The following is a 71,281-nucleotide window of genomic DNA, read 5'->3' on the forward strand; positions in this document are numbered from 1 at the left end:
GTTAATATAAACAAAACATTCTTATGAAAAATAAGTATATTTTCACAAAATAGAAGAATGGTCATGTTTTACAAATTTACAAATCTCTTTAATGTCTGACTTCATAGACAATTGGATTCTCATATCTGATTCTACATTAATATGTTGTGATATCACATGTCATGCAGCTTATGGAAAATTCCACTGCACACATGTGGAAACTGAGAGTAAAAGAGGCAAATAATGTCAGTATTCCTATTAAAATAATACGGACTCCCTAAAAGCGTCTCTTGAAAGGAAAGAGAAGATTGTTGCCAGGCAAGTGGAGGAACAGAACATCTGAAGGCATTGCATTAGGTAAGATAGTCAATTGCGATCATGCAAACCTCAGGTAACACTGAGCTAAATAAAATGGAAGTTTATCTTTTTCTGTTATCACAGTCTAGGCTAAGTGGTCTTCTGGCTTCTGTGGTCACCCCACAGTGTCAAGGTCCCAGACCCATCCCTCCTGATGCTCCACCACACCTGAGGCCCAGCCCTCACCTGTTTTCGTGGTTCAGAACCATCACGTCTGCCTTCCAGCCAGTAGAAGTAGGCAAGCAGAAGGTTGGGCATGCTCCTTCCTTCAGATGGTACAATTTGGAAGTTGCACGCTTCACAAACCATTTGCCAGAACATAGTCTCAAGGGAGGCTGGGAAATGCAATGCAATTTTAAAATGTGAGCTTTGGGACTTCCCTGGTGGTCCAGTGGTTAAGACTCCACGCTTCTACTGCAGGGGACATGGGTTTGATCCCTGGTCGGGAAACTAAGATCCCACATGCCGCGTGGGGCGGCCAAAAAGAAAAAAAAAAAAAAAAAAAAAAAAAAAAAAGAATAAAACGCGAGCTTCTATTGCTCTCTAAGAAATTGGGGGACAACTAGAGGTTTCTGTTCCAAGCACAGAGGTGAGAAAGTGGAGGGAGGTTTGAGAAACCAGTAGCTAGGTGTGCTGAGAAGTTGTGGGACAGAGAAGGAAATATAGTAGGAAAGGTGGGTTGGAGCCCCATGGTGGAAAGGGGCCACTTTGTTCCGTAATGCAGTGGTTTCAAACTTGAGTGTACAACAGCATCACCCGAGGGCTTGTTGAAGCTTAGCCCCGCCTGCAGAGTGTCTGATTTAATAGGTCTGCAGAGGAGCCTGAAAATGTACATTCCTAACCAGCTTGAGGGGATGCTGGCACTGCTAGTCCAAGAGCTTTGATAAATGTGGAGCCACAGAAAGTTCTAGAGAGGAGAGCAAGATGACAAGACCTGTATTTCAAAAAGCTGATTCTGTTACAACGACAGGGAACAAGCTGCACTAGAGCTTCCCAGAGCACTAGAGCTTCTCACCCTCTTGTTCCTTAATGTTCCTGGGAAATTTCACTCAAGAAAAACAGGGATGATAAAGAGCCTGCAAAGCAGAGTTCACGGAAATCCAGTGCCCAAGGGCCACTCCCACACCTGAGTTTTTCCATCAATAATAATAATGAGGACCATTTACCTATCCAGGGTGCCAGATGGCACAGATTGAAAAGTCGGACCATGTCCCAAGGCTGTGGGGATTCATGGACTCGCCTACACCATGGGTTAGAGAGAAAATTGGTACAACTTCTGAAAGGCAATGTGACAATCAAACCAGAACTCTAAATGCCTATACCCTTGGACCCAATGGTTCCATTTCCAGGAATTGAGTCTACAGATACACTCGTGTTTGTGTGCAAAAGACAGGTTATTCAATTCCCATTGTGCTGGCAAGGGATGGGGAAAAACCTGAATGTCACCCACAGAGGGCTGGTTAAATAAACCATGGTGCATCCAAAAATGGAGTAATGGGAAGCCCTTAAAAATAACAAGTTAGATCTATGTAAGCCAGTTTATAATAATCACAGATAGATAGAGATAGAGATAGAGAAGTATATGTCTTGTTGTGTGTGTGTGTGTGTGTGTGTGCACATATCAAGGGGCAGAACACTGTTGTAAAATGCTGCCGTTTAAAAAAATATACAGGACTTCCCTGGTGGCACAGTGGTTAAGAATCCGCCTGCCAATGCAAGGGACACGGGTTCGAGCCCTGGTCCGGGAAGATCCCATATGCCTCAGAGCAACTAAGCCCGTGTGCCACAACTACTGAACCTGCGCTCTAGAGCCCACGAGCCACAACTATTGAGCCTGTGTGCCGCAACTACTGAAGCCCATGCGCCTAGAGCCTGTGCTCTGCAACAAGAGAAGCCACCTCAATAAGCCCACGCACCTCAACGAAGAGTCGCCCCGCTTGCCGCAACTAGAGAAAGCCCGCACGCAGCTACGAAGACCCAATGCAGCCAAAATAAAAATGCATGTGTGTGTATATATATAAATACATATATATTTATATATATACACATTTGTGGGACTTCCCTGGTGGTCCAGTGGGTAAGACTACTCCACACTCCCAATGCAGGGGGCCCGGGTTCGATCCCTGGTCAGGGAGTTAGAGCCCACATGCGTTCCCCAACTAAAGGTCCCGCATGCCACAACTAAGAGCCAGCACAGCCAAAATTAATTAATTAAAAACAAATATACCTATTAAATATATATATACACATTTGTATACATGTATATATGGTTATATATGCAGAGCACATCTTTGAAAGGATTCTGAGAAACAGTCTGCCTTTCAGGATAGGAATTGGAATGGAAGTCCAGGTTGAGAAGGAAACTTACTTTTCACTGTAAACTTTTTTGTTTGATTTTTTTCAACCCGGCATATGCATTACTTATCTAAATAAGTAAACATAGAAGCAGTGCCATGTGCTTTACATGCTTTATCTCACTAAATCTTCAGAAAACCTAGAAGGGAAGTACTTTTGCTATTCACAAGGTACAGGGAGGTTAAATTATTTGGGGGAGGGGCCGAGGGGGGATGGAAGGAACCTTGATTTGTAAGGTTTGCCAGTTTCCATGGTGTAAATACTCCCTACCGGGCTGATTTCCAGCTGCTGCTATGATGTCACTGAGCAGAGCTGGGGAGAGATGTGCACGAACAGCTCTCAGGAGCCTGGGGGAAGCAGTTCCAGCACAGCCTTGTGGGGGAACTTGCACCCCCAAACAAGGTACCATTGACTCTTCCCACCTCATACCTGAAGGGGTTGTTTTTCAAGAACAAAACAAATATAAGCAAATATGCCACTTCAGGACCTAAGAGCAGCTTCCAGGGATCTTTATAGACACTGGGGCATTTATTTACGGTATAAACAACCTGCCTTGTTTTACAATAAATTTGAAACAGAAACCCAGAAATTAAAATTAAGCATCTGGGTTTTATATTTGCAAATTGCTTTGCCATTCTCTTTATGAAATACTGCACACAGCTATACAAGCATAAGGCAATAGAAGAACAATAAATTAATCAGTGTTAGTATTCTGTCAACACAGCCCCACATTCTTATCAGGGCCAGCAATCTAAATTAGGAAAGTGGTTTAGAAACTTGCCCGGTGCTTTAATGGGAGAGAGTGGGTACGAGGATCAGACAGACTCGGGTTCAAGCTGTGTTCCAGTTCTGCCACTTGTGAGGTGCCTCGGGCAAGTCACCTCACCTCTGAGTTTCAAGTTACTCACGTGTTAAGTGAAGATAGTGCCCACTATACAGATTTGTACAGGCAAGTTTGCCAAGTTTAACAGATAAGGTTAATGTGTCGTCTACACATGGCTATAAGGCAGGATGGTTTTCCCCAAAAATTATCCCTCAGAAGAAAGTGGGAGTTGCCTTATATTTAAGTTCTTAAGAAACCTCACAGTCTTTCATATTCCCTAGACTCTCTCAATAACTTTAAACAACAAAGTATTGTTTGCAAAAGACCAATTTATAGAAGTCACCTGAAGGAAGGGGTTTTAAAAAAAAACAACAGTTTTTGACACAGATGTAGTCATTATACTAGGGGCTGATCTCATACCCCTTGTAAAGATGCAAGCCTTATAAAGAGGACTTTAAAAGCAATCCATTAAACGTTAGGATGTTGTGATCACAAATATAAACCAATAGGACAAACAGAAAAAGAATACCGTCCCAAGATTGAGTGAACTGGGACTTTAAGGATAAAATATTTCGATGACAGCATTATATAAAGGCTCAGAAAGAGCTGGATCACAAACAAATTAGGAGTGAAATGTATGTGATCTAGAAAGTGAGTTGGGTGATTCAGAAACTATCCCTAGTGATAATAAAGATATGAGATCAAAGATGCACAGGACAAGATGAAATAAAGCTGTTTTGTAAAGTGTCAGATTAGGAAAAAACCCAATATTTCTAAATTAATATATTCGTTATTAATGTATAATATATTTAAATAACATTATTTAATAATATATTAATAATCTTGAAAGCATGTGCATACCTAAAATAATAAATTAAACATTATAGACATTTGATTATTTCATCTACAGCCTTAAGAATTTATATATTCAAGGTGGCCCCCCAAATATTTTCTTTTTTGCAACCTTCTCATTGTGAAATATGGGAGGATCGCTTTATATTGGGGATCACCTAACACTGACACATGTCTGTACAAACACTTAAAACCCACAAAGCTCTAACACTGAGACATTTATGTACAAACACTTAAAACCCACAAAGCTCTAACACTGAGACATGTATGTACAAACACTTAAAACCCACAAAGCTCTAACACTGAGACATGTATGTACAAACACTTAAAACCCACAAAGCTCTAACATTGAGACATGTATGTACAAACACTTAAAACCCACAAAGCTCTGTGTGGTTTGTGACAGGTACTGTTACAGTTGTTAATACTATTTTTATCATGATTGCTCTCCCACAAGCTGGGCTGTTTGGTTGTGCTGTTCTAAGCATTTACCTGGATTGGAATTTCCTGATCATCCACATCCTACCTGTGTGAACTTGGGCAAGTTGCCTAAACTCTCTGTGCCTCAGTTTCCTCATCTATAATACAGGGATAATAATATCAGTAGTATCTCAGAGGCTTAAGAATTCAGTAAGTTAGTATACGTAAGAAGTGTATGAATCAGTGCCTAGTAAGTACTTCTTAAATGTTTGTTGGAATCATTATTTTCACCAATGGAAAACTATAACTATTTAGAAACATAGCAGTTTTCCTCACAACACCAGATTTTACCAGCAGAGAACTTGTCTTATTCATCTCTGGATCCCCAACTCACACACAGGGCCTAATGCCCACTAAATGTTGGTTGAACCAATAATAGTAAGTTCTATAGAGGAAGAAAGACAGTGTATAACGTTCAGGCCCTGCATAGCACCTGGTTCCATTAGTTGAAAGAGGAAATTTTGAGTGTTGATACCTATGGCGCAGCCTCATTTCTCTCTGGCCAACCAAAATCTAAAGGAAAGTCACAGTGCAATAGAGCCAGAAAAGACTGAGCACTGGCTGCTTCTTTCTGGTTCTCACAAGACTCTATGTTCCTCCATCACAGGAACTGGGTTTCATTCATCTCAGTCCCTAATCCAGCAAACAGTAGGGACTTAATCAGTAGTCACTGAGCAAATGAGCAATGAGATGCAGCCTGCATTATTGCACATTCTTTTAAAACTGAATTTTATTGTTTTTTCATATCTACAAAAAATACTTAAAAACTAGTACCAAAAATATGCGTGTAAAAAGTTCAAATAATACAGAAGTGTTGAAAGAATCACCTAAAGAGAAATCTTCTTGGCATCTAGAGTATTATTTATCCAAATGTTTCCTTTATGTATGTAGAAACTAACATGTAAGTACATGTAACATGTAAGTACCATGAGCTTTGGAATCAGGTATGCCTTGGTTTGAAACCAAGCTCCATCACTTCTTAGTGCTATGGCCTTGAAAAAGTCACACAACCTCTCTGTGCCTCAGTTTCTATGGAAAATGGAGATAATAATGAAACTTACCCTACAGTGTATTGGAATAAATAAATTAATATGTACAGAGCACTTAAGACAGCTCCCAATCCAGAGAAACAACTCATTGAAGGCTAGCAACTATTTATACATATTTAAACAAAATTTGAGGTTATGCTATAGTTCCTAGTTTACATTTGCTTTTTATATAACAATATGTTGTGAATACTTGTTCACAACATATACAATATGTTGTGAATACCTGTTCTGTAGCATATACAGAGCTAACTTCTTTTTGATGGCTACATTATATTCAAATATGTGGCTGTATGTAACTAATCCCATCTCTGGCACTTGAGTATTTCTAATATTTTATTATTACAAATGACCACAATAAAAATTCTTACACATATATTGTTCCACTAATGGGTAAGTATTTCTATAGGCTAAATCCTAGAAATGAGATTGCTGGTTCAAAGTGTATGGACTTTTAAATATATTAATAGACAATAAATTTTCAAATTGCCTTCCTAAAAGACTCTATGCTTCATACTTTGATCAATGAGTGTACCTTGGTGCTTTATAGTTGTGTACCTTTCAACCAGATTCCCCAATAGTTTATTCTGAATGTCCCAGTAGTTATAGAATCAAGGATATTGCCCTGCTAGCTCATTGTATTTCTTTACCTTTCTAAAAACCATAAACAACTCCTAAGAACTTAGCAACCAATTTTCTGCAGCAAATACTCAGATGATAGCCTGACAAAGAATTTCTATGACATTCCCAGAAGGGAGAGGAGGAAAGGTTGGAATTTCGGAGCCCTGAAGTGGCTGATGGGAAGGACATGTGAAATGAGAACAATCCATTACGTTTAGGAAACAGGGTGGCTGTATCTGCTTCCATCTTTGTTTTCTGTGACTCAGACCCTTGTTAAAAAAACAAGAGGCCCTCTCTGTTGAGTCACAGTGGGTGCAATGTCTCTAGTGTGGTGTCCCCAGGGTGTGATTTGGGTACTTACTACTTGTAGCCCTCCAGATGCTTCTAGGCGATTCGAGGACAAGAGGAGCACCTCATGGCCAGAAGCTGAACAGCGCCACCAAGCTGACAGGCTGTTTCAGTGGTGGCCAAAGCCCACACCCACTCTTATTTTTAATTTCAATTTCAATCCAAGTAATAAATATACATAATGTTTAAGAGTTAATTACTACTACGAGTTAGATAGTATTACAAGCCTTATAACAAAAATCCCCTTTCTCACCACTAAGTCCCATCCCATGAAGCAATAACTCATTCTATGGTTACTTCTTTATACCTGACTATGGTGTCACTTCAAGATTTTAAAATTTTAGACCTTTTCTATTAACTTACAGCTATGGAGAATAAAAATTTAGTTTCTGTCTCTCTCTCTCTCTCACACACACACACACACATACCATCCCGCTCCAATTTTCCCAAAATAATTATATCATAATTTCTGGTTAAATCAATGTACTGTTTTTACATTATAATGACAATGTAATATTATTTCCAGCTGAGTGTTGCAGTTTATGATGATTACAATGTTCTTCTTATAAACTGTCTTTGTTTTCTTGGCTTTAATAATCACCTTGGCTTATTTGCTTAGTTTCTGTGAGTAGCTCCAATCCATCCTCAAATTCTTTGCCAGAACTCCAATCCTCTACAAATGCCTCAGCTTTGTGCTTAGTCTAGGGGCAGTATAGTGTAATGCAGTGGTTCTCAAAGTGTGCTTCCCGGACCAACAACATTAGCATCAGGATCACCTGGGACCTAGTGAGACATGAAAATAATCAAGGACTAACAAGGACTTACTGGTTAGCCGCTCTGGGGGTGGGGTCCAGCAATCTAGGTGATGCTGAGGTGCACTTGAGCTGGAGAACCCCGGTTTGTGTAAAAGTTAAGAGTTTGGGCACCAAAATCCAAGGCTGCTGGGGATCAGATTTCCGCTATTCCACTTGCTTGTAATGTGGCAGCTTCCAAGGTTCAATCTTCCCATTCATAAAATGGGGTCAACCGTATGTCCCTGTAACTGTTGTGAGCTTCGGGCTGTTAGGAAGCATGACAGGCTCCAGTTTTTCTTGGAGACAGCCCTCCTGGAGCCTCTGAAATCCAGTTCCATCATGCGAGGAGAGTTCAAGCCAATGGCATAGCCTCCCCCCAGCCCTCCCCAGCGTCCCCCACTCAGAATACACCCTCCACTGAGGCACCCACCTCAAGCTTCTGTCCTTCAGAACATCCACAGCCCCTCTGAGGTCCACCTCCCATACCCCATATCAGCTTCTCTCCCCTTAACCCCTTCCCATCCTCAGCTCCCCTGCTACAACCGCCATTTCAGACGATTCTCTGCCATGGCCCGGTGCCATCTCCAGCCCCCAACCCTCAACTCCCAAGCCCCCTCCTCATTCCCACTACCCTCTGACCCAGCCCACTGGAGCAGTCTCAGCCTTCTCCCAGCTTCCATCCCTTCCACACTCCTCCACTCACCCAACCTTTCCTTCCCAGCCCAGAGCCTACTGCTTTCCCAGAGAACCCCTCCCCCAGACCCCAGGGCCAGCTGCCCCTTGGGTGTTCTCACCCCCTGAAGTAGCGGGGATGGGAAGGGAGCATCACCATTCTGCTTCCCACTACTCTTCCCTATTCCCTGCGCTCCAGTCACACTGGCCTCTTTGGGTGCTATGTCTCAGGGCCTTTGCACCTGCTCTTCCCCCCGACATGGAATGTTCTTCTAGTTGGTATGCATTACTGCCCCTTAGCAGTAATTCCCACCCAAAGATGACCACTGATACGATTTCTGCCACCATAGATCAGTGTAGCTTGACTTTACATTAATGGAATCATATAGTATGTACTCTTTTTCCTCACTATTTTTTACAACTTTATTGAGGTAAAGCTATAAAACTGATGTACAAAAACTGCACTTATTTAAAGTGTACAGTGTACAGTTTGAAGTGTTTTGAACATATTCCCCCCTTGAAAGTATCACAAGGTAATTTCAAGATAACGAACATATCCATCCCCTCAAAAAGTTTCTCAAGTCCCTTTGTATTCCATCCCCTCTCCCCCACCCCAACTACTAATCTGCTTTCTGTCACCATAAATTCGTTTGCATTTTCAAGAATTGTATATAGAATCATCCAGTATATACCCTTTTGTTCCTGACTTCTTTCACTTAGCATAATTATTTTGATTCATCCATGTTGTATTAATACTTCATTCCTTTTTTTTTTCCCCCCCACTGAACAGCATTTCTTGGTACAAAAATACCACAATTTGGTTATCCCTTCATTTAGTGATGAACATTGGAGTGTTTTCCAGTTTGGGACTTATAGAAAAAGCCACTACAAACATTCTTATGCAAGTGTATTAGTGAACACAAGTTTTCATTTTTCTTGGGTAAATACCTAGGCATGCAATTACTGGGCTGTAGGGTAGATATATATTTAACTTTATAAGAAACTGACAAACCTTTTTTTTCCAAAGTGGTTATACCATTTCACATTCTCACCCATTGGCTTAAATTTGACATCAATCATGTTCCTCACAGCTTCTGCATTTACTCCCTCTGCCTGAAATGCCTTTCCACTAGTTTTAGCATGGCTGGCTTGAGGTCTCAGCTCGTGTCACTGTTATAGATTTAATTGTTATAGAGTGGTATAGACTTAATTCCCCCCTCCTCACCCTTGCCAAAATCATATGTGGAATTCACAACCCCCAGGACCTTAGAATGTATCAATAATACATTTGGGGATAAAGTCTTTAAAGGGGTGATTAAGTTAAATGAGCCAGTTAGGGTAGGCCCTAATCCAATACGACTGTGTCCTTATAAGAAGAGGAAAAGATATCCCCACAGAGAAAATGTCTTATGAGGACACAGCCAGAAGGCAGCCATCTGCAAACTAAGGACAGAGGTCTCAGGAGGAACCAAACCTGCCAACACTCTGATCTTGGACTTCTAGCCTCCACAACTGTGAGAAAATAAATTCCTGTTAAGCCACCCAGTCAGTGGTATTTTGTTATGGCAGCCCTAGCAAACTAATAGAGAGGCCTTTCAATCAGCATTTTGTAAACATGGGAGTAATTGACTCAGGCAAGAACCATAAATGAATGCTAAAAACAGTGGGTGAGAGTCTGATGAAGAACAGGATAGTCTCAAAATATCTTCCCACAAGACACTTAATAATTACAAACGGAAAAATAGTAACTTTTCAGTGTAGTACCTTGGCAGACACCACCTTAACCAAATGATCAAAGTGAACATCATCAGTATTGGAATAAAAAAATGCCATGTGCCTCCTGATGTGGTACACTGAGGACACAATGCCTTTCAGTGCCATTCCTACCAAAAATGCATAACTGAATTCTAATCATGAGAAAATACCAGACAAATCTAAACTTAGGGACATCTACAAAATAACTCACCAGTACTCTTCAAAAATGTTAAGGTCATAAAAGACAAAGAAAAGCTGAATAATTAACTGCCTTTCTAGAGTAAAGGAGACTCTGGAGGCATGACAACTAAATGCAAAGTGATGCTGATTGGATGGTAGGGAATAGCTATATTATCGGGACAATTTGCAAAATTTAAATATGGAAGACATATTAAAGAATTGTATTATTGTCAAAATTCTTGATTTTGATAATTGTACTGAGATTTTGCAAGAGAATATCCATGTTCTTAGGAAGAACACACAGAAATATTTAGGGATTAAAGGGGAATGATGTCTGAAATTTACTCTAAAGTGGTTTTGGGGGAAAAGAAAGTACAAATACATATTATATATAATACATACACAAACAAATACACAAGAGTGAATATGATAATGCAAATGTAGTAAAATATAACAAATTATTATAATATTAAATATTAAAAATGAGATTCTTTACTATTCTTGTAATTTATATGTCAATTTGAAATTTTATCCAAAAAAAGTTAAGTTTTTAGTGACCACACTAACAAAAGTGGCCTGTCCCCAACCCCCAGGCACTCTTTAGCTCATTCTTTTCCTCTGTTACACTTACATTGTCAAAAATGATCCTATGTATTTATTTAATAATATCTAACATTTAATGTGTGCAAGGCCCTGTCCTATTCTAAGTGCTTTAACTGTCTAACCTCAGTGAATCCTTCAACTACTGTTCTTCCCATATTACAGATGAGGACAAGAGACACTTAAGAAAGTGTTATTTGCACAGTCACCCATATGATTTGACGAGGCACAGAATCTCAACTAAGGTAGAGACTGTCTTGTTCACCGCTCTTTCCCCAACAATTTAGAACAAAAACGGTGCCTAGCACATTACAGGCACTCAATATCTGTAGATTCAGTTTACAAATATGGAGCACCTACTCGGCACTGAAGTACAAAGCAGTGAACAAAATATTTAAAAATTCATGTCTAAATGGAGCTTACATTCAGCACTCTCAGCCCTGCACCCAATTAGCCACTTTAGATTTATATCAAAATCTAAATATTTATATATTATTATTTATTTATATATTAATATCTTATATAACATATATCTTTTTTATTTTGGGCTACCAACCCTGGGAGGCAAGGCCAAGTCTACCCGTTTTTCAGAAGGGGAAACTGAGGCTCCAAGTGGGGCAATGTTTCGCCCAGGATCAAGGGGCTTAATAGGAGACGGGGCGTGGATTCCATCCCAGTGCGGGCGGTTCCCAGGCAAGACCTATGAATCAATTAAACAGGCCAATCCAATCAACCAATCAGTATTTATTAGGGCCTACGGAGTGCAGCTCCTCTTCACGCAGCGCAGGCGAGGAAGAGAGGAAGTTGCGGTGCGCAGGCGGCTGCGGAGACCGGAGGCCACAGCCCGCTCGCGGGAATTTGGCGCCTGTTTTTTGTTGGTTGGGTGTTCTCGCCTGTGATTGGGCCCCGGCCCCGCGTGGGTGAGCCCGGCAGTTGCTGGTCTGCCGACCTTGGCAGGACCCCGGAGGCGCCGTACTCGGCTGGCCTCCCGGGGGATGGGCCACCAGGAGCCCCCGCTGGCCCAGGTGCGGGCGGGACGTGCGGCTTATATAAAAAGGTTACGTAAAGGGCTCAGCTGGCGCGAACACGTGGAGAGCCTCGGAAGCCCTGACGCCCAGTTGTCCCCCGAGAGCACCGCTGCCGTCCCCCGTGCAGCAGCAGGCTCAGTCGCACGCCCGACCCGGACCACGGTCTCTCGTGCGGCTAGGTACCCGAAGCAGCCCTGGCCCGGAGCGGACCATCCCCAGCTGGGGGCCTTAGGGGGGAAACGCGCTGCCCGGAAGTGGAAGGGCGCCAGCCAGGTGAGGGCGCGGTCCGCGGAGTGAAAGCTAGCACCCAAGCTAGAACTACGCCCGCCGCCTCGGGCGTCTGGGGAGGGCAGTTGGGCCCCCGGTTGGGCGCGCTCAGGGACTCCGAACTTTCAAGCCAACCCTTACACCCGCAGCCCGGCGGGACTTGGGTCGGTCCGCTGGGCTCCGCTCCGGCTTAATTCAATGGACTGTTTACACCCGGGAGAACACAGGGCGGGACGCGGGGAGGGGCATCCCAGAGGGAGCCAAGCGGGAAAAAAAAAATTCCACAGTCCGAATTTCTTCTTAAGGGCGATTTTCATAAGTCACGAAAGCTGCGAGTCCTTGTTTCTCGTATTGCTACACAATAAATTAACTGAAAAGGCGGGGAGTTTCTGCTTTTCTTTCCGGCTCCCCCTCTGAACCAGTGCCCCGTGGTTTCGTCTTTCCCGCTTTCCCCTCCCCTCCCCCGTTCAGTCAGCAGCCGTGCCTTCCGTCTTAAAGGGGCCGTGGCGGCCGGAGGAGGAGGTGGGACGCCCTGAGGCCTACGCTGCTTGCCTCCCGGCCTCGGCCTGGTCGTTTAACCGATTCTTTCGCCCGCAGGTCACAATCCAGGGTCCCGCTCCTCCGCGTCCCGGGGCCGGACGGAGGGATGAGACAGGGGGGTCCCGGGCAGCGCCGTTGCTGCTCCCCCCGCCGCCCGCAGCCATGGAAACGGGGGAGGAGGACGGCGCCCGCAGAGGTACACAAAGCCCCGAGCGGAAAAGGCGAAGCCCAGTGCCGCGGGCGCTCAGCGCGAAGCTGAGGCCGGCGGCGGTGGCCCAGGCCATGGATCCGGTGGCGGCCGAGGCCCCGGGCGAGGCCTACCTGGCGCGGCGGCGGCCGGAGAGCGGCGGCGGGTCGGCGCGGCCGCGCTACAGCCTATTGGCGGAGATCGGGCGCGGCAGCTACGGCGTGGTGTACGAGGCAGTGGCCGGGCGCAGCGGGGCCCGGGTGGCGGTCAAGAAGATCCGCTGCGACGCCCCCGAGAACGTGGAGCTGGCGCTGGCCGAATTCTGGGCCCTGACCAGCCTCAAGCGGCGCCACCAAAACGTCGTGCAGTTTGAGGAGTGCGTCCTGCAGCGCAACGGGCTAGCCCAGCGCATGAGCCACGGCAACAAGAGCTCGCAGCTTTACCTGCGGCTGGTGGAAACATCGCTCAAAGGTAGGAATGCCGAGGACCGCCCTGGCCACGCATGGCCTGGACCCACGAATCTGCTGGGCTCGGCCCTAACTGACCCCTAGACCCTGGTCCCGGTTCTGTCGCCCTGGACCCGACACACCCTCCTTTCCGGGGCAGACATTCGGGCCGCCCTCTCCTCTCCGGATCCATGATCAGTCCCCAACACTAACGTTAGCTGGTATTTTAATAACAAGGGCTCATTAAGTGCTAACCATTGTCGTAGGAAGTGCTCCATAAGTGTGAGCCATTATTATGAAACGTCTAGCACTTTTAAGGTCGGACTTGGGAGTGGAGGGCGTTGAGTTCAGAGTAGGTGGAAGAACTGCGGAGGCCCCTCACACTCTAGGGCCTCTTCTCTTTCCCTCCCAAAGCAAACAAAAAGAAAAAAACTTTGCTGGACCCACCCACACCCGCTCCCTGTCTGGTTCCAAAAATCCTGACACCCTCCGGCTCCACCCTGCTAACTCTTGTTTCCTGGTCTTCCTTTTCCTCTGAGACCCCCCCCACCCCAGCCCTTCATCCCAGGGCAGTCAAGTAAACGGGCGGTTTTCAGCCTAGGTCCTCTAGGGGCCTGCAGAAGAATAACTCCACAGGTGGGTCTAGAGCTGTCACACAACACATCTAACAGCTTTTTCCTCCCTTTTACAGCCACCCTCTGAGGCTGGCTTCCAAGTGGTTTTATTTATAGGGACGATGGGGCTCAGTGAAGCAAGGGGATTTTGCAGTCCTGGGAGGGCTGGTCCTGGTTTTGGGGTTTTAAGTGCAGTTAGGGAGTGTGTGCATCCTGAGTGCTCACGTGCCTTGTTCAAACTACAAGTAGCCAAGGGTCTGTTCATAGAAGAGAGAGCCAGTGGGCTAGGAAGGCCTGCGGAGACTTCCTCAGGGGAGAGGTTGCTAATCTGAGACCCAACTCTGCCCTAGATCTCTTACAGAGTGACTTGAGGTATAACTTGAAAAGTAAATCCTCTTCTCTTTCTATAAGTGGAGAAACTAAGGTTTAGAGGCGAACGAACCTAAGTTGATGAAGGTTAATCAGCTTGTAAGGGAGGTGTGGTTGTGCTCCTGGTTTGTTTACAATTTTTCATAGCTTAAGCGATGTGAACTCAGATCTGTCTTGATTCAAGGTCTCAATCCTTTTAAAAGGTGTAATGGTTTCCTCCTTCCCCCAAGGATGAACTAGATCTGACCTTAGTAAAAGCAGGTAGGATTTGGGGTGGGGTTGGATAGGGCATTTTGTTTGGAGCTTTTGCCTGACTTTAAGATCCTCCAGGCCCATCCCAAGAGCACTCCTTGTCCTGTTTCAGGTCAGTTGTTTGACAGCAGATTGAGGACATGCTCAGTATTACCCGGGGTCCTTTTTCAAAATAGGCTTCTACTTTTTATGCCCATCCCTGCCCCATCCATCCTGAAAAGCCCATCCTCTCTCCATGGTAAATGTATTTGTTTTGAAAAGACTTTCCAGGAGATTCTTTCAGCTTACCTGTATTCTACAAGCTCTTCACTTCACTCTCAGACTGTCTTCTCTGGTTAATGAATGGTCTGGACTTCCAACTTTCATGACTGCCTTGGGATGTAGGAGTTTGCTTTTCCAAAGGATCCCCTTCTATCCTCAGCTCACTGATGCCAGTTTTGAAACTTCAGCCTGGGTTGGAAATCTTTGCTTTGTGTCCCTACATATACTGTTCAAACTTTCCTCACTTGTAGAATTTGTCAAAACTCCGCAGTAAACAGTGGCAGCATAACACAGGCTTTGGGGTTAGACTCACTTTTAGTCATAGTTTGTCTCAGCTGACTGCATGGGACAAGTTGTTTCAAACCTGTAGGGAGCATTCCTTTACTCATAGGGCGAGGGTTCCTCTGTCATAGGGTTGCTTTGCAGCCTGGGAATGTCAACAGGTGTTCCAGATGAGGAGAAATTTGCTGCTTCAGTAAGTTCAGGCTACATTTTGAATCTTCTTCCACTGTCATCCCCTTCAAAATTGACAATGTTCCTGTTCAAGTTTCCCAAACTTGACGATGGAACACACTCTGTTTCCTGTACTGTAGGCAGCGCCAGGTTGACAGAAACACTGGTATTTTCTTCCTCCCTTTGTGAACTAAAACTGAGGCCTAAAAGAAACGAAATATTTTGCTTTAGGCCACATACTTAATATGTCCCTTTTAGTTATTTGGAGTCTTAAATATATGAGCCCCTACTATGGGTCAGTTAATATTCTGGGCTTAGGGAGAGAGCAGTAAAGACAATGCATGTTGCTTATAAACTGATGTTCAGATTTAATGCATGTTGCTTATAAACTGATGTTCAGATTTACGTGTCAAGTGTAAATTTAACAAGCAGTTAATAGTTGTTAAGCTTTTTGCTATCAGTATTAAAGTGGAGAACAAATACCCAAATTACTCCAGGTTAAGTTTTCCTGACTTCAGCTTCCAAAATTTAGCGGTCCTGATATGCCCCCAGGGCAGATTCCTTCTCATTTGCAAATGATCTGGTTCAGCTCTGTCTGTAAACAGATGCGGTCACCTCTTGCCCCGTCTCCTGCAATTTAGAATAATTTTGAATAGACTGAAAAGTGTTAATCTGCCTTAAAGTCTCAGTGAACCAAATCCACAAACTTTTACTGAGGTCCCTATGGTGGTATTTGCAGAGGAAAAAAAAACTTTGTCCCAAAGGAACTTAATTTGAAGTTTGAGGACCTGTAGAAGACTCAAATGCTAATCAACGTCATGGAGGAAAAGGCAAGTTGGCTCATTAATGCCCTTGTTCTGTGTTGTACAAATTAACAAGAATGAGAATCAGGAGTCAGCCAGAAGTTAGCAGAGAAGGTGGGCTTTGAAAGAAGGGGGCCTAGGAACACATGAATAGGTAGAGAAGAAACTGCTATATTTATTTCACAGTTTGGCCAAATAGAGAACAAATAGAGAATGGCTGTCCGTCTCCTTTCCCCTCACCCCTCTCCAAGTATCAACTCCACCAGAAGGCATTTCTGTAGTTTTAAAAAATTATGTATGAAAAAACCAATATCAAAAAAGGGGTAAGGGGACTTCTTAATGCAGTTGTTCATGTTCTCCACTTAGATAGACTTCTGTGTCTTATGTCCTTCCTTTCTCTCTGAACATAGACCAAAAAGTCTTACCCAGAGCATTAAATAGAGAACAGAAGTTTCAGACAGTCGGTAGTGAGCCATCTTAGATGTCTGATCTGGCCTTCTGTTTCACAGGGAAGGAAATTGAAGCCCAGAAAAGAGACAGGACTTGCCCCAGATGAGTTAGTGGTAGTATTCAAACCAGTCTCCCAGGCTTTTTTAAACCAGATTAACAGTCCTGTAAATTATTTGGTTGATGGGTTGGTGGCTTTGTTTAACTTTTAAGAACTTTTCATTAAAAAAGGGTTAACAGTTTGCTTTTATCCCCTCGTTTCCATTGCCAAAGGACCCTATCCTGATTGCACCTAAAACTGAATTCAAGATTACTGCCACTTAGACATCAGGCATGCCTGAGCTCATTGTCAAACTCAGAAATTCTGATGCTCTCTACAAAGTGCACACTGATCCTTATACAAATAGCAGCAAATAAAGAAAAAAAAATGCACAACAAACTGTCAAGGCTCATAAAACGGAATAATTAGAAGTTTGGAAAAGCCAGGAACCTAGCTTATCCCAACTTGGTAAAACGTGAAGTGTTCTGCCTGACCAATTATTTGATGTTTGCTGTACTCAAGATACCTGGAGGGGCTTTCACCTGGGTGGGAATCTTGGCCCTTGGGAGGCAGTCTTGTCTGCGCGCCGATGTGTGACTCTGAGCCATACACTGCACTAGAAGAAGCTATGTAGAGTTTCCTCCACGAGGCATGCAGAAGGCTTGGCCATGACAGTCGTTCAAGGTCATGAGTGGTGGGTGTCCCAGAAGAGAGTAGAGGTTCCCTCTGGGAGCATAGAGGCCTGGGGAAGCAAGGAAGGAGGTAGACCTCAGGAAGCTGAGGGGGAGCCAGTGTCTTAGTGGATGGGTTGTCGGACTGCAAACTCCTCTCAGCCCATTGAGAGCCCAGGGAAATCTTGGGCTCAGAGCTGGGTGCCCCACTCCCAGGCCGCTGGAAAGCACCTCTGAATTCTCTACTGTAGCTTTGGGGTCTCAGAGTTTAGAGATCCCTGGGTAGAAGCAGGGAGCTGAATGGTAGTCTTCGGCTACCCTGACATAGATATAAAGGCAGCATTTAGGGGCCCTGGAAATGAATGGGATACAGTAGAACATTGGTATTGACTGGGAGTCGGAAGGTCTTAGTCCCAGTTTCACCCTGTTAGTAAAAGCTAAAACTCACTGATTGCTGTGTGCCAAGAGCTGTTCTAAAGGCTTTATACCTCTTAACTGTTTCAGTCTTCATGGCCACCTTTTGAAGTCGGTACTATAATTATCCCTATTATACGGGTGAGACAACTTGAGGCACTGAGGTTAGTGACATTTGCCCGATGTTCTGCAGCTGAGCAGAACCAAGCCAGGCTCCAAGCCCCGGCGTTCTGGATTGAGTCAGCTTTCCTTCACAGCTGTGCTGCACCCTTGGGACAGGTGGCTTGAGTTCTGGGCTCTCCTGTTTTTCTTGTTGTTAAATGGGTGGAATCCTATTTTCCTCAGAAGCTAATGGCTGCTATCCCTTTTCAGTTATGTGTTAACCAGTACTTGCGGCGCTGCTGATTTCTGCTGGTGCCTCCGCTGTGTCTCAGCTGCCAGGGACCCTCTGCCTCCTTTCTGTCCTGCTCGTGATTGTCTTGGGACAACCACACAGACTTTCCTTTTCTCTTGCTACTGACAGACTGCTTTCCTTCTTGTGTGCCTTGGGAGTTTTAGATACCAGCCCCAGGAGATAGAAGCAACCCTTACTTGAGAGCTTTGATTAATTGGCATTGTATTGGGTAGGGCTTTTTACAGTGTAAGTAAACTCTCAAAGAGAGCTTAGCTTCCCAATAGAACATCCGTTTATTTTCAGCTCGAACTTGGCTTTTGGTGGTATTTAGCCACGGGCCCTCCTCAGTGACTCACAAATTCTGGATGCTTACCTAGTTGTCTTAATCTAAACATTCTGCATGCCCTATACTAGAATGTTCTCTGATATTTCTCTGTTTTTTTTTTGTTTTTTTTTGTTTTTTGCGGTGTGCAGGCCTCTCGCTATTGTGGCCTCTCCCGTTGCGGAGCACAGGTTCCAGACACGCAGGCTTAGCGGCCATGGCTCACGGGCCCAGCCGCTCTGCGGCATGTGGGATCTTCCTGGACCAGGGCACGAACCCGTGTCCCCTGCATCGGCAGGCGGACTCTCCACCACTGCGCCACCAGGGAAGCCCAATATTTCTCTGTTTTAAGCCTCTCCAGCTAACAGTTCTCATTTTGATTCATTTCACCCAGTTATTGATCACCTACTCAATGTGTGTGAGGTGCATTGCGGGAGCCCAGAGACATGGTCTCGTTCCACTGTGGTGCCCAGTCTAAGGGAGGAGGTGGGCACAGCACAACCGATGATACTACACTGTAGCCTGTGAGAGGTGCTTTCGGGGGGACAGCTGGCAGGAATGTGGACTAAGTTTAGAGGAGGGAAGGATGAGTTGTAAAAGGGTAAATCAGAAGTGAGCCTGGCACGCAGTAAGGCTAGGCATGTGGCAAGGACCACTGCACATGGAGAGAGAAACAACCAGGACTGCCCTACTCCCCGGTCTGCCTGGCCAGTGGAATCTGCATTTTTAACAAGAGCCTTGCAATGTTCCAAGTCCTAATAGCTAACCTTAGCTTTTTATGGTTCATCCTCTCATTTAATCCTCTCCACTTTAGGTTGGAGTTTTTTGTAACCTGGTTTTACACACAAGAAAATCAAGATCCATTAAGTCAAGTAACTTGTCCATTCCCACAGTGGTGAAAGGTTAGGCTCTAGGTTTATATCCAGATGTTCTTTACAATTTTTAACATGATTAGTACCCAGTAGTTGTCTGCTCTGGTGTCCAGGCATCTTGCAAGAGGCTTCGTATGTCACAATTAAGCCTCCCAACAGCCCATTGAGGTAAGTGTCTCTTCTCAATTTATGGAAAATGAAATATTCATGGGGTCTTTTTTAGCAGTTTGCCCAGGGTCACATTAGCCATGAAAGTGTGGGAGTGGGTGGTTTTGACCCCAGGCCTGGCTGGCTCCTTCTCCTTTCCCACTGGGCCTGAGAGTTCCTAACTGGCCTCTTGGCCTCTACAGGACACTGTATCTTGCCCGGGCAGACACCCTGAGCGGGTGTGTTCTGTAGTGCACAAAGACATTTGATTAATGAAGTACTTTGAATTGAACACACCCTGTGGTGTTGACACTGGACCCAGCCTCTTTATAGTGACACAGCTCAAGGTCATTGAGGCTGGGAGGAGGGCTTGGTCTGTGTGCTCATTTTGGGAGAATGTGGTAAATGGTCCTCATCTTCAGCATCTCAGGACTGATCTTCTGAACCACTTCTTTAGTTAAAAGTTGTATATTAAAATTTTTATTTAATCAGAAGCAGGGATAGCTATGGTCATAACAAATTCAAACCTCATTTCTGGATTCCTTTATAATATTTTCTTAAACATAACTTAAAAATTTTATATCTTATGTCTCACTTCACATTAAACATGCTTATGATGTGTTATGTGATCTTCTCTTTTGGCTTTTTAAGTGAATTTTGTTGAAGTAAAACATGGCCCTTTAAGCATTCAACTAAGTGGCAATGCCATTATTAACCATTAATTACTCGTGGACAGTTGTTCTAACTCCTTACTTGTATTATGCTGTGTGGAATACCGGTTCTGTGTGTTTTTAGCGCTTGGTGTGCCCTTTTGTTGCTGGTAGTGGTAGGTTTTTGTTTTTGTTTTGCCTTTTTGGTGCTCTTTTAGAATAAATTCCTGGAGTGGGATTTTTATGTCACGTTGAGCATTTTGAAGACTTGTGATAAATATTGCTGAATTGTTTATCTCAGCATGCTTATCAAAATCATAATTAATCCTCTATGAAAAGTGAATCAGCGTGTTATGTGGTTGGCCTATCAATACTGGAGACTTAAGGAACATTGAACTCCTTGGGGGCGTCCATAAGAGTACTTAACAAGGAACTGTCACAGTGGGAAATGGAGCATCCAGGTGTTCACTTCTGCTGCAGGCGGCAGTAAAGCATCAGGGTTAGGAATCCAGGCTGTGGAGACTCTGGGGTCTGCCGCTGTGAGACTGTAGTGAGACCGAAGGCAAGTTATTTAATCTTCTGAGCCTCAGTTTCCTCACTTGTGAAAGGGTCATGTACGTAGATGCAAGTTGGGAGTAAGAAGAGAGGATTGGCTTCTTCCTTCCATCACATGTGAAGTGATGAGTTGCTCAGTTCTGTTGATTTTAAACCTCCAAGACCTTTCTCCCATCCCCTTCCCGCCTCCTCCCTGGCCAGCCCTCACTTCTTCAGCTTTCAGGACCTCCTGATGCGTCTCTTGGCCTCTAGTCTGTCTTCCATTTCTAACTCCTCTTGCCTCCAGAGGGAACCTGTTTTGTCGATTCTCAGACGTGTTCTTCCACATGTTAACATCTCTGAAATCAGAACTCAGTCAGTGGCAAACCAGAGTGTTGTCTACAGCTTGGATGTCTTACCTAAATGGTACGTCTGACTTAACATTGGAGACTTCTTAGTTTCAATAAGCAGCTTATCTTTCTAAAATACTTCAAGAACTTTTAGTCACTTCCCATTTCTTAGAGTTCACATTCTTGTAGTCTGCCAGATACCATTCCTTATGAGCTGGCTCCAGCTTCACCTCCAGCCTCATTTCTCCCCATCTCCTACCACATCTCTTCTGTGATTACCCCAGGTTACGTGGGTCCCTCGCTGCACGCTTACCCCCCCCCACCCCGTGCCGTGTGCTCACTCTCTTCACCCCGGGAAACACAGTGCATGAGCCGCTTACTCTCAGCCTGCCCTTCTCTCGTCCTAACCACCTTTCCCTACCCCTCAGGCAGAGCTGCCTCCTCTTCCTTACTCTCATAGCTGCAGTCATTCTGCTTCTAATGGCTGGAAGCCTTCATAAGGGCAGAGGCTTTTGCTCATCACATGTCTGGGGTCTGCCAAGCAGTGTGTGCTCTAGCATAACTGTGTACGTATACTGGAGCATAGCAGATGCCAGCCATTATATGGGGGAGGGATAAACAACAAGGTTCTGCTGTACAGCACAGGGAGCTATGTTCACTCTCCTGTGGCAAACCATAATGGAAAAGAATAGGTACATGTATAACTGAGTCACTTTGCTGTACAGCAGAGATCGGCACAACATTGTAAATCAACTATATTTCAATATTTTAAAAAAAGTCGAATTTCTGGAGGATGCTTGGAAATAGGCTTATAAAATTCTGGATATTTTGTATCCCTTTCCAGGAAGTGCCTGCCTTTCCACAGCTCATACTGACTTACCCTCATGCTGAGCTTCCTGACCTCAAGTTTCTGAATACAGCCCATTTTGTTGGGAGACTTCAGCCACTGCTTATGCCCATGAGTAATGAGATGCGAGGCACCTGCTTGATTTTTTTTTTAACTTTATTTTTTAAAATTTATTTATTTGGCAGGGCCGGGACTCAGTTGCAGCACTCGGAATCTTGATTGCCGAGTGTGGGATCTTTTAGTTACAGCATGTGGGACCTAGTTCCCTGACCAGGGATCGCTCCTGCATTGGGAGCACCAAGTCTTAGCCACTGGACCACCAGGGAAGTCCCCTGCTTGATTTTTTTTTTTTAATTGTTTCCCTGTGAACTGTGGCATAGGATATGTTTTGAAATACAGAGTTTATTTTGTGGTCTTCTGGCCACTGGACTTGGGAAAGGTAATAAAACGCCCCTGAAGGTAGGCCTGCCTCTAATCAAAGTGCATTTCTTTGCCCCCTGTAACCTGGGAGGTAGCACGTTCTGGTGGAGGAATGTGGCTGTGCAGGATCGCACCTTACTGACCACTCACAGCTGTGATAAATAGTTCCTGGAACCCAGTGGCCTCTCAAAGGTTAATTTGCCACAAATCCTTATCACCTTCAAATAACACTCTCTTTTCTACAGCTCTGGGCAGCCAAATTTTCAACCCTTTTTAGTCTTGTAGAACTGTCAGATTTATACCAAACAAGGGAATTATAAAACTTAAGTAAATTTTGTTTGTTTCTATCAGTTCAAAAAACTGAATTTCATGTGAGGATTCTACTAGTGTCTGCATGTGTTTGTTCCAGTTTTACATCCCCAAACTGGGGAAGTAACCACAGGGTGGCTTCAGTGACCCACTGGGGTCACTGTGAAACAGACCTGAGCTGAAACTCCACTGGTCACCTGACCTCTATCGGCCCCCCTACCCTGACTGGACCATGGTGACGTTTTGAGTCTCCAGGAATTTGTGTCAGCTTAGAACCAGTGTTCAATAATCCCTGGAAGTTTGACCATTTTCCCTTCCCCAGTGCACAGTCACCCTGGTAAATAATGGGACTTGGGCTTTGGCTGCTCAGAAGAGAAAAGTTACCTGGGAAATCAGGCACATGTCGAGTAGGTTAGCTTTCAAGCTGGGTCCCTAAGGTACACATTCAGATGCACCTGCACAGATTTGGGGAGAGGGGTCACCTTTTACGTAGAGAGGTCACCTCAAATAAAAGTGGACTGCTCTGGCTAGAATATGGATTTTAGCTATTACAGCCTGAGAAATGTGATATAATCATCCATTCATTTTCTGATCTCAGTTTCATCTTTTGCCTAACGTGTGAGAGCTGTATTCTCTGGCCTCCAGCACTGAGAGTATTGAAATCCGTGACTTGCTAGGACTTGGCTGGGGTCCGGTGGGAATGATGATGTAGGAGATGGTAAAGGATGTGATTCCCCCAAAGTACCTTATACTCTGCCGACTGTGACTTAACTCAGGAATATGTGGTGTAAGTGTCATTCTCATTTGATGGATGAGAAGACTGAGTCTGAGAGGTTCGGGGACTTGCCCCAGGTTCTAGCTATCTTCCCGTCATACTCAGTCTCGAAACCACCCAGTAAACCGGGGGGCAGAATTGGGGTCTCAACCTAGACTCCTGTCTTCTGGTCTTCTGTTACTCTTCTGTTACTGTGTGCTTCTCTACTACTTGCTTCTCAACAGAAATGCACCCAGTGCGTTGAGTGCCGCATTCCCTTCCTCCATCTTGCCGTGATGAGAGGTAGCTGAGAGGCCCAGGTAGACAATCTGCCTGAAGGAAAGGACTGGAATTCTTACATGCCTCTTAAGTTTTTTGTGGACAGTTGGGATTCCTTCATGAAAACACATACTGCAGCTTCTCATGAAATAAGCCCAAGGTCCTTCCGTGTGCAAAGTGCTTTTTGTCTCTGGGACAAGCAGCTACGGCCCCCACTTCCCATTCCGTCATGCTCACTGATGCTTTGTCTGCTTCCTGTCCAGTTCTGTCATCTCTACAAACAACCCCCTTCTTTGGCATCTCCTGACCTTAGCTCATTCCCCAGAGCAAGTCCCTCGATCCTGGGTCTCATCTACCCACCCACTCACTGACTGAGGGCACTTTTTTACCTTTTATTTTTTTTCTTTCCCTGGATTCTCATAACCTGGACTTACACGTAGTCTGTTTTACAGAGTTGTTGTCTTTTTATTTCAATTGCCATAGTTACCAACTTTGCGTATAAAATAATCATCATTCCCCACCCTTTATTTCCCCACCAGAAGTTTCACTGTCTTCCGATGTGGCCTTTGCAGAAGGAATTTGATGCCTTTTTTTTTTTTTTTCTTTTTGCGGTATGCGGGCCTCTCACTGTTGTGGCCTCTCCTGTTGCGGAGCACAGGCTCCGGATGCGCAGGCCCAGCGGCCATGGCTCACGGGCCCAGCCGCTCCGCGGCATATGGGATCCTCCCAGACCGGGGCACGAACCCGTATCCCCTGCATCGGCAGGCGGACTCTTAACCACTGCGCCACCAGGGAGGCCCTGATGCCTTTTTAATAGTTTCCTTTCTGGCTCTGCCACCCCCAAACATTTCTTGCTCTCCTTTTTATGGGTCTTGACTCGGGAGTCTAGGTTGATTGATCAGGGCTCAGATCACCACTTCATTTTGCAGTCTTTTTATTTATTTATTTATTTTTAATTTATTTTTGGCTGCGTTGCGTCTTTGTTGCTGCGTGCGGGCTTTCTCTAGTTGCAGTGAGCGGGGGTTACTCTTCGTTGCAGTGCACGGGCTTCTTATGGCGGTAGCTTCTCTTGTTGCGGAGCGTGGGCTCTAGGCACGCGGGTTTCAGTAGTTGTGGCTCACGGTCTTAGTTGCTCTGCAGCATGTGGGATCTTCCCGGACCAGGGCTTGAACCCGTGTCCCCTGAATTGGCAGGCGGATTCTTAACCACTGTGCCACCAGGGAAGTCCCTGCAGTCTTTTTAGGTAGAACCTCAGCCTACTGGAGCAGATGACCTAGAAAGAGGATTATGAGATGGGAAACAGCTGATTTAGGAAAAAAAACCATCTGCCCTAAACTAGTTCTACCTGTATGACTTTTGATTGTGAGCAGTATAAACAAATTATATAATTACAGGGGGAATGTGGTCTGTCAGATCGTGGTCAAAAACCTAAAGCTTTTGCCTTGTCCATCTAGTCATCTTCTTGGATCAACCTAGAACTCCCAAACCACTGGCTTTTTGTAGGCTATGTTCCTTGGTAATTTTGGGACTTAGCAACATCTCATCTGGATCACCCATTCTCTTTGTAATACAGTAAATGACTAGTGAAAGAAACCCTCTGGCAGAGGCTGTGTGAGGGGTTGCAGCCTTCATTTTTGGTAGAATGGAGACACTGTACGGGGGATCAGAGGACTTTTCCTCAGGGTCTGGCTCGGTCACAAATGATCCATGTGACCACCCGGGGCTGACCCAGCCTCCTCATCAGCAAGATGAGACACCTGCCTACTTAGGCTCAAGCTTTTTGGGCTCTTGCAGTCACCAAATAACTTCACGCTAAGGGTTCAATGTACCGTTAATTGCTTTATAAAGTGTATTGGGATTTGTTTGGAGATGCCAGTCAGCAGCTTTCCTGGAGTTTCTGTGGTTCAAAAGGAAAGACTTTCTGAGGAAGGCAGAGCTGGAGTTTCAAGTTTCCACATAACTTGATTACCTCTTACATCCACTTCAGACTTTCCTATTTACACCTCTCTGGTCCATTTGTTCCTGTGCCTCGTTATCCATCCCATCTCAGCCTAGAGTTTCCTCTGGCTTCTCCCTGCTGGTTTACTGCCTGTCTCTTAGGGGTCGCTCAAGTCCTGCCCCTTCGGACTTCTTTAGATCTGGTGACTCCTACCCACTCTTCACTGTTCGTAAAACTTGACCTTGATGCAGATGCACAGCTAATGATGCTTGCTGTTTTAAACATCCGTTATCTCCTTCAAACTAAACTTCATAGAGATGGGCCTGTCACGTACCTAACTTGTGCTAGGCATGTGGTGGGCTTCCAGAAAACACTGAGTTGCAGTGTGTCTGAAATAAACTTGTAGTGCCATTCTAGTTGCATCGACAAGAATCCCTGCACAAGGCAGGAAGGAAGGGAGGGAAGGTCTTTGGCTTAGCACGGAGTAACAGACATTTGACAGTCTTCTCACATATTTTCCCTCATCTCAGAGGCAGCATCCCAGGGAGATGTGGGTGGTATGGTGCTGCCTATTTGGAGACAGTATAATGAAACACAGTGGCACTGCAGTCATGGATTTGAGTCTATTAAGTCTAAGTCTCTGTGAGCCTCGGGTTCTTCATTTTATTAGGTGGGGCTATTTCTTCCTACCTCCTAGGGTGGTAGTAGATATTAAATTGAACGTCCGGTGCCAGTGTTAGTACTCTGTGTTACACATGGCCATTTACTGGTGAAGAAGCAGAAGTGGAAACTGGGAAAGGTGAACTAAGTTGCCTCCTGGCTAATCATCAGTAAACCAGGTTTCCCTTACCTTGTTATGACTTGACTCACCCTGTATGAGTCGAGATGGGCCTTGTTGTGCAGAGCTGGCTCCGTGCCAGTCGTGCTGGTCCTCGTGAATTGGAGCGATTGTCATCACTTTCACTCCTACTCTAATATGCCACATCCCCTTAGTCTGCAAGTGGTGTGACTGTGTCCATCTCACTTGGGCTCTTTCTGGTCTTCCCTTGATTTAGGAGAAAGGATCCTGGGTTATGCTGAGGAGCCCTGCTATCTCTGGTTTGTCATGGAGTTCTGTGAAGGTGGAGACCTGAATCAGTATGTCCTGTCCCGGAGGCCGGACCCAGCCACCAACAAGAGCTTCATGCTACAGCTCACGAGCGCCATTGCCTTCCTGCACAAAAACCACATCGTGCACAGGGACCTAAAGCCAGACAACATCCTCATCACAGAGCGGTCTGGCACCCCCATCCTCAAGGTGGCAGACTTTGGACTAAGCAAGGTCTGTGCTGGGCTGGCTCCCCGAGGTAAAGAGGGCAATCAAGACAACAAAAATGTGAATGTGAATAAATACTGGCTGTCCTCAGCCTGCGGCTCAGACTTCTACATGGCCCCTGAAGTCTGGGAGGGACACTACACAGCCAAGGCTGACATCTTTGCCCTGGGCATTATCATCTGGGCAATGATAGAAAGAATCACTTTCATTGACTCTGAGACCAAGAAGGAGCTCCTGGGGACCTATATCAAACAGGGGACTGAGATCGTCCCTGTTGGTGAGGCGCTGCTAGAAAACCCAAAGATGGAGTTGCACATCCCCCAGAAACGCAGGACTTCCATGTCTGAGGGGATCAAGCAGCTCTTGAAAGATATGTTAGCTGCTAACCCACAGGACCGGCCTGATGCCTTTGAACTTGAAACCAGAATGGACCAGGTCACATGTGCTGCTTAAAATTCAGGGCAAAACATCTTGGGTGTTTTTAAACTAGGTGAGTGTACTTCTTTTTGTTCTGCATGCACACTTCCTGGACTACTAGATTCTTGCATCTGAGCCCAGGGAGGCGGGGGGTGTGGAGTTGGGGGCAAAATGCAGGGTTGAAGAGAACTGAGTGCTGGTTACCAAAGATTCCTCCCAAGTCTCAATGAGGAGATGTGGGATTATTTGAGTACAAATGAGAAAGTCTAGGGAAGTTTTGAGTAGACATTGCATTTGAGCTGAGTCTCTTTAAGTTTTTTAGAAACACTTTCTCATCAATTAATAAATGCTTACTGTAGAAAATGTTCAAAAGAAGTACAGACATTTTTTTCAGAATATAAACACTGTCCCCAGTTTGTATCCTTCCTACTCGGCACATCCAATTCTGCATAGTTTAGATCATGCTCTTTTAGGTTTAGTTTCCTGCTCTTCCATTCAGCTCTAACCCAAGCATTTTCCATGTCATACTTTGAAAGCATGACCTCCATTAATTGACATTCTATTATAGGTACAGTAATGTAACCATTCTCCCACTTCAGATAGCAGATGTCCATTTCTCCATTTTAGATACTATAAACAGTGTGTGAGTGAATATTCTTTTAGAGAAATCTTTGCTTATTTAACAGATTCATTGTGGGCTTTCATTTGTCAAGTACCGTGCTAGGCTCTGGGATAACAATGGTAAGCAAAATCAGAAACATGCCCCATCCTCATGACTTCTGCAGCTTAGTCAAGGAGAGAAACATTAAATCAGTATTTATCATAGTTGCTTTACAACGAACGTAAGGAAATTGACCTTTCAGGGAATAGTGCCCAGGAGCAAGAGTAGGGAATTGGAAGCAGAGGGGAGCATCCCAGGTAAAAGGCCTAGCCTCTGCAAGGGACGTGAAGCCAGCGGGAGCCTAGCATATTGGAGAGCCTCCAGCAGTTTGGAGTAGTGAAAGATGTAGTAGACAGGTGGTAGTTGGGGAGGACAGTGGCCTACTGGAGCGTGGATAGAGCTGAGGTGGAAAAGCCAAAAGTGTGTACCAGGAACAGCACTGGTAGTTCAGTTGGACCAGAGTCTGAGATGTGAGCAAGGGAAATAAGACTAGAAATAAGGTGAAACATGGGGCCCTGGAATTTGACCTTGATTTAGTAGGCATTTGGGAGCCATATGCAAACCAGAGCAGAGCAATGTAGCATTAAGAGCTTCAGCATGTGTAAGCTGATTTGAACCGGAGATTGGGAGACCAGTTGGACCAATTATTTGATTCACGCTAGTAAGGGATGTTGTTGAACCTAAATGTAGTAACACTGAGGATAGAGGAGTGCCTGGACCTTTGGGGCAGAATTGGCAAGGCAACTGGCCAATATCGAAGTAGAAGGAAGTAATAGATGTTGGGAGATTAATGTCGGTAGATACACATGCTGGCTAGCGTATTGGTCAGATTTGATTCATTTTCCTTAAAGGGAATGGAAAAGAAAAGAACATTGAATACCTACCATGAACGCTAGGTATTTTCAAATGTACCATTTTGTTTCACCTTTGCAACCCTGCAAGGGTTAAGTCATTTACCCACGATCCTACTAATTTAAGGGCAGGTATATCTTAACTCATGTTCCTTCTCCCCCCAGCCCCTTTTTTCTTAATGTCAAGAGGGCAAGCTGGAAGTAAGCTAGACTTAGATTTTGCTGAAGGCTTGAGAGGAGGTGATAGGGGGTGGAAGCTGATCCCAGTGGGCATGAGGAAGGAGCCTCAGCACCTGGGGCACAGAGCCCTCCATTACCTAGGTGGGTTCTTAGTCCCTTTTTTCCCTTCATCACCCTCACATTTCTGGTTGGTATTGGTTAATGCTGATTCGAGCCTGGTTATGCTTCAGTATTCAGTGAACTTACTTCTCAAATGAGTCACTCCAGGTTTAATTCTTCCATTCCACAAACATTATCTTCCAGGTGCCAGGCCAGTTTGTCGTACTGCCCAGTGAGTAAGAGAACAGCATTCTTAAAGCTAGGTTTGGGGTAGAACCATGTTTGAGCCTAAAAAGGGTTGGCTAGACAGTATTTTAATTGTATTTCATGCTGTCACTTTCCATTTCCATCTCATCTTTTCTACTTTAAAAAAACCTCTTAGAATTCAAGTTTGCCCTGGGGTAGAAAGAAGGTTGTCATTGGAAGAGGGATCCGAATTTGGGTTAGGATTATGGGGTTGTCATAACTAATTGAAATCATGGCTCCCATTTGGACATCCACACTTGGGATTTGTGCTTTGTTGCAGGGCAAAGTTAAAGCTAAATAGCAGTGATTGCTTCAGGTAGGAGAAATAGGTGACCTTGGGATGAGAAAAGATCAGAAACATAGTTACGGCCAAGTGTCCCAGACTCTGACAACTAATGAGGACAGTGCTTGGTCAGTTGGTACCTATCCTGCCCTGTCCTAGCTGGGCACTTAGAATTGTGGGCCGGGTCCAGGGCCCTGGTCTTTGTGACCAGGAGCTGAGCCTTGTAGTGCCAAAGGTTCAAATCAGTTGTGGTATAAATGAGTATTTGGCTGGTTAGAGAATCAGAGGCTTGAGCTGGGAGGAACTATTGAGTCTAAACTCCCCTCTCTCCCAATCAAGCTTTATAGATGGAGAAGCTAATTCCATATATTCATTCAACATATTTATTGAGAAACTATTTGCCAGGGACTATTTCAGGCACAGAAGATACATTAATGAGCAAAACCAAGAAAAATTCTTACAGTTGTAGAGCTTACATCTACTGGGGAGACAGACATAACTTAGCTGTGGGTTAGTGGAGGGATGTAGACCAGGATAAGGGAGATCAGAATACAGGGAGGTGAGGGATGGAGGTGTACTTCCAAGTGGAAGAGATCAGGGTTGGTCTTCTTAAGACAGTGACCTTTGAGCAAAGGTTAGAAGGAGTAGAGGGAGTGATCCATGAGGATTTCTGGAGGAAGAACATCCCAGACAGAGGCAATAACCATTATAACAGCTTGAAGGCTAGATAGAGTGAGCAGGGAGGAGAGTATAGGAAAAGAAGCTAGAGAGGTAATTAGGAGTCAACTAGAATAGCCCTTGTAGGCCACTGTGAGGATTTTGGCTTTTAATCTTCTGGTCATTGGTGTGTTTTCAGCTGTGTGATGTCTGATCTTTTGAAAGGATCACTGTACCTGCAGTGTTAAAAGTAAACTGAAGGGAGCAAGTGAGGGGATGAGATGGGAGGCTACTATGATAACCCAGGTGAGAGATAATGGTGGCTTTGAACAGTGGAACAGGGGAGGTAATGATTGGATTTTGGGTGAATTTTGAAGTCAACCAACAGGATTTCATGCTAGATTGAACATAAGATGTGAGAGAGAGGAATTAAGGATGCCTACAACTTCTTGGCCTTAGAAGCCATTGGAAGGATAGAGAGGATCACATGAGATGGGGAAGACATGGGGAAGAACAGAATTGGCTGGAGAAAGTTAGGTCTTGGTCAGCTGAAAGTTTGGAATGCCTGTTTAGAATCCAAGTACAGAAGTTGAGGGACTTCCCTGGTGGTCCAGTGGTTAGGACTCCACACTTCCACTGCAGGGTGCATGGGTTCCATCCCTGGTCAGGGAACTAAGATCCCGCATACCCATGCGGCTCGGCAGAAAAAGAAAAAAAATCACTGGTGACCAAGTACAGAAGTCGAGTAGGCTGTTGTATGAGTCTAGAATTCAGGTACAAATTGGGAGATGACCAAGGTTCTAAAGTGGGCATAGAGAAGATTTCAAAGCAAAACAGCTTGGAGAGAAGGAAAGGAAGCCAGAGGTGTAGGAGACCTGGGCATGGTGTCCTGGAAGCCAGATGGAGAAAAGACCTCAGGAGGAGGAAGGAATCCACCGCGGCATGTTCTGTAGGTAGGCTGAGTGAGATGAGATGAGACTGGCCACTGACCATTGGATTTAGCGATTGGGAAGTTAGTGTCCGTGAGCAATTTTGGTGGCTCATAATGAGGAGAACCCCAGCTAGAGTGGGTTGCAGAGAGAATGAAGGGGAGGAATTGGAGACCGTGAGAGAGTCGGCCAGTGATTCTCAAAGCTTTTGGTCTGAAGGCCCCATTGCACTCCTGAAATTGAGGATTCCAGAGTTTTTGTTTTGGGTTATATCTATGGGTATTGGTATTAGAAATTAAAACTGAGAAATGTTTTAAACGTTCCTTTCGAATGAATAGTAATTCAGTTACATATTAACATACATAACTTCTGAAAAATAACTTTTCAAAAACATATTTAGTGAGTAGAGTGGCATTGTTTTACATTTTTGCAAATCTTAACAACTGCCTTGATAGTCAGCTGGATTCTTATTTGCTTTTGCTTTGTAACCTGGTGCTATGTCACTCATCATGTAACTCCTGGAAAACTTCACAGTACACTTGTGAGAGAATGAAAGTGGAAAAGGCAAATAACTATGAAAAGTTTTGGCTTCGTGAACTCCCGAGCTACAAACCACATTTTGGTGCCTCTTCCTGAGGAATTTTACTGTGAAGGGGAGCGGAGAAGTAGGGAGAGACCTAGAGAGAAGGGACTTACTCAGGGTCCCAAATGAAGGGGCACCACTTGTGTGTCCCGATTCCTGGCCCGCTTTCCTACGAAACTTTTTGTTGTGGGTCAAACTCCAGCTGCATAAAGGAAACCCAGTCGTTCCCAGTAGCAGCGTGATGAAGGAATGGTGAAGGAACGCCTCAGCAATCTAGGATTGTAGATTTCAGAGTCATGTTTAAATTGGGGCTAAATGGTTTCAGTTTTTTGCAACCATGAATGGAATTGTACTTTGGGTTGGAAACACGGGATTCCTCTGAAAGGGGTGTTGCCTCGTGGACTGTCCAGAATCTGTGCCTTACTGGCTCTGTGACCTCAGGCAAGTTATTTTACCTCTCTGGGTTTCATCATCCATAAAGTGGAGTCGATCATACTTATCTGACTGAGGTTGTTGGGGGAGTTGCAAGAGGCTGTGGAAGTGCCCCATAGAAACTGTCTAAGTGAGATGCTGGACGGCGCAGTCCTAGACGCACGCTTGGGCTCGAGGTGGAAGCGTTGTCTTCTGTTCCTCTGAAGATGGTGGTCTTTAGTTGCCTTGTTTCTGAGGATTGCCAGATAGCTTTCTTCTTCGAAACAAAGCTGTAGTCAAGGCAACTCTATCATATTGCTTGTTCCAGAAAAATGTATCTGTTTTTGAAGGTTACTCGGTGAGGGGTCCTATGTCTCTCTTACTTGTCACTTTTTGAAGATGTTTAATAATCCCTAATGGTTCCTACCAGCCAGCCAAAAGCCTTACCCAAAGCAGGAAGCCAGCCAGACTGATGTTCCAGGTACCACTGCCCACATGTTACCAGGGAGGTTGTTGTGGGATAAGGGACTCTGCATTCATGGCGAAGTTTGCTGTCTAATACACAGACCTCAGTTACCTAGGGCCTTTTGAAGCCAGGGCCTTGAATGATGTTTGTTTGGAGTGGGCAGCTCAGGTCTGCTGAAGGAAATCAGATGTTGTTGTGACCTAAGGGGTCATAGAGAATGTTCTTTGTACCACATGCGACCTTGGTAGCTGCCCAACATCAGAAAGAAATCGGGCCTAATTTCTTGTTGAAGTAATAAATGATATATTATTCCCTGGCCTAGGGTCCAAAGATGTGGCTCTGGGCTAACATGATGGGTACCCGGTTGGCCCCTTGACCTGGGCTTCAGATTTTGTTTCTGTTTTATGAGATCTGAGGTTTTTTTAACATGAGGATTCCTAAACCCCTAGTTGAGCCCCTTTGCTGGAGATTCAAAAGCTTTTTCAGCTCACCTCACAGGCAGCAAGCAGCACATATGCTTACACTGAAGCTGTAGAAGCCAATTCAGATCATTCGCTTCCTTTCAGGTGGAATTATACCCAAATTGTGTCACATTATAGGTATCGAGTTAATCAAAAGTAAGACTAAAAACTTAAAAATGGGGGGAAAATGTTTAATTAATGTGGTTTGTTTTAAATAACAGAGTCTTCAAAACAGAATCCGGGGTAGGGGGGCTGGTGGTGGTAAATTTTAAAAAGATTGTAAGTGCGAAATTGGGAACCCAAGACACTAGATAGGTCTCCAGGCCCCATCTCTGAGTGTGACTTCTTGACCCAGACATCGGAACTAACCCAGGAACACATGAGACAGGCCTTTCTCTCACAGGACTGCCCTCCCTGTGGGAAGGGGCAGGATGAGACCATGGGTGAGATCTAGCTTCTGGGAATGTAAGACCCCCACTTGGAGCCTCACCTCCTGAGTCTAGAAGGCTAAGGCTTTGATGGAGGGCAACAGTGCCAGAGATGATGATAATTAATGGACATCCCTGGGCTGGGTGCTTTATGACCATTATTTCATTTACTTTTTTTCAAGTAACTTCCTGAAGCTCTCAGAGCTAGTAAGGATCAAAGCCTAGATTTGAACCCAGGTCTAAGTCCATGGCTGTAACCAGTATGGTGTATTGCCTATAAATCTCAAATGTTTTCAAAATTCAACAAACAGTTGAGCCTCGCATAGATTGCGCGGCACTAGGTGGGGCAGGAAGTGCATTCTGAGTTGAGTAAGGAGGACCCGAGGAGCCTGACACTTAGTCGGTTTCCAGTTGGGAGGTTGTTTCTTCTACTCTGAGAAGGTTTAGAGTGTGCTGGTAAATACACACCTAGGCAGCCCAATGGACAGCGACGGAGGAAGGCTTCCCGGAGAGGGTGTGACTGCCGAAGAGACCCAAGTCAGAAGTGTGATTCTCACAGCCCAGAGGCTCATCCCTCGTAGTGTCTGGTGGAGCCTTGAACTGCCCAAAGGGAGGATGGGAGGAGTAGAAGAGGGAAGTGCCAGCCTCACCCTGAAGTGGATGATTAGGTCCTTGGAAGGAGTGGAAGTTTTAGTTAGATTTGGGGGCAGGGGGGTTGGTATTTAGCCAGTGACTATTAATGCTTAGATCCAAGCAGAACTAGAACTGCTGAGCATCTTTTGAGTCCCTGTCTATATAACTGGAGGCCCCAGCGTTGCTGTTACCCGGTCTCACTAGGCTTCACGGGGCTGTGTGAGAGCAGAGGGTTGTGGGTTTGCTGCTCTTTTCCCTGGGAATGTAAGGCTCAGCGTTCACTGAAGACCCGGCAGTTCTAGGAACCCCTTGTCTGCGGTGTGCAGGCCATCCCTTGGTTCTGGGTCTGTCTACTGGTGTTTCTTGGCAGATCCCCCAGGTGGGGAAGGCTGGTGTTTGTAAGGCCAGGCAGCTCCCTGGGCACCAGCTTTTGCCCCCGCTGTTGCCCTCTCTGTCTGTCACTCCTGCTGTCTCAACACAAGGGAACTGAGCTGTCTGTTATGTAATGGGGCTGGTTGCCCACAAGGATAATCTGTCCCTTGAAGCTCTGCAGGACATCAAAGCATTCATGAGGGGACAGGCCTGCCCCAGGGCTGTTGTTGCTCACATTCTCCTCCTCCCTGGCATCCTTGGCTCCTGTCAGCCTAGGCAGCATCCCTTTGGGCAAATCAGAGTAGCGCCTGTAATCCTCCAGCTGTGAGCAAAGCTGCCTGACGGTTGGGGTCTCTCCAACTCCCATTTCCTCTTACGCTAGGGACACAGATACTCCCTCCAACAATAACAGCTCTGGTTCTAAAAACCTGTTTTGAGGGGCCCTCTGACTTGTGCAGGGCAGAGGCCCTGCCCTTTTATCTCCAGCCCTGAATTAAGTACTTTTACATACAGTATCTTATCATCACATCATCTGCATAAGTGTTCTCTTATCTGCCATCATTCTGCAGGTGAGGAAGCTGAGAATCATTTTGACACAGTTTTCAGAGACAGGATTTGGAACCGGATACCTGACTGGAAATTCCACTGTTCTATCCCGCCTCCTACAGCTTCTTTGAAAGCAGCTTTTGATGGGTTTATAGGTGGAGAGGCCCCCAGCTATTAGTGTGGGTGCTGCCCGTGGGCATCTTTCGGAGTCTGACAGTCGGTCTCAGCACAGCACACGGCAGCAGGGCCACCTTCTGCTCCTTCAGGTGAGGTCACCTGTGTGTTGATTGCTCTTGTGTCACACTGACACGGCCTCAAACATGGGCAGGCGAGGCAAGGCTGGGATGGTGAGGCACCCACATAACCAAGGGCCAGGCGACAGTGGCAGAAGCCACACAAGCAGGCAGAGGTTAAAATTCCCAAAAGGTTGGAAAGCGGGTGACCCAAAGTGCATCCCCTTTGGGGTCAGCAGGAGAGCACTGGCACTGAGGGGGTGCTGACAGGACAGTCTATGCACCAGGACAAGGAAGGGCTCTGATGTGACCCAAAGGCACCCTGTTGTCTCTGTTCCCCAGGACCTGGCAGAAGCCCGTTCTAAGTGAGCTTAGCCTGGACACTTAAGGTTGATGAGGATCCAAAGCAAAATGGCAGGGCTGCTGGGTTTTTCCCTGACCCATCTTCCAGCTCATTTATTGAATCTTGACCAAAGCCGAGGGCTTTCGTGATTCGTCCCTGTTGTTGATGTGGCTGCCTGCAGCCCTGTGTTGAAAGATTCTGAGGCCAGGTCAGATTTGGTGAGCAGGAGCCCTCGTATGACAGGCGCTTGCCCAGCAGTGGTCTTGATAGTGTAGACCCCAGTGCTGTCCTCTGGGAGCTCACAGGTTAGCTGTGGACCTAAGACAACATTTAGTTGTAGAAATACAGGAAGAGAAATACAGGAAGCCTGGGGAGAGTGGAGGGAAAGCTTCCTGGAGAAGGTGGTGCCTTGGGCTGGTTCTTGAAGGTAGGTTTAGGGGCACCTTGTAAGCCAGGTGGTAAGTGAGGAGGTCACATCTCAGGGATTGTGTGAAACTCGCCCTGGCACACTGAGGCTTTGTTGGGTACAGGACTCAGCTGGTAAGGGGAGAGGGGACTGTCGTTGTAGTGAAATCCCCAGTCGGAGGGGCATTCAAGATGAGGACCTGGAGAGAATGCCCAGGGTTCTGTCTTGATAAACTAGGGCAGCAACATATAAGCTCCCAGCCGCTCTTTTCATTTCCACTAGTGAGTCTTCTGTGATTTTACAGAATCAATGGAAATGGAGACCTCCTCCAGCATTTCTAGGATTCAGAGGCACGCAGGCCTTAGAACTGCCAACAAAGTTTAAAATAAATCAATACCGTAAAATACTGCAATGAATTTCCCAACTTTAAAGGAATTACGCTTTCAGTTACAGGTGCCAGGGGAAAGCTGTAACTCAGCCTGCATCGTACACAGGTCAGAATTCTGTATTTTGTTTCTTTGTAAAAGGAAGTGATGTCTAGGGACTCAGGAGGAATGGATTAGAGCCACCCAGGCACACCTTAGGGCATAATGAAGAAGATGAAAATGCTTCTATTTTCCCAGGCTGTATAAAGGAGCCAGACGTGGGGCCTGGGTAGGTAATCTTATGAATGGTAGGTAACCTTGGCTTTTTGTAATTCCGAGGCCTGGCACTGGAGCAGTAGTGGAAGGCTGGTGGGCTATGGTACATCATGTTGGATTTTGGTATTGACCCTCTGTTCCAGTGGGAAAGACACAGATGATGTGAGCCAATTGACTCATTCTGTGTTTACTTCCATCCTTTTGCAGAAAGGAAGCCCTTAAATATCATGTACGGCACCCTTTTGTTTTTTTCCTTTCTGCTTTTACCGTACATGTCTAAGGCATGTCCTCCCAGAGAGTTCCAGTCTAGGGCAAAGCTAAGGCATGGACTGAAAGAAGGGTAGGCACGTCAGATCTTGGCAGAATACGTGGGCTTTTCCAGCACAGCACAGCCTTGTACCAGACATAAGGAGAGCTGGAAGTGACAACTAAAGACTCATTTGTTGTTAGTAACCAGATTGCGGGCTTGGATGTGATGAATGTTTGGAAGGAACCCTTGGTTTGCATGGGACAGCGGAAATGAGTGTGAATGTACCACACCCGAGACCAAAGAACAGGGTGACTTTCACCTTCCAAAAAAAATTGCTTGGGAGTTTAGGCCAGTTGCCTAAACTGAAATCCAGATGTCACCACTGAGGTGATCCAGAGATCCTCCTCCCTCCCCCACCCTGAGCATCTCGGGGCATGGGCACCAACCCGGTGCAGCATGGAGAGCCTTCGGGAGCACATCACTCCAGCCCAGTGTTTTGGAAGTCCTATAGCAGGGGGACACCTGTCCCCAGAAGTCCAGTTTCCCACCTACTCTTAGAATTTCCTTGAGATGGTCATACGATAGTGATGACATAGGCAGACCCAGATGTGCATCTTCAGAATCCACAGACTCATGTTACACACGCTGGGTAAAGTTTAGACAGATTGCTTCCATTTTATCAGTGGAAGGAACTGAGGGTGTCAGGAGTAAGAGGTTTTCTACTTAGTAGATCCAGAGTCTATCCTGTGACCTTGAAGATATCAACATGCTATTGCCACATTCCTCCCTGCTCCTCCTCACCAGCTCGCACCCTGCCCCCCCGGCACACATACAGTGTCCACGACAAACTTCAGCACTGTTGGTTCTCAAAGTGTGGTCCCCAGACTGGCAGCATCTCCAGGAAACTTCTTAAAAATACCTATTTCTGACGCCACCTCAGACCTACAGAGCTGGAAGCTGGGGGTGAGTGTTTCAACAGGAACCTCCAGGTGATGCTGATGGCATGCTCAGGTTTGAAAACTGCCCTGGCAGAAGAGGGTAAAGGCACCATCTGCCTAGCATCCTACAATTCTACCCTTAGAAAGCTTGCATCGAGGCCTGAGAACTAGGAGGGCCTGCCAGGTTCTAATTCGGGCTCTGTCTTCTGTACTTACGTAGCATGGGGCTTTGGACAGGTCACGCCCTGTAGGTCGTGGTTTCCTCATCCAGAAAACCAGAGTATAAAAGGTGGTCCTCTTTCCCCATCTCCCTCAGCCCCGGCACGTTCAGAGTTCCACAGTGGGTGTGGCTCTAGGACGGGGACTCCTCTAATTCTTGCTTAGTTTCTGCCTTGTGCATTTGTCTTGAGGATGCGGTGAGGCCCTGTGGCCTTCTGCTCCTGGGGGGAGGAGGAGGAGGAAAACAATTGAACTCCTCGGGCTTCCCAGGCCCTGGGGAAGTGGGCTTCTAAGCCATAATAACAGCGAGCGTGTAGGGGTGCCCTCCGGAGAGTCATTCAGGGACGTAACAGATCCCGTGAGGCCGCTGTGATAGGATAGGAGGTCACTGTTAGAGGAGGGGGAAGTTGAGGGGCAGCAGGCATAGGAAAGGGGGAAGCAATGGGGCTGGAGTCGGACTTACGTCTCTGAGTGGAGTCTTAGGCGTGGCTTTGAACCAGACTAGGAAACTTCCCTTATTCTTTCCAGGCATGTATTAAGTACCTGCTGTGTGCCTGGTGTGGGCCGTGGAGATAAATATTGCTCCTGGCCTCAGTCCATCTAAACCTTAGGCATCTCTCTGAGTCTTGGAGTCCTCATTTATAAAGTGGGGTTGCCAGCACTTACCCATAGGCTTTTTGTGAGGAGTAAATGAAAAATTCATGTAAAACTAGCCTAGGGGTGCTGGGTGTGCAGTAGGTACTCCACAGCTGTTGCGTCCTGCCGTTCTTTCATACCAGTTGTTGGCCATGCTGGTAACAGAGCTAGAAGTTGTATCTCAGAATGTGTGCAGGTTCTTGGCTCCCCCTTGCCACCCCCCCCCAAAAAAAAACACTGAACATAAAGCGCCTTCATGGGCACGGAGTGACCTCCATAGACCCAGGGTTGCCTTCACAGCCTTTATTTGATGGCTGAGTCTTGCTGTGTTTTGTTCTAACCCCCTTTGTAATCAGCTTCTCATTAGTTGACTGGTGTATCTGACTCTTCTGAGTCTGTTATTTGCATATTCATTCTGCTGTAATTATGCCTCAAGGACATAACATTTTGTTTTTGTATTTACTTTTGCTTTTTAGAGCTGAAAACCTATGCTGTCACATGGGCAGGCTGGTGGTTCTGCCAAAGAGCAGCTTTCTAGCGCTGGCATCTCACTGGTTTGTTTTTTTTTTTAAGTTACATAACGTCAGAACCATGATTGCTGGCTATAAAATTGATTTTGAGAGCCAGTTTAATTTGTAAATTGGGAAATACTTTCTATTTGGGGTTAAAGAAAGGAGTACGGGGGAAGGAGGTAGAGGGAGAAGATCTCTGGTCTGTTGCCTTCAGGTTTCTAAGTGCAAATTCCAGGAGCAGAGGGATGGGCCTTCCCTTAAAGTCGGTCCTTCAGCTGTCCTGTCGTGCCTTGGTTTGAATTCTATGTAGGCCTTGGGGTGGAGGATGGCCCCACCTGCCTTCCACCAGATCTCCTTTCAGGAACCCAGGAGAGTCCTTCTTTGCACTTGTTTAGCAAATGCTTAAGGAGAGCTTTTGCGGCTTGCTGGGGGTCTTGTATGCGCTTGTTTCTGTATAGGATCAAGCCTGCCACAGCCTGGAGCCTTTATCATCTGTAAGGCATGGTGGGGAGGTGCCAGGGAGCACTTCCTCTTACCTAAACTTCCTGAGCGTGGGCTGTTTGCCAGATTCATACTCTTCCCGTTTACTGTCTCGTTAAATGCTCACGTGCATCCTAGGCATGGTGTCTGCCCTGCTCCCACTCCAGAGAGTGATTTGCCCCACTGGCCACGTGGCTAGCGTGTGCCAGCTCCAGGCGAAAGCTCGGGTGTCCACGCTCTTCTCCATCGAGCTTCCAAAGGTGTTGCAGCACGGTACAGTCTCAGTGCTCCCAGGAGCTCAGAGGACCGAGTACTGGCTCTTTGTTGAAGAAGTAAGTAACAGCAACCTGTAGGATGTGTGACTTAAGATGGCCCTTGAAGAATGGAGAGCAGGCAAGGGTCTTCTAAGCAGGAGACACAATGTGAGCAAAAGCAGAACGCTGAGAATTCGTGGAAAGAGCAGATCTTTGGTTTGGTTCACGCAGAGGCTCAAGTTGGGGAGTGAAGTAGCGCCAAGTTGCCAAGAGCCTTGAATGTCAGCCTAAGAAAGGTGAACTTCATCCTACAAAAAAGGTGGCGGTGATGTACAAGGCTGGATTTTTGGCAGGTGAGTGGGTCACAGTGAGGGGAGAGCTGTTAGCCCCCTAGGGGAAGAGATGAGGTGCTGCACCTGACAGTGCCGGTCTTCAGAAGGTGCAGGACTGCACTGGCACCTGCCCGAGCACAGGAGGGGAGAAAGGGCCACCACTGACCAGGGCGATTACAGACCCTGTGCTTCCATTTTTGCTTTTGAATCTGATATGCTGATTAACCTAGCTTTGAATCACCTCTCTGCCTCTTATCAGCAGGGTGTCTTGGGCAAGTCACCTAACTTTTCTGGGCCCCCATTTCCTAATCCATTAAATGATGCTCCTTTAACAGTGATGCTCACTGTATGCTGTTGTGAGGCCAAAATGCACAAGAAACAAAGTACCCAGTGCAACTCCTCACACACGGCGGGAGTTCAGTCAAATGATGGCTGCCTCTGTGTAGCTCCCTTGTCCTGTTTTTGCCAGATCTCATAGGCTAATCATTCGTTTCTGCTTCACTTCTCACTAACAATTTGCAGTGCCCTTCTTTTCCCTAAGAGAGCGCCAAACCCCTTAGCAAGTGCCCCCAGTGAGTTCCCCTCAGCACACTGGGCTTTGGACTGCTTGCTGTAACCAGAGTCCATATGGTCTCCTTCGGCCCCGACCACTCTGGGCATGACCTTGTTTGAGCCACGCCGCTCACAACCACAAATTGTCCCGTCCCCACATAGAGGAGCCACCTCTCCCCTTTAGCTCTGACAATTCCTTAGACGTCTTCCTCCTGGCTAAGGGCCCAAGAGGGGAGGACATCTCTCCCAGCAGCCCAGCCTCCCCCTGAGCCCTTTCTCTGCTAATCACAGCAGCCGCAGCTGAACCCCAGTCTCTTTGGGGGCCAGTTGAGGCTGTTGGCAGCCTTCATTTCATCCCCACGCTTAATAAGTTGAGGAAGGGAATTAGGGTATCCCCGCAGCTGACTGCCAATTACCAGGGCTGTTTCTGGAGACAAAAAGCTCCCCCTTAGTTTGTCTTGAGTGAGTTCCACCCATACCTGCTTACCAACTGAGTTGGTTAAGGGAAACACCAGCCCCCAGGCCCTGACAGCCCGGTGACTTCCCAAGGCCAAAAGGACCGGGTTTAATTGGATCTGCATCCTCAGACGGAGATGGTGACTCAGCGTGCAGATCCCCAGAGACCTCCAAACCTCAGAATCTTAGGTCTTGCCCAATGATTGTTCTTTTTGTGCATTTGGCAAACTTAAATACTAGCATTTGGGGCAGCACACTTCAGGGAATCGGAAGTTTTAAAACAATATCAAGCAAGTCAGCGATGGTGACACCACGGCCACTGCTAAAATATGACCGAGTCTCCTTATCTAGGAGCTTCGCAGCGACTGCTGCAGTTTGCATAGGACCAGTCGCTGCCCTGACTGAACTTGGGACGTTCTAGAGATAAAGCTGCCATGTGTTTGCATCCACACGCCATCCTGGCTTTAAGCTTCATCCACTCCCTGTCTCCCAGTGAGCCATGCCCTGCTGTATCCTGGACCTGCCGCTTGCAGCCATGAGAGTGTGTGTCCTTGCTGTGCAGCGTGGGCTGCAGGCTGGGCTCAGCTGACACACACAGAGCCCACCTCCTCTTGGTGACATTCGTCCACTTTAAGGGAGACTCGGGTTCTGCTTGAAAACCTGTAGAAGAGGGACCTCACCATACTGCTGTTCTGTTTGGAAGGATCCTGGTGCAGGAGCTGGAGTCGCCCTCCCACCCTAACCCCCCATCACAGCGCCCAGGCCCCCTTTGCCTGGGGAGCCCGCATAGCACTCCTGTGCTGCCTTCTGGTTAGAGGGTTTCCTCAATTGAGAAGGAGCCTACAAAGCTCGTCTTGATTCTCAGTACTCCTTGGGTCCTGAGAATCTGAATGTTGAGGATATTCCCCCAGAAAAATTCATGTGACTTACACACACTGAGATGCTTCCTGTGCCTTCAAGGGGATTGCTGTGTGTGCATCCTTGGAGTTAGAAGGACCCTGGGTTAAGGACCCCTGGTCCCAAGCCCCTCAGCACATGAAGAAACCAGGTCCCCAGAGAAGAGTGGGGAGAGCTCGATGAGACTGGAAGCCTGCTTTCCCACCTGTACTCTCAACACTGGGTGGGTCAGTGTCTCTTTTTTCTTAAAAAAAAAATCTATTTATTTATTTTTTTATTTTTGGCTGCATTGGGTCTTCGTTGCTGTGCGCAGGCTTTCTCTAGTTGTGGCGAGCGGGGGCTACTCTTCATTGTGGTGCACGGGCTTCTCATTGCAGTGGCTTCTCTTCTTGAGGAGCACAGGCTCTAGGCGCACGGGCTTCAGTCGTTGCCGCGCGCGGGCTTAGTTGCTCCACGGCACGTCGGATCTTCCCGGACCAGCGCTCGAACCCGTGTCCCCTACATTGGCAGGCAGATTCTTAACCACTGCGCCACCAGGGAAGCCCCAGTGTCCCTTGATAGGCTGCCACGCGGGGGTACACTCGTTGTGTCCGTGCTATCACATCCTGGGTGACAGTGTGCCTTTCAGAGAACTCACTGGGCACTTGCTCTGCACGAGCATAAGTAGGTGAGGAGGATGTGAAAGATGGGAGGGGTGGCTTCTTAGGCAAAGGACAAGTCCTCTGGCTGCACAAGGGCAGGTGCGTAGTTCCTCATGGGGCTGCCCTGTCCTACCGCCTGTTGCCATAGTCCATGTCCTTCCACTGTGGAGAATGGGAGGCAGCCAGGTATGAACTCCACCACCTCTTGAGCCACATGTCAGCTAAGGAGAGTTGTTGGACATTTCTGCCATTTTGCGGATGGCTGGGCGTGGAAGGAGGCCACAGTGGTTCTTTAAGATCTGGGAAGTCCAAAGAGTTGAGGCCAAACCCAAGTCTTCCAGTCCTTCTCATTAACCTCTTCCTGTGACTGACTTAGACTGGGGACATTCCCTGAAGCCAGGCCAGCTCCAGCTAGCTGCAGCTGGATTTCAAGCTCCCTTTCCAGATGAAACAGTCTGTGTTTGCAGACTGCGGGCTGTGTCCTTCCCCGGTGAGGGCCGGCCTCCTGTGGGGAAGTGGGTACGGGGGGAGTAGTGGAGGAGCCTCCTGGTTCTGTCACTGATAGGCTGTGTTGTGTCAGGAAAACCCTTCCTCCCCGTGTGCCCATTTCGCCCACTGGGCTCTGAGGGTGGGGTGGGGACACAGTGGAGCGCGGGAGAAAAATAGCGCCAGTGAAATCCCAGCCACTCCCTTCGAAACCACTGGGGGCTGGAGAGGTGGCCGACCTCCTGGGGTGGGGTGAGCATCCTTCTGTGCACCTGGCTTGTTGGGATGTTTGGTAGGAACTCAACCAAAGGCAGGGGTTTTGTAGTCATATTTTTATGTTAAACTCCTGTCGTGCTGAATGAATGATTCCGCGAATTAACTTTTTATTGCCATATGCTAACTCCCAGTTCCTATCAGTCACCCAGTATTCGAGCTCCTTCTGTGCTTGGCACCCTGAGAGTCTTCAGAGGAGCAGAGGGTTGTCCCTGTCCCCCAGGAAGCTTGTAGTTAGGGGGTGGTGAGAGGACGCGCAGCATGGTTAGTGGAGCGTCTGTGGTCTTCCTGTGCCTACTCACCAGAGAACAGAGAAGAGTCCCTACCGAGGCTGGGCCCCTGGGAATGCTTCCTGGAGGAAGTGTGCACCGTCTGAGCTGACAGCAAGGGGAAGAGGGGTGCAACCAGACTCGCAGGTCCTGAGGCCCGAAGCAGAAAGGACACTGTCTCCTCCAGAGAAGACTATCATGAGGCCAATTTATCTTGTCTGGAATTTTTGCCTGAGCGAATGACTTTTGTGAGGTTTTTGGTTTTGGGGATGTGATTTAAGGCTGCCATCGCAGCTTGATTAAGTACCTCCTGCGTATCTCACTGAGACCGTTACAAAGACCATCACTGGGCTTCACACCCTGCAAGGTAGAGATTTCCACATCGTAGGTCAAGAAAACAGACTTGATAAAGATGAGAGCTAGTAATTGGCTGAGCTGGGGTTTAAACCTTAGACCTTCCTACTCCAAAGCCCAAGCCCTTGACAGAGCCCCAGACTACCTGTGCTCTTTAAGTGGTACTCCCGCCATACTGGGGACCTGCTCCTGCACTTCTGCCGTGTTTTGGTCCCCTGGTCAGGACTCAGAGACCGCAAACACAGCACCACGGCCTTCCGGGTTGTTGTCCGTATCTGCTGTGAAGCTCCTGCTGGGTAAGCTTCGGTGCTCTCTGACCTCCCATCCCTTTCCCTAACGCCATTCCCCGTCTGTAGACCTGGAGACTGAAGGCACCATTATCCCATTTATAATGTCTACTTCATTTTCTTTTACCCTGATGACGGGACTTCGTATGCTGTGCCACGAGCCACCCACAGCACCGTCGTCCCTGGTTTTGCCCTACTGTGAGCACCACTGCTGCTTAGCTGAGCCTTAGAGGAATGATGCACCACGCTTGGCTCCCTGGCCTCGGTCCCTCTGACAGATGAGAGCAGACGGTAGTGCCGGAGCCGCTGATCCCCCCAGGGTGGTAGGTTGATATCTCAGTATGAAAAGCCAGCCGTCTGGTGTATGAAACAAATGACAAATGACTCATTTTGAAGCTAATCTTGCTTAGAAGGACAGGCCTGCCCTCTGTGACCCTGAGATTACCTTGCCTCTGGGCTTCTCCAGCATGATATGCTGAAAATAAATAACCTGAGCCTCAGTTTGCTCATCTGTAAAATGGGGATAATTCCTACATGGTCCTTTGCCTGGACAAAGGAGGCTTTGCATATCAGGCCTTGCATAGCGTCTAGTTTATCACAGGCATCATTCACTACAGTGATAAGACCAGGCTGGATGTTAGGGGAGCTTAGGTAAGGGTGAGTTCTTGGCTTCCCACCCAGTAAACCACGACTTGCGTATGCCAGTCAGATGACTTTCTTTCCTGTTAAATAGGTGAGAGGCAGAGAGGAATAGAGAAAACTAGACTTTAGATTTGAATCCCAGTTAACCATTTACTACCCATTTAACCTTTTGCAACTTGCTAAGTAACTTCTGAGACTAAAATTCCTCATCCGTGGGGAGTGCCTTTTTAATGGATAGATGTATCTGTGTAAAGTAAAGAGAGTATTGTGAGGACTCTTGCTCAGCGTTCCTGCTTACCCTAGCACAGAGCACAAACTCGAGTGCCACCCTGAAGCCTGCAGGCTGCTGCAGGAGCCCTCCTGAGGAGCACCAGTGGTCACCTGGGGAACTGGCCTGCCCTTTGAACGAGTAGCTGTGACACTTTTGTGTGAAGCCACAGAAAACTGGTCCTCCTAAACAGCCAGGTGGCATTTCTGATTTCTAGGTCCCTGGACTTCAAAAATCCACCTTTAGGGGACTTCCCTGGCGGTCCAGTGGTTAAGACTTCGCCTTCCAATGTCTCACATGCCTCGCGGCCAAAAAACCAAAACATAAAACAGAAGTGATACTGTAACAAATTCAATAAGGATTTTAAAACTGGTCCACATCAAAAAAAAAAAAAAAAAAATCCACCTTTAGGCCTGAGCAGGTCGAAAGGTGCTGAGGATACTTTTGCTACCATCTGGCTGTCCTTGGGGCATTATGGTAAAGGTGTGGCAGGGGAGAGCTACCCTTCCCCCTCCACCATCACCTTCACTGCCCTCATTCTTAAATCTCCCATTTTGAAAACACAGGAGAGAAAGTTCCTGAATTAAACTTTGACTCCGGATAAGTTATACATAGTTGAGTGTGTGACCCCCTAGAAACCAAAACGACCATCAACATAACTAAAAACAAGGTAGAGCTGCCTGACTGCCCCACTGCTGGGGTTCCTCACTCCTTACAGCTGACCCCAGAGCGGAAATAGCAGCATCCCCATTTGCTAGGAAGGAAAAGGAGGCTCGGATAATGTAAACTGCTAGTGAGTGTCAGAGCTCAAATTTGAACCCAGGACTGTTCACCACAGCCTGCGCTGCTTCCCTCATAGAGCACTGGAGTAAAGGTGCAGAGTTAAAGCTTAGCTGTGGGATTTCCCTGGTGGCGCAGTGGTTGAGAATCTGCCTGCCAATGCAGGGGACACGGGTTCGAGCCCTGGTCCGGGAAGATCTCACATGCCGCGGAGCAACTAAGCCCATGTGCCACAACTACTGAGCCTCTGCTCTAGAGCCCACGAGCCACAACTACTGAGCCCGCGTGCCACCACTACTGAAGCCCACGCACCTAGAGCCTGTGCTCCACAACAAGAGAAGCCACTGCAATGAAAAGCCCTTGCACTGCAACAAAGAGTAGCCCCCGCTCACCACAACTAGAGAAAGCCTGCGCACAGCAATGAAGCCCCAATGCAGCCAAAAATAAATAACTTTTAAAAAAATAAAAATAAAATAAAGCTTAGCTGTGGCTCCCAGAGATTTTTAAATCCTGTGGTTGCCAAACTTACACATTTTGAAGGACAGTACAATTTAAAAGCCAGGGAGTGGGGGTAGGAGATGGAAGACGAGTTTTTTAAACCACTCCCATATACTTTCATCGTCATACCATCAAAGAAATGACATTTTGACCAAGGTAGGAAGGCCATACTTTTAGAATAAAGGGTAATCTTTTGTTCACCCAGCCGTTCCCAGTCTGCGAGCTGAAGACTAGGGGAGGGAGTTGGCCATGGGAGCCCACTGGGTCCCCAGCCCCATGGCTGCCTGCTCCCACCTCAGCTTTCCCCGGCTTCTGTTCTCCGACCTGCTGATGGCCTTAATGGGAGCAGTTTGGTTCCTCAGTCTTTGGACAGAAGGGACAACTGCTTGGCTGGCGGAGGAACTTGCCAGAAGGCTGTTCACCACCTGGTTGGCACCGCATCCCCCTTTGTGCTCTGGACCCCAGACCCATGCAGAGGTACCTCAGCCAAGCCTTCCGGAAGCCTTTTCTGAGGGAATCTGTTTATAGGTGAAGGGATTAAATGGATTTTAAACTCCACTTAAGCTCTTTTTGTCTCTCTAGGAAGGGATTTTACATTACAGAGTTACATGTTAAAAGCAGGAGCTTTGGAGTGAGTCAGACCTAGGTTCAACCCTTTTCTCTACCACTTACTAGCCATGCACATCTTGTCTCTGAACTTTAATTTCCTTGTCTCTAGAACTGGGCCAACAGCAGCTCCTACCTAGTAGGGTGGTTGAGTGAGATGAGGCCGTAGATGTAAAACACTTGGGGCCGGGACACAGCCCATAACTACTGAGCCTGTGCGCCATAACTACTGAGCCTGCGCGCCACAACTACTGAAGCCCGTGCACCTAGAGCCTGTGCTCCTCAACAAGAGAAGCCACTGCAATGAGAAGCCTGCGCACCACAATGAAGAGTAGCCCCCGCTCGCCGCAACTAGAGAAAGCCTGCGCACAGCAACGAAGACCCAATGCAGCCAAAAATAAAAAAATAAATAAATAGATTTTTTTTTTAAGAAAAAAGAGACACTGACCCACCCAGTGTTGAGAGTACAGGTGGGAAAGCAGGCTTCCAGTCTCGTCGAGCTCTCCCCACTCTTCTCTGGGGACCTGGTTTCTTCATGTGCTGAGGGGCTTGGGACCAGGGGTCCTTAACCCAGGGTCCTTCTAACTCCAAGGATGCACACACAGCAATCCCCTTGAAGGCACAGGAAGCATCTCAGTGTGTGTAAGTCACGTGAATTTTTCTAGGGGAATATCCTCAACATTCAGATTCTCAGGACCCAAGGAGTACTGAGAATCAAGACGAGCTTTGTAGGCTCCTTCTCGATTGAGGAAACCCTCTAACCAGAAGGCAGCACAGGAGTGCTATGCGGGCTCCCCAGGCAAAGGGGGCCTGGGCGCTGTGATGGGGGGTTAGGGTGGGAGGGCGACTCCAGCTCCTGCACCAGGGCCCTTCCAAACAGAACAGCAGTATGGTGAGGTTCCTCTTCTACAGGCTTTCAAGCAGGACCTGAGTCTCCCTTAAAGTGGACGAATGTCACCAAGAGGAGGTGGGCTCTGTGTGTGTCAGCTAAGCCCAACCTGCAGCCCATGCAGCACAGTGAGGACACACGCTCTCGTGGCTGCAAGCGCAGGCCCAGGATACAGCAGGGCATGGCTCACTGGGAGACAATGGATAAAGGTAGGACAGTTTTACATGTAACAACTTGGTAAGGCTGTCAGCCCTCCTACACAGCCTTACCAAGTTGTTACATATAAAAGTGTCCTACCTTTATCCGTTGTAGAACATGCCTGCACATATTCAATGCTGAGTAAGTGATTGCTGTTAACGATCATCACAGAGAAATAAGGAGCTCGGATGTACTGAGGGAACTTAGTCCGAGAGCTGAAATAAGAAAGGGAAGCATTTGCCAGCACCTTCCTGGACACCTTTCCCCCAGGAGACCATCTCAAATGCAGGCTGTTAGAGCCACTGGCGGAGCCGGCTCTGGAATCACTAAATGGAGGCTCGTAGTAGAAAGGCTGTGGGCAGTGAGGCTGGAGAAGATGGGGCTGAGTGCCAGTCCTGCTGCTCTGGTGTGGGGTAAGTGGCTCCATCTCTGGGCCTGTTCACTTGTTAACTCCTCACTGGATGAGCTTGTCAGGCAGGTGAGAGATGGGAGTGCACTACAGGCGTCACCTGCAGGTTAACCACACCACTGTTTCTCATTGTGCTCAGAGGGGTGGCTTTACCCTCTAGGAGGGCTCTGTGGTCGGAAGTCAGCGTTCCAACTGAAAGGGACATGGCAAGTCCTGGCTGAAGCCGGCAATCAGGCAGTCGAGCCGCAGCCCAGGCAGTCGGAGTGGAGGTGTGGCATCTACTAGGACGAAGGGCAAGGGCCCACTGGGCTGGGACCCAAACCATTCATTGCTCCAGCAGGTGCCTGGGAGGGCCTGCTGCTGCTTAACCTCAGAACCACGTGGTCTGAGCCCTTCCTACCTGGGGCTGTAGAAAGCCCCAGCCTGCCCACCCCACCCCACCCCACCCCCACCTCCCCTTTCCAGGGGGGTCGCAGCTATTGGCTCCTTGGGGGAAGGTGCACCTTCTCTAATGGAAGACGGGAAAGGAATGCAAAGCCAGGGTTCTCTCTGTGGAAGAAAGAGCCCTTTTTCTCTTGTCCCTGCCCACTGGGCAGAAGGAGGCAAACCTGTGGACTGTCCTGAGGCGTCCTACCAGGAGGGCCAGAGCCAGTGCCAAAGCTGGAGGGAGGGAGTGTGGAGGAGCCTGTGGGAAATGTCAGCCACTTCCTGGCAGGGGAGCCTGGGTTAGAGCGGTCATGACGCTGGTGTCAGGCACTCTCGCAGTGCTGGGTGCTTGGTGTGACCTTTTGCAGGCACAGTCTGTTCTGCTAGTTTATTATGTAAAGAGACTTCTGCCTCCCTGCCGACACTGCTTTTCTGCTGCCATGCGTCACCTTCCTGCTGTGATGGTCATCCGTTTGAGGTTGTCCTCAGCTTGGGTCCAACCAGGGGAGGTAGGAAAGCCGTGTTAAACAGCTCATAACTGGTTCCAAAGATTATCTTAGCAAATCACACATGACCATACAACTTCCCGGGCCTTTCTTGTATCTCACAAGGACTTAGCATCTTAGATGGTGAGGTTCCCCCAAGCCCTCCCTCCCCAATCTTCTGGTTGCTCTGCTTTCATCTACTGAAAGCAACAGGGAGAAGGCCCTTAGGCCTGCTGAATAAAGCTAGGTTTGAGGTGGCTGCTGGACCATCACAGGATGTGCTCATGATGATTGTATTTTTCCAAGTCAAAACTGGCATATAGGGCTTCCCTGGTGGCGCAGTGGTTGAGAGTTCGCCTGCCGATGCAGGGGACGCGGGTTCGTGCCCCGGTCCGGGAAGATCCCACATGCCGCGGAGTGGCTGGGCCCGTGAGCCATGCCCGCTGAGCCTGCGCGTCTGGAGCCTGTGCTCCGCAACGGGAGAGGCCACAACAGTGAGAGGCCCGCGTACCGCAAAAAAAAAAAAAAAAAAAAAAGAACTGGCATATAAGACCCACCAGTGGATGTTTGTTGAGAGGAATTAACAGGCAGGGTGACAGAAGCAGTAGAATAAAAAGCTGGGCCTGAGATCAACTACTTTGATCAAATACTTTTCCAGTGCCTTTATCATCCATCCCCACTTGATTCCACACATGTACCCTGAGTCACCCCTCACCTGTGCAGTGGAGGAAGGAATCACACAGTCTAGCCTCTCGTCTGACAGGTGTGGAAGATTCTCCACTGTCCACTGTGTATGGAAGAGCCCAAAGAAGAGCCTGGGTCTGGTCTCTGGGACCCCTCGCTACTCCAGGGACCTTTCTCATGGGGCTGCCAGCTTTCTTTATTCATTAAAGTACACTTTTTTTTCCCATTAAAAAGTGAAGTGTGACAGTATGATGTGTACTCAGTATTAAAAGTACAGAGGGAGAGTGGAGGAAGAGGAAAATCCACCCATGACAAGTACAACATTTTGATGTATTTTCTTGCCAGATTTCCTATACTTGGAGGTTTTTATTTTTTACGTAGTTATGGTCATATGTCACAGAACTTCATAGCCTGCTTTTTTCCACTTAACCCGTGGAAATGCTTCTGCCATACTGTTGTTCAAAATGCCACACAGCCTTCTCATTTCCTCTGTAATGTATCTTGGAGTAGATAGGTCATTTGCTTCAATCTCTCGTCTTTGGATTTGCGATTATTACCTCAATTTAAATACTACTTCAGTGGACATCTTTATTCATAAAGTCCTTTTCCTATTTAGGATAATCAGTTAGACTAGATTTCCAGAGTGGAATTATAGGGTCTAAATACACTTGAAGCTCTGAAAACGTTGCCAAATTGCTTTCTAGAAGGCTTTGTCATACTCCCCCAGTGGAGTGCGTGTCCTTGCCGTGGCACCTTCACCCGGCTGGAAGCAGTTTGGATGGTTCACTGGCTGAGGACCACGGCCTGTTAAGCCTGACACATTCATAATTTCTGGTTGGGGACAAATGGCTGGGAGAGGATGGGATGTTGAGGAGTTGGGTCCTGCCGTGGGCCAGGTACTTGACAGTCGGTATTCCACTCAAACCTCGAAAACGAGCCCCACTTCTCAGAGGAGGAAACGAAGGCTGACCGGGAGAAGTAAAACTGTCCAACATTGCAGTACCCTGCTGCTTCTCGTGAGGACTAGCCAGGCATCTCCCTGGGACCTGAGGATGACAGGCCAGTGTGATATGACTGTACAGGCGGCAGGCAGTGGGGGAGGACGCAGGGCTGGGAGGGCATACCTGTCAGGCTGCAGCGAGCTTACTGAGCCTTGAAGCCAGTGGGGGGATTTCACACACACTGAGTAAGACTGTCTGATTCAGTCATTCAGGGTGAGAGTGGGCACTTGGAAACTCTGAAGAGACCATGGGTCGCCACGGAGCATTGCTGCCTTGGGTGGCCCGCCTGCCCAGTATTAGGGCTATACTTAGCTCTAATCAGGCTCAGACTGGGAAAGTTGGGCTGGGCAGGGTTGGGGCTGGCCCAGGGCTCATCTCTGCGGGTTCTTGTATTCTAGGCCTCCATTAGAACAGGTCCCTGAAAGGCTGGCCGCTGGTCTCGTTCTGAGGCCTGGCACCAAGGCCATTCCCAAATAACAGCTAATAACAATGCAGCCAGGCACTGTTGTAAGTTTTCCATGTATTAGTTCCTTTGGTCCTTGTAATAACCTGTGATGTGGTACAGGTGACAAGACCAAAGAACCAGAGGACTCAAATTTGCCCACAGTCCAGTGGCAGAGACTGTGGACTGGACCACAGTTCTGGCTACAGCCTCCTTCCTAAGCACGGCAGTGTCCTGCAGCCTGGGGCCCGGCGGGCGGCTCGGAGACCAACACTACCCCTGCCTGTGGGACTCTGGCCCCTCTGTGACCTGGGTGGGTAGCCTGGTGCAGGTTCTCAGAGGCCTGAGCCTCACTTTTCTTGTCTCGGAAATGGGGTAAGAGGGTTGCTGTGAACTTCCAGTGCAGCATGATTGGTCACAGAGGGTGGGGGGTGGTGAGGGAACTCGGGCTGCCAAGGCTGGGGGGACAGAGCGCTTGGGTCCTGGGGCATCTGTCTCCTAACAGTGTGGGGAAGCCAGGACAGAGGGGTGGGGTTTATGCCCGGATTTGTAGCTGGGGCCAGCGTGCCTGGGTTTCCAGCCGGAGTCTGCCCCTCCAGTGATGTGACTTGGGGCATGGTGCTTAAGCCGCACCACAGTTTATCTGAAAAGGGGGATAACGTGTCCACGGCGTGGTGGTTGTAGTGAGGCTGGATTCACTCCATAGAGAGCGCTTAGGACCCAGCTCCCCCGGCTCCCAGCACGGCACGGCTCTGGAGTTCATCGGGGTTGGGTGCTGGCACCAAGTGGGGGCTCTGGAGTTTGGAGGTGCCCCATGCCCACTGACCCACGTCCACTCTCCCTGCCTTCTGTCTTTCAGGTTGATCCTCGGGACCCACAGTCTCATCATGTCTCGCACAGAGGACGGCAGAGGGTACAGGCGGTGGCTTGGCCGGTTGGCGATCTCCCAACAGCTGGATCTCCAGCAATGTGAAGCTTGTTTGGGTTTTCCCCCTCCTTTTAGTTTTGCTTAACTTTTTTATTTTTTTATTTTTTGTCTTCCTTTCCCCCCCACTTTTTTAAAAAAAAAATTTAAACGATTAAGACTTCAGAAGAACAGGAAGCTATGCTGTGGACAGGCATCCATTTCTTTGAAGAAACTCAATATGGACAAAGCATATGTATAAATTTCATTTTTATAAGGGGTTAGGGAGCTATTTTGTTTTTGTCCTTTATTTTTCCTGTCTTCTTTCTTTTACCCATCTCTTAGTTCTGCTTATAACACCTCACTTCCCCAGAGAAGGCCTGCCCCTCCATGGAGAATTTGGGGATTTCTCCTGGAATGGGGGGCATGAAGCCAGAAGGAGGCCTCTGTGCTGCCTCCCCACCAGGTGCAGGAACTGCTGGACTCCCTGGTGGCCTGCTGCTGGCTGGCCCTTGGGCCTTGGAGATGATCAGAGGCCAAGAACCACCTGGAAGGGGAGGACCAGGGCTTGGCCAGGAGAACTCGAGAAAGAAGATCTGTATTTTGGGTTTGTCCTCTTTAAGCAGTTGGAAGCCCAGGGCCACACCAGGACTTACAGAGGGAATCCATTCCCTCTACTGCCCTTTAAAACCAGGAGTTCTGAGGGGGGAAGGGACAGGGTGATCATCTCGTACTGCCTGGCGTTTGAACGGCCAGCCCACCCCAGCTCTGCAAGCCTACCTTTCTGTTAGTGATCTTCCTCCCAGAGGATGATTCCCAGAGAAAACTGTGTGCCAAACCCCCTGCCTGGGATACAGGTGGGTCTTCAGCGGGCATCTGTCACTCCTGTGAGCTCAGCACCCATCACCTCCTGCCTCCTGGATCGTCGTCTTCCCAGATGTACCCACTAGATGTCCAGGTCATCAGACACTGCCTGAGTCCCCAGGACCCAGTTGTGACCACTGCCATAGGAACAGGGTGTCCTAAACCGGCTGCCATTGTCATCTCCTCACAGCGAGGGGTGTGCCCTGTGTGCCGGCCCCGTGGTGTCACATATGGTGACAGTGTCGACCATCATCTCCCTCACTGCAGGGACTTACTGTTAGGGGCTACCCTCAGTGTAAATGTGTCTGATGGGAAAGGATGGACCTGGCTGACGGGGTGGACCATGGCCATTAGGTGCCTGTGGGCTTGTTGGCTGTGACCCTGTGACCCCACCTCCAGTGTCTGTCTGTAGCCTTTCTTCCTTTCTCCAACGACTCGCAACCTCCCTACTCCTGGGCTTGTGAAGTGGGGTGTCCTCTCCCCTTGCCAGGAGAAGGAGAGCTGTCCCTGTTGCCCCTCACCTGGCTCCTCACCCCATTACAGCAAAGCAAGGAAGGGAAAAGGAATTCTTCTTTTGTGTTTAGTTGTTTTTGTTTGTTTTCTCTAAACCAGCATAGGATGGATAGGAGAGATGTTGGAGGGCATTTAAGTTTGTATGTGACCAAGGAGGGCTTCCCCCCAGAGCCGCAGCCCTTCGGCCCTGGGAGTTTAGGAGAGACCAGCACAGCATCAGCCCAGGCTTGCAAACTCAGCAATATGTTTGCTCACATTCTTTCCGCCTTCGCCTTTTCTCAAGTCCTCTTCCTCCTCCTGGGCAGATGGCCGTCTGTGGTTACCAGGATCCAGCAGGGCAGCAGGAGGTGACCAGGCCCCTCCCTCCCCTCCCTCAGCCGAAATTCTTTGTCATCACCTGTCTCTTGTCTCTTCCCTCTGACTTCTCAGACAACCTAGAGTCTACTCTGAGCTGCAGCTGGGAGAGCACATCCCCTAACTGCAGTGTGCACCCCTTCTCTGCCCCACCTCCCCGCCTTCCCTTGGGGACAGCTGTCTGTCTGTCCATGAGCACGTGGGAAAAACAGTCCCCGGACTTGGCACCCTCACCTGTCCCTGGCCGCATCCCACACTCTGAAGTCCTAGTGAGGGTTCAAGCCTAACAGGTTATTTATTTACCTTTTGCTTATCCTTCCTTTCTGCCCTCCCCAGTTCTCTTAGCTCTGACTAAGGTCTTGGAGCTGTAGGTCACAGGTGGCCATACCTTTCGGGTGAGGTGGGCAGCCTCGGTCGGGGTAGCCAGCCTCCACATACCCTTGTCTTGCAGGACTCCCAGCCCGTCCTTCCTTGGTGGCAGGACCTCCTTCCCTAGCTCCTGAGGCCCAGCTTGTTAGCCCCAAGTGCCTGTCTCTCTTCTCCCTCCCCTGTTCTCCACTTCATCCACCTCGGATACCCAGCAGCCAGGTGGAAGTCAGCCCGAAGTCAAGGCTGGCTCTGCCCAGTCGGCAGACTAGCCTCGGTTAGGCCCAGGTAGCCGTCCTCTCCCTTAGCCACTCTTCACCTCTTCCCACTGGAGTCAGCCTTGTCGTCTCTTCCTGCCTTTTACCTGGGTCTCGGGCCTGGCAGCCGCTCTGGGGAGCATCATCTCAGCGCCACCAATTTGTTAGTCCTGTCCAAGTTCTAGGAGTTTCCAACCCTTAAAATAGCAGTCAGTTATTCTTGTCTCCTGGGATCTGTGAAAAGGATAGCCTCTGGAGGGAGGATCTGGGCCTCAGCCCTACGGATCTGAGCTCCATCCCCCTCAGTGAGAGGAATCAGCAAGACAGATCATAGTGCCTTATTCCATTGCCCTCCCCGCCCGACCGCCTGGCTCAGTTGGCAGTACAAGGCTTCTTTCTCCCTTTCGGTGTTCATCTGCCACTTAAACTCTCACCCCCCGCCCACAGATAGCCTCGTGGGAGGATGAACGCCCGGTCTTTGCCCCCTCCTTTCCTAAGAGCTGCAGCCAGGCACGTGACCCCCAGCCACCACAGGGCGCTCACTAGCAGCTTCTGCTGAGGACAGGGCTGTGCTGCAGACAGGTGCACTCTCGGCCACCTCCTCCCCAGCAGGTCCCGCCTCTTACCTCCAGCCGGGAGGATGCGGTCTCTTCCTTGGAGACCAGCTCCATCTGACCCCCTCCTGGGCACCGGGGGCCTTAGCACGCTCTCATCCCAGACGCACTGGGACAAGAGAATGGAGTTCTTCCCTCTCGCCCACATGTGGTTCGTGCCCCCATGGCTGCCTTTCTGAGGGAGTGTATTAAATGTTTACTTAAGAAATACCGTGTTTACAGCTGGAGGAGAAACGTGCCCCATGCTGGGTGGAGATTTGACCCTCTGGACGGCGCCTGGCTCCTTTATGGCACTGCCAGTGGTGACCCCAGAGCGAATGAAGGCAGGGGGCCGGGGCACAGGCCCTGCACCCCCTCTGCCCCCAACCCTGCGGTGCTAAGGCCACTCACCACCTTCCTCACAGCCTCGTTCCCGCCCCTCGTTCTCTTCCTCCAGGATCTCGCTCCGTAACATATCAGTCATCTCCTAGAAAACCAGTGTGTGGAGCAATAAGATAATATTTTTTTTTGCTTGAGTCTTGTTCTAAGAAAAGGAAAAGAGCGGGCATTGTGGGAATCTTTCTTTTCCTGCTGTTGGCTGTTTACCTTTTTAGAAGACAGATCTTAACTTGGGTGGGTGTCTGGGTTTCAGCCTTAGGAAGCTTGGAGAGATAGGAGTCGGGCCTCCACCCCTAACTCTGCCCCGCCGCCCGGGCTCCCAGCCCTACCCGCCAAGTGCGCCGCCCACCTTTGCTCCTCGTGTGCCGCTCCCTCCCTGCGCATCTTGGGGGCACTGGTGGCTCTGCCTCTAAGTGGGGCTCGGGTTCTTGCTCCTTCCCTATCCTGGGCCTGTCTGGGGGCCCAGCTGCTGGAGTCTCCTAGGACCTGGCGACCTGAGAAGACCTGAGCTTACACTGCTCCGCTCTCCAGGCCCCTGGCTTGGGGCTGAGGCACAGCCTTCGGGACAGTGCGGGCCGTCTCTGATCCTGCCCTGCCAGGCTTAGATGGCCGGGGATCCTGTCTGGAGAGATGCCCTGGGAGGCGGGAGACCAGGATGTGCCGTGAGGTTGGCCGATGCCAGCATCCATAGCCGAGGGATGAGTCCACTGCCAGCAGCTCCAGGAGTCCTTAGACGGGGGTAACGGGGAGGAGGCCCCCGCGTCTTTTTCCCTGAGAGGCCACAGGAGGAAGGGAGTTCATTTAGGGACATTTTAAAGAAACCTTTTTGTGTACCAGGCGCCTCTCCATCAGAGCAGGGGAGAATGTTGCTGCAATGATTCATATTCGTGTGGGGCCGACTTGGGTGTGAGGGAGGGTTTAACCCAGGCACAAGGTTAGTTTCATCAAAGACTAGTTAATAAATCTATTTTCTTTATTTTCTTTTTTTGCACAGAAGCTGGTAATCTAGGACCTACGTGTGAACAACTTTATATATGAATATTTTTTGTACTTGGTTTACTTGGGTTGGTATGATACATTATATTTAAGTTCCTTGAACACTGTGGATCCCCCTAATGTGTATGAATGACTGAGGCTTTGTAAATTAAGGGACGTTTGTGTGAATAAAGTTATTTGATGGGGTCAAAGAAGCCATACGTGACTTGAAAAGAAGTGCTTTGTGGTTTTGTCGCCTCCTGTTTGGAGGAGCTTGTTTGGGTCCTGGTTGCATGAGCGGCAGAAGAGGACACTCAGCTGCTTGGTGAGAAGACGCCTGGTGGCCTTGGGTGGTCCTCCCCCTCCACACCTGGGACAGGAAGCCACACCAGGCCTGGTCTGCTCTCCCCAGGGGCCCAGGGCCCAGCCAGCATTACCAGCCCCCCAGACATCCAAAGGCCCTTCCAGCCCCAGCTCTGTGCTTCTGCAAGTTCTGCCCTCAGGGATTTTTAATGTAGAGATGAGAGGAGTCTCCCAACCATGGCAAGCAAGGGGAAGGGGACATTTTTGGAAAGCTCAGCTGGGAGACAGGCTCTCAAAGGAGCTGGGCGAAACAGCTCTGTGGGTGAGGGGGTAGCACCCGTGTCCGGGGACCAGTGATTGGCCGGGGGTGGTGGGAGGGGCGCAGGGCAGAGCACATAGCCCATCTCCCTCCGCCTGGCCAGCAGAAACCACATTGCATACGGAGTGAGGACTGGCTTTTATTAAAAGTCAGGCGCTTCTGTTACCTTCGCTGGCCTGCATGGTAGGTGTGGTGTGTGCCCCTTTGCTGAGGAGCAAACTAAAACCCAGAGAAATCCAGACTGCTGAGTGGTTGGTGCACCAGGAAAAGCCACATGCCGCATGCCGGCTGGGAGAGGCGGTTCAGCCAGGCTGCACGTCCCTTTCCTCGTGGACCCGTGTACAGTGGTGGTGGTGATAACTACCTTCAGAGCAGCTGAGGGCTCGATAAAAGCCTAGTATTGGGTCCAGCACTTAGTAGGCTCTCAACAAATGGTTGCTTTTCCCAAAGAGGTTTGGGATCCTCCCGGAGCCTGCTGAGCTCCAGACCCTGACTCCTGGCACTGCACTGCCTCAGTAAAGCTTAAAAGTCTGGAAAGGCTTGGTGTGTGACGTGGGACCCACCACCTGGGCTCTTGCGGAGGAGACGGTGAGCCCAGGACTAATAGAGCTGCAGGAGGACAGAGTCAGGACTTTGGAATGTAGGTTTAGAGGAGAAGATAAGACGGGGCTCCCTGCCCAGTCTGAAAGTGAACAGGCTGCATTCCAGGCCCGGGCTTTGGTGTCCAGTGGCTGCTGGAGATGAAGCTTCTGGCAAAGGGTATTTCTGTGCTTAGCCTGGGCAGTAGCCTGGAGCAAGGAGAACAACCCACAAGTACATTTTTTTTTTTTTTAATAACTGCTGAGGTAATTCACCCTTTTGAAGTGTACACGACAGTGGTTTTTAGCATATTCAGAGTTGTGCAACCATCACCACTGTCTAATTCCAGAACATTTTTATCGCCTCAAAAAAGAAACCCATGCCTATTTGCAGTCATCCCCTCCCAAGCACTCTCCTCCCACCCCACCCCCCACCAGCCGTAGGCAACCACTAATCTGCCTTTTGTGTCTATGGATTTGCCTGTTCTGGACATTCCATATAAATGGGATCACACAGTGTGTGGCCTTTTGTGTCTGGCCTCTCACTTCATAATGTTTTCAAGGCTCATCCACGTCATTAGCACATACCAGTGCTTCAGTTCCTTTTTATTGCTGAATAGTATTCCATTGCATGGAAATACCACATTTTATGTATCCACTCATCAGTTGATAGACATTTGGATTTTTTCCATTTTTTGGGCTATTACAAATAATGCTAATATGAAGATTCATGTACAGGTTTTTACGTGGGCCTGTGTTTTTAATGCTCTTCAGCACATACATACCTGGCAGTAGACTGACTGCATCATATGGTAAAGAAACATAATTTCTGAGAACCTGCCAAATTGTTTTCCAAAGAGGGTGCACCATTTTACATTCCCACCAGCCATGTGCGAGGGTTTCACTTTCTCCACATCCTTGCCCACGCTTGTTACTGTCTTTTGTGGTCGTCCTAGTGGGTGTTACAGATGTCTTCACCACTATACTGCTAATGGCGGGTAAGGGAGAATAGTAAATAGCTACTTTAGACTCAGATCCAGTCAGCGCTCCAGCAGGCGTGGGGTGCAGAGTTCAGAGAACGCACACTAACTCTGCTGTTTTGTTGGCTCCTTGACCTTGAGGCAGATCGCCTTTCTGACTTGATTTTCTCATCTGCAAAATAGTAAATATCCCCTTCATAGGATGGTTGGCAGGACTGAAGGTTTTCATGCCACATGCGTGGTGGGTACTCCAGAGCATCTCCTTCTCTCCCCATGCCCTGGGCACTGTGGGGTTAATTAGGGCCGGGATCAGAAATGGAGGGGCCTTGAGGGGCTCACTGTGTGTCGGGTTTGGGCGCGGGTGATGAGGAACATGGGCATCACTGTGACACGGGGTCTCTCGAGGCCAGGCTCTGTCGCGGAGAGAGTGCGTCACCCAGGCCCTGGAGGGAGGGATCTGGAGTTCTCTTCTCCCATGGAAGGAGAGGGCACACATCCGGGCCCTCACTGCCTGTCCCCTCCCACCCTGCTCCCACAAGTCCCTCCAACTCCAGCCTCTGGCTCAGTCATTGGGTAGACAGCTGCTCCCAGCCACCTACTCGGTGCTTGTGAACCAGGTAGGCCCTGCGGGCCAGGAGCTCCAGATCCAGAGGAGGAAGGACTCGGAGAAGACAGGTGCACCATGGTGTGCCCGGCCTGAGACAGAGGGAAGTTCCCAGGCTGTGGAGCGAGCGTGGTGGGAACGTGCTGGACGAGGTGAGGCCAGAGGCTTGATCCAACCTGTGCTTGGTCCAACCTGCTGTCTGACCCGGGCCTCCAGCCCTCTCCAGGCTGTGCTGCGGCCCCCAGCCTGCAGTGCCCTGACAGACTGCAGTGGGCACAGGACCCCAGCCTTTGTTAGTCTTTCGACTTGGAGAGTTGCAGCATCTTCCCGCCTCCCAGGAGGTCTTTGCCTCATCGTATCCCCCCCGAGGACCCAAAGGAGGGCCTGTGGCATTGAGACCCACCCCTCAATCCAGCCTCCACACAGATTTCCTTTTAAATCATCAGAACAGGTCATGGCCCAAACCCGCTGAGGCTCCACTGCACTTAGGGGATCACCCAGACCCTCTCCTTGGCCTATAGGCCCTTCTCCATCTTCCTCCTCTAACTCCCCAGACCCTCTTGCTATCGGCGCCCCTCAGGCTCTACCCTCTAGCCGTCTCCGCCTTACTGCTGTCCTTTAAGCACACACAGGACATTTCCATCTCAGGGCCTTTGCACTTGCTGTTCCTGCTGCCTGGAAGGCATTACTTCATTGCTTCATTTAGGTCTCTGATCATGCACTTGAGAGCGCTCTCCTGGCCCCCTTATTTAAAGAAACACCTCTTCACCGTCTCTATCTCTTTAATATGCTTTCTTTTTCCTTAGGGCAGTTAACCACTAGCAGAAAGTTTTATGTTACATACATGTATATAATACATACACAAGCATGTCTGTGAATGTATATAAATAATCTCTACATCCTTAAACAGTGCCCGATATGGCCCATAGTAGGCATTCACTACATGTTTACAAAGTACGTGGATGAGAGCACATCATATTTGCAGGAACATGGCCCCGTGGAAGGAACTTGCTCAGGGGCCTGCAGGGTAGGGGCAGCCCCAATCACATGAATCCCGGGCTCCTGAGCCCGTCCCACCCTCTTGGCCTGGCCTGCAACTCTTCTCCGTTCCTGAGGTTTAGTCACAGTCCATTTCATTCCTGCCAACCCCTGAGAAGTCGAATGAAACTACCTACTTGAGAAGGAATCACCAGATGTGGATGATGATACTATTGGGCTTTAATATCTTTCATCTGGAACAAGGATCAGCCAACTTTTTCCGTCAAGGGCCAAAAAGTAAGCACTTTAGCTCTCAGATCCTAATTCCCGGGGCTTCGCGGGCCCCGGGCCCCTGTTGCCGCTGCTCAGCTCTGCCGTTTTCCCACATGAGCAGCCACACACAGTATGCAAGCAGGTGAGTGTGGCTGTGAACCCATCAGACGTTAGTTGTGGACACTGACGTTTGGATTTCATATGACTGGCACTATAGTATCACAAAATATTATCTTTTATCAACCATTTCAAAATGTAAAAACCACACATCCAGAGCAGTCTACAGCTGGGCCTGTGGTAGACAGCATGGCCCGGAACTGATGGGTCCAGCTCAGGGATGTGGCCCTGGGTCATGTGTCGCGTCCACAGGGGTGAATGAGAGGTCGTGTAGGGTGATGGGGGAGAACCAGCCCAGAGTCTCTGTTTCATCTCTAGCTGGTCTTTTGGCCGCAGCTCTGGGTGTGGGGAGGGAAGGACAATGCAGGGAGATGGACATCACCCACCACCTGACATATGTTCATAAATTTAGAAGCAGAAAAGGATGAAAAAACAATTGCAACAGGAGTCAAGAAGCCTGAATCCAGATCCAGCACTGCCTCCAACCAGCCGCGGGTTGTGGCAAGGTCTCTCCTCTCTGGGTCGGATGGTGGGCTCAGGGCCAGACAGAGGCTGGGATTACTGCTTTATGCTGACAGCCCTGTGACCATGACCTGTGACTCTCTGAGCCTCTGTTTCCTCACCTGTGAGATGGCAATAATACCATTACCCCACTTCATAGATTCTTCTGAGTATTAATGATAGTGCATGTATATTCCATAGCATAGTGCCTCACAGGCAGTAAACTAGCCATAAATGATATTGATAATCCTTTTTACAGAGGAAAGACATTCTTTAAGGTGCTCCTCAGAAAAAGGGAGGGAGGCTCAAAGTTCAAATACTGTTAAGGAAAGCTCCCCTCCGTGTCCCAATGTACAGTAAAGGTTATGAGAAGTGCTGTAGTGCGTTCTATTTCTCAGGCTTCTTGGATCATCAGTGCTTCCACACTGAACACCTATTAACATCTCCTGACACTAGTGTTCTGGGAAAACGCTTTGAGGCCCACTCCGAGAGATGCTAAACAAGATCATCTTTGTAGCTCTCAGAACCTAATTCCCTGTCAGGGGACTTTAGCCGTCCATCAGGTTTCACATGGGGCTGGAATCACTTCCCTCTTGCAAAAGCCTCCAATAATTGCTTCTGTTTGGTCAACTGGTTCCTTGAGGGCAGATCAAAATATGAGGAATTTAATAACCATGGTCTGGGTCCCCTGCCAAAGTGCTGTAGGGCCCCAGCTCAGACAACTCGAATGTGGTGAGAACACAGAGAGCAGTTCCCCCAGCCAGCAGACCAAGGCCACTGCCAAAACCCTCGCATTCCTGGTTCCCACGCTGGCAGAGCCCAGCCGCTCTCTGCTGGGAGGCTCCTGTAGTTAGCGGGGCCGCACACACGCCCTGCCGTGAGACTGCCTGGTTCACACCAACTGGCTCTACCTTTTTAAGGACTCAGTTTCCACATATGTAAAATGGAGATAATAACTGCACCTGTGTCTGTGAGGCTTCGATATGGCTGCCTAAACAGGAGACCCCAAATAACAGCAGCTGAAACAAGAGGGAAGTTAGTTTCTCTCTCACATACAAGAAGTGTGAGGTGGCAATCCAGGGCTCTGGTGCTGATTACATGAAGTCATCAGGGGTCTCCTTCTGGCTTCCTGCTCCAACATCTTCAGCAAGTGGCTTCCACCTTTAAGGTTGCCTCCCGGTCCAGGAAGCTGGTTGGAGTTTCAGGCATTTTCTCCTTATCCCAGGTGATAGCAAAGAGGGAGGGAGGAAGAGAGCTTGCCTCCCCTTTTATGGAGACTTCGCTGAAGTCCCACACCACCCTTCCACTTACCTCTCACTGGCTAGACCTTAGCACTGGGTCACATCTGCTGCCAAGGAGGCTGGGACACAAGGGGGCAGTGGACCTGTCACTAAGGTTGAGGGGAGACTGGGTGTTGGGTAGGCAAGTAGCGAGTGTGCCTATGGCTCCTTCTAATAAATGTTAGGTACTACCATTATTAATAACAGTGCTACAGACCTGGGCTCAGAAAGAAAGGAAATAACCAAATAAGCCAGAAGAGATCCAGGGCGCCTTATTCAGAGTTGGGACAGTGGCCACCTGTGTGGTGCGAGCAGGGGAACCACCCAATGCTGAGTATTTAGTTAATACATATGTATCGAGTGCCTCTATGTGTCAGCACTCTTCTGGGGCTGAGGATAGAGAAGAGATGGGTGAAGAGGCAGTATTTTGTGGCAATTAAGAGAGTGGGGTCTGAAATACAGTGTCTGGTTAGAGTCCCAGCTCTGCCACTTCCTGTGTGATCCTTGGCAACTTATTTAACCTCTCTGGGCTTCGTTGTCTTCACCTCTAAGTTGGAGAAGATGATAAACACCATCACAAGATTATTCTGAGAGTTCAATGAACTAATACAAATAAAGTGTTTTGAACGCTGAATAAAAGCACTGTGATCTCTTCAATGGACTCACGGAGCTCCTCGACACCTACTTCGCTTTCTTCCTGCCGCCGTGAGCATTCACTGAGCACCCACTCTGCTGGGCGCTGCAGATTCATAGATGAAATACATCTAGACCTGATTCCCTCATCACAGGGATGTTCCTGTGCCCCCAACTGTGCACCAAGCTGACAGTCATGAAGGCGGCTAGGCAGAGGTGTGAGGTCAGGCGAGGGACACACAGAGGACATATCCTGAGAACTTTGGTCCAGGCAAGATGGATCTAAGGGGCTAAGAGACTTGGGGCTGGTCCCAGTCTCTGGTGGGATGCAGCCTGTCCATGTCTGTGTCCCATAGTTCTGGACAGGCAGCCAGGCCTGTGGACAGGACTCTGGGGGACGAGGTCACCCAATTCCAGCACAGAAAAGCCGTCCTTTGTTTTCCCAAGTCATCAGATGGACAGTAATCTGGGAACAAAAGATGGTTAGCCGTGGATGCCTGCAGAGCTGAGCCAGTTGCCTTCACCTCAGAGGCCAGCCAGTTCTCTGCTCCCAGGGCCCCAGACTCACTTCCCAGGGCAGTTTCTTTGACACTTTCTCTCTGCCCCACCCTTTCTTCAGACCCTCACATACCCTCCCCAGCCAGCTTTGGAGGGTGGTTAAAACAGTGAGCTCTGCCTATCTATGTCAGGTATTAATTATTGCCTCTCAGTTCTAAATGCTCCTTCAATGTGTGCTGTATGATTAGCAACAGAATTCCTTTACGCATTTCTTCTTTAAAGTGAACATGAATTTAAGCTCTCAGTAGAAGACTCTGGAAGGACATGGCAGGAGGAAAAGGCTTCCTGCAATTTCCAGCTCAGAGCAGGAGGTCTGCGGTGGATTCCAACCCCAGCCATGGGCAACAGAATGTGATCCATCTGCAACTTTGCAGCCTTGGCCCAGTGATAACCTTTCCAGAGCCCTCTTGAAACCGCAGCCCCTTCGTGGCCTGCACGCAGTTGCCTGTGGCCTGGAGGGTCTCACAGACACAGTAGTGTCCCCTCCGCAAACCTGTGTGTGGTCCGGTTAGCCTGAAGTCCACCTGCCCCGCACATGCCCATTCTCCCAGTGCCCGAGACACTGTTGGCTAACGGCCTGCTGTCCCCACACGTATACACTGGAGGGTTGCCTATTGCTTGCTCAGGAATTCCAGACCAGCTCCAGCCTGGCTAAATCATCAAATTTCTCTGCTATCTGGTGACTGAACTACACATTTTCCAACAAGGTCTAAACCCCTTCCAAGTTTGTCCTTCCTTGGGCGTTTATGAAAAAACTACCGCTAACATCATACTTAATGGTAAAAGACTGAATGCTTTCCCCCTAAGATCAGAACAAGAAAGTATGTCCACTCTTACCATTCAACACTATACTGGAGTTTCTAGCCAGTGCAAAGAGGCAAGAAGTAAAACTAAAGAAAGAAAAAGCATGAGATTAGAAAGAAGTAAAACTCTTGATTAGCACATGACATTTATATAGAAAATCCAGTAGAATCTAAAAAAAAGCTACTAGAATTAATTGAGTTTAGCAAGGTTCCAGGATACAAGATCAATATACAACAATCAATTGTATTTCTCTATGCCAGCAATGAAAAATCGGGAATTGAATTAGAAAAAATAATGCCATTTACAATATCATCAAAAAATATGAACTACTTAGGGATAAAACATATGAAAGACTTGTACAGTGAAAACTATAAAACACTGCTGAAATGAAAGAAAACCTACAAATGGAGAGATATAAAAAGCCGATTCTCATTTGTAGATTCCGCATTCGCGAATTCACTTACTCTTTAAAGTTCATTTGCGACCCCAAGTCAGTGATGGCAGTACTGCCACAGATTCACAGGCTGCCCAGGACAGCACAGCGCGCAGGTTCTCAGCTGAGGTCAATAAGGTGACACTCTTGTCTTCTTTTCATTTTTAATTGATTAATTTATTTATTTATTGGCTGTGTTGTGTCTTCGTTGCTGCGCAGGCTTTCTCTAGTTGCGGCGAGTGGGGGCTACTCTTTGTTGCGGTGCGAGGGCTTCTCATTGCTGTGGCTTCTCTTGTTGCAGAGTACAGGCTCTAGGCGCACGGGCTTCAGTAGTTGCGGTGCATGGGCTCTAGAGCTCAGGCTCAGTAGTTGTGGCGCACAGGCTTAGTTGCTCCGCGGCATGTGGGATCTTCCCGGACCAGGGTCCCCTGCATTGGCAGGCAGATTCTTAACCACTGCGCCACCAGGGAAGTCCCCGACTCTCTGTCTTCTTGTTTCAGACTCTTAGTAAGTGTCCTTTTCCCAGTCTATTTGGCACTACGTTTTCACATTTGTCCTTTTTGTTGGTGATTTTAAAATGACCCCCAAGCATAGTGCAGAAGTGCTCTCTGGTGCTCTTTTGTGCAAGAAGTCTGGGAGGTGCCTTAACAAAAACTCCTGTGTTAGATAAACTTTGTTCAGGCCTGAGTTATTATGCTGTTGGCTGTGAATTCAATATTAATAAATCAACAGTAGATATGACAAAAGATACCTTTAAACAGAAACACACATAAAACAAGTTTACTTATTGATCAGTTGACAAAACTGTGATTAGAGGTTCACAGGAACCTAACCCTATATTTTCCCTAGGAGCGATGGCTCAGTATTCACCAACTCGGTGTTCATGGTGATTGTATAGGCAATAACTACTGGGAATAAAGAGACTCAGCTGTATTTGTTTATGGGTCAGAGAACTCAATATTAAGATGGCAATTTTCCCTGAATTGATTTATAGATTCAATGCAATTCCAATCAAAATCTCAGCAGGATTTTCTGTAGAAACGGACAAGCTGATTTTAAAATTCATATGGAAATATAAAGGACCTAAAATGGTCAAAACAGATTTTAAAAAGAACTAAGTTAGAAGGCTAACATTATCTGATTTCAAGAATTATTATGAAGCTACAGTAATCAGAACAGTATGGTATTGGCATAAAGATAGACGTGTATATCAATATAATAGAATAGAGTCCAAATTAGGCCCACACATATTTGGCCAACTGATTTTTGACAAAGTTATGAAGGCAATTCCATGGAAAAAGAATAACATTTTTAACAAATGGTACTGGAACAACTGGATAAACATTTTTTAAAAATTCAATTTATGCCTCAAACAGTGTACAAAATTTAACTCAAAGTGGACCACAGAGGGACTTACCTGGTGGTCCAGCAGTTAAGAATCCACACTTCTACTGCAGGGGCCATGGGTTCAATCCCTGGTCGAGGAACTATGATCCCACATGCCATGCAGTGCAGCCAAATAAAAGAAAGAAATGGATCATAGACTTAAGTGTAAAATGCGAAACAATAAAACTTCTGGAAGAAAACATAGGAAAATCTTTGTGTTAGCTAGGCAAGTAGCTCTTAAATATGCCACCAATAGCACAATCCATAAAAGAACAAATGGATGGATTGAACTACATCAAAATATAAAACTTCTGCACTTCAAGAGTCACTTAAGAGAATGAGAAGACAAGACACAGACTGGGAAAAAAACTTTACAAAGCATATATTTAATAAAAAAGACTTGTATCTAGAATATTTAAAGAACTCTCAAAACTGAACAATAAGGGCTTCCCTGGTGGCGCAGTGGTTGAGAGTCCGCCTGCCGATGCAGGGGATGCGGGTTCGTGCCCCGGTCCGGGAAGATCCCACATGCCGCGGAGCGGCTGGGCCCGTGAGCCATGGCCGTTGAGCCTGCGCGTCTGGAGCCTGTGCTCCGCAACGGGAGAGGCCACAACAGTGAGAGGCCCGTGTACCGCAAAAAAAAAAAAAAAAAAAAAAAAAACTGAACAATAAGAAAACAAACAATCCAATAAAAATTTCGCAAGAGATTTGAAAAAACATGTAACAAGAGAAAATAAACAAATGACAAATAGTACATGAAAAGATGTTCAAAATCACTTGTCATTAATTTAAAAATTAAATTAAAACCCCCGTGAGATACTCACTACACACCTAATGTAATGGCTAAAATTAAAAAGACTGACCATGACAATCTTGGTGGGTATGTGGAGGAACTGGAACTCCTATACACTGCTGGAAGGAATGGAAGATGGTATCACCGCACTGAAAACACTTTGATAGTTTCTTAAAACTTAAACGTATACCTCCCATATGATCAAGCTATTCCACTCTTAGACAATTACCCAAAAGAAAAAGAAATAGGGACTTCCCTGGTGGCTCAGTGGTTAAGAATCTGTCTGCCAATGTAAGGGACAGGGGTTCAAACCCTGGTCTGGGAAGATCCCACATGCCACGGAAAAAGTAAGCCCATGCACCACAACTACTGAGCCTGCACTCTAGACCACGCGAGCCACAACTACTAAAGCTCGCATGCCTAGAGCCCATGCTCTGCAACAAGAGAAGCCACCGCAATGAGAAGACCATGAACCACAACGAAGAGTGGCCCCCGCTTGCCGCAACTAGAGAAAGCCCACATGCAGCAAAGAGGACACAATGCAGCCATAAATTAATTAATTAATTAATTAATTAATTAATTAAAAATTAAAAAAAGAGTAGTGGTACTGATATGTATTTATAAAAATTAAAAAGAAAAAATATATATGTCCATACAAAGACTTACATGAATGCACATAGAAGCTTTATTTGTAATAGCCACAAACTGGAAACAACCCAAATGTTCTTCAACTTATCAACATACAGATAAGCAAATTGTGATATATCCATACAATGGAGTGCTACTCAGCAACAGAAAGGAATGAACTCGATACACACAATAACATGGATGAATCTCAAAGTTCCATGCTGAGTGAAAGGAACTGGACTTAAAAGCAACCAGACACTTAAAAAAAAATACAAAAAAGTGATTCTGTATATACTGTCAACTGACAAAAAATGCACAACCTAAAAGTTGAGAGTTATGTTTTATTCGGTGACTTTCTGAGAACTTAAACCCAGGACACAGCATCTCAGATAATGCTGAGAAAACTGTTCCAAAGAGGCAAGGGGGGTAAGCCAGGATATACAGAAGTTTTTGCAGCAAAAGACCAGGTAGTCAGAACATCAAAGGACTACTGTTAATAAAAGAAAACCAGACATCTTAAGTTAAGGAATTTAGTGATTTTCTATGTATGGGAAGATGCAAGAGGCTGGGCTCACTGAAATCATTCCTCCTGTGTTTTCTCACCCTGAGTTTCCTCAGGGTGCACGTGAGGGTGGCTGCAGTGGCTGACTACTAGATGGGCTTGGCAGTCGGCAGCCCCCGTTTGTCTCCATCCTGAGTTCCCCCAGGGCTCACCATCTGGGCAGCTGTAATGTGATGGCATGATGGCTGCAACATCCTTTGTTTACTGAAATGGCAGGCAATGTTTTAGTTCTCATATATAAAGCTCCAGAAAATGCAAACTAATCAATAGTAACTGAAAGCAGATCAGTGGTTGCCTGGGGATGGTGAAGGGCTGGAGGGGAGGACTATGACATGAGAATGGGAATGCACCAGGAGGTTTTTGGGAGTGATGGATGTGTTCACTATCTTGAATACGGACATGGCTTCCCGGATGTATTCACATAAACAATTATTAAATTGCACACTTTAAATATGTCAACTATGCCTCAATAAAATTGTTATTTAAAAATATTGGGGGACATAAGAGTCAGCTTGAAGGGACCCCCACAGGTCAAACTTGGAACAATTTGAACATCAAAATGAACAATGACGATAATGGCTTTTTAATACATTGAATAGTAATAATAATAAAAGAATCCATAAGTGTGTGGTAATCTTACAAAAAAAAGGGAGGAGAGGGAGAGGAAAATTTTCTTTACAGAAGAATGTAGAAAGGGTAATAGAATTAGGAAAATTCCCATATTGCAGCCACCAATGCAATAATTGATTCAGGCAAGGTATCAATAGCTGCTCAAATCACTGTGTGAAAATTTGGGGAAAATTTGCACAGGATACTCACACAGTCTCAAATATCATCATTCATTAAACAGATGAATTATTTACAAAGGGAAGGATTAACTCTACAGTGGAGAGATCTGCTGGAACCACTTTAATCAAATGATCACCTTTAGCATCACTGATGACAGGACAAACTGGCATGACTCCCTCCTTATATAATGCGCTGGGGAGGACGCGACCTCACCTCTGTAGTGTTATTGCCCAAAATGTTCCACCCAAATCTGATCTAATCAGGAGGAAACAATCAGATTCGCCCAAATGGAGGAACATTCAACATGACAATGGGGCTGTCTCTTTAAATCTGTCGACGTCATAAAAGGAAAAATAGGGGGCGTGGGTGGTGCAGTGTACACAGTTCATTCTAGGTCAGGCACTAAAGCAAGTGATGTTCCTAATCTTGATGGACTCTGAGGTTGAAATAAAGTCCAAATAAAATAGCTATAAAGGACATTATCAAGACATTTGGGGAATTCAGAATATGGGCTATAAGATGATAGACCATATGCTGATTTTATTGCAACAATGTATTGTAACAACGTGAAACATTTTGGTTATTTTGGTGTTTGGTGTTTTTGTTGTAGAGAAGAATGCCCTTGTTTCTGGGCGATACATGGGTACATGCTGAAGTATGATAGCTCTACCTATATACCTCCATACTCTCTGTCTCTCTCTCTCTGTCTCTCTCTCTCTCTCCCCTTCCCTCTCTCTCTCACTCTGTCCTTCCAGGGAGAGAGAGAAGGAAGGGAAGGAGGAAGAGAGGGAAGGATGGGAGGGGGAGAGAGAGAGAGAGAGAGAGAGAGAGGGAGAGGGAGTGCATTGTGACAAATACTAACAATTGGTGAGTCTAGCTGAAGGGTATATGGATGTTCATTGCATGTTTCTTAACTTTTCTGTTGGTGTAAAGTTGGAGTTGGAGTTAAAAGTTGGAGGAGAATGGGTAGGGGTTGCTTGGCAAGTTGGCTTAGGGCTCAGACCTCTGCCCACCAGGCAGTACCCGGTGTTTCTTTCTCTTCTCAGCAGCCACAGCCCTGCCTGGCCTGTCCGGCCTGGGCCACTGGGGGCAGGGTGCTTGTCCCCTCCTGCCCAGTTCCTCTTGCTCCTGGAGCCCCTGGGGAGCTCAGAATAAAGCGTGGGCAAATCTCGGGGGAGGGGGCAGGTGTGGAGAAGCAGCCCAGGGACTTCGGACGTCCCCTCCAGCCCCTGCCACGGCCTCAAGAGGTGAGAGGCCACCAGCTCTGCTCGTAGATAGGCAACTGTGTGCCTTCAGCCCGGCTCACCCTCAGAAACCCTGTGTGCCAACTCAAGTCCTACCATGGCACACAGGCCCTGGGTCTGCCGCTGTCCCCTCCCTGCCCGTCTTCTCTCCTCCTGGCCTCACCCATGCTGCTCCAGCCCCACCAGCCTCTGTGCTGTTTTGAGGACACACATCAGGGCCGTGCCCCCCTCAGGGCTTTGTACTTGTTGCTCTCTGGAAATGCCCTCCCCACCCCTGCGCCAGCTCCCAGCGCCCTCTCTCCCCTCCTGTCATCCTCCTCCTCACTGGCTTTGTCTTGTCTTTGTCCTGAGCGCACCTCACCATGTCACCTGCCATCCATCTGTCGTGTTTTTTGCCCTCCTCTCCTACCAGAATGCCACTTCCCCAGGGCAGTCGGCTTGTCTGTTCCTTCACTGCTGTATTCCCAGCACCTAGAAGGGTGCCTGCAACAAAGTAGG

General features: G+C 47.8%; 1 protein-coding gene across 2 annotated transcripts; it reads left to right on the forward strand.

Annotated features, from left to right (window-relative positions):
* Positions 1 to 11,811: 11,811 nt before the first annotated feature.
* STK35 (serine/threonine kinase 35) lies at positions 11,812 to 57,240 on the forward strand. 2 transcript variants are annotated; one of them, XM_060078611.1, is made up of 4 exons: positions 11,812 to 12,163; positions 12,755 to 13,355; positions 26,527 to 27,276; positions 52,656 to 57,240. In XM_060078611.1, exons 1-3 carry the CDS (start codon positions 11,858 to 11,860, stop codon positions 27,237 to 27,239), a joined length of 1,620 nt encoding a protein of 539 aa, XP_059934594.1. In that variant the 5' UTR covers positions 11,812 to 11,857; the 3' UTR covers positions 27,240 to 27,276; positions 52,656 to 57,240. The 2 variants fall into 2 exon arrangements, with proteins under 2 accessions (XP_059934594.1, XP_059934595.1); XM_060078612.1 differs by lacking the exon at positions 52,656 to 57,240 and adding an exon at positions 35,033 to 35,112.
* Positions 57,241 to 71,281: the final 14,041 nt, after the last annotated feature.

This window comes from Mesoplodon densirostris, chromosome 16 (assembly GCF_025265405.1).
Source record: "Mesoplodon densirostris isolate mMesDen1 chromosome 16, mMesDen1 primary haplotype, whole genome shotgun sequence".
Lineage (NCBI taxonomy): Eukaryota > Metazoa > Chordata > Mammalia > Artiodactyla > Ziphiidae > Mesoplodon > Mesoplodon densirostris.

Excerpts from the sequence above, each read along its gene's own strand:
- STK35 (XM_060078611.1), top strand. The coding sequence starts at position 11,858 with ATGGGCCACCAGGAGCCCCCGCTGGCCCAGGTGCGGGCGGGACGTGCG. Across the intron at positions 12,164-12,754 it reads AGTGGAAGGGCGCCAGCCAG|GTCACAATCCAGGGTCCCGC; the intron begins GTGAGGGCGCGG and ends TTTCGCCCGCAG. Across the intron at positions 13,356-26,526 it reads GGTGGAAACATCGCTCAAAG|GAGAAAGGATCCTGGGTTAT; the intron begins GTAGGAATGCCG and ends CCCTTGATTTAG.